The sequence below is a fragment of the Hermetia illucens genome, chromosome 4 (assembly GCF_905115235.1).
Source record: "Hermetia illucens chromosome 4, iHerIll2.2.curated.20191125, whole genome shotgun sequence".
NCBI classification, from domain to species: Eukaryota; Metazoa; Arthropoda; class Insecta; order Diptera; family Stratiomyidae; genus Hermetia; species Hermetia illucens.
This window is the reverse complement of record NC_051852.1, coordinates 109,216,035-109,272,491: the sequence shown is the minus strand read 5'-3', so window position 1 is coordinate 109,272,491 and position 56,457 is coordinate 109,216,035. Positions and strand designations below refer to the sequence as shown.

The following is a 56,457-nucleotide window of genomic DNA, read 5'->3' as shown; positions in this document are numbered from 1 at the left end:
GGTTTTGTGAGGAGGAGGACGAAACCTCTATGCACGTGCTGGGACAGTGTCCGGCACTTGTGCAAAGTAGGTCGAGGCATCTGGGAGAACCCTTAATACCAGTTGCAAAGCTGAAAGTAGGGAACATACCAAAGTTCCTAACGGTTATAGGCCTGCTTGAGATACTATGATCAATAGGTACACTATACCCAGTAAAAGGGGCACAATAGTTCTTCAAGGACGCGGTCCGGCTTTACCTTAACAGAATAATAATAAAGAAGACCATCGTATGAGTATAGATCATTTCAATATCTTTATTGGCTTCTTAATAAGTAGCTTTTCATAATTCCAAATGCAAGACAAATTATTTTTAATAGTAAGAGGCATCACATATTCAGTAAATATTCGAAATATCAAACGTAAAATATTTTTCTTCATGGAAGCGTTCTTGTTTCGCATTGAATAAATTAAAGAAAATCCTTCAAGGACTATTCATATCACCACAAGCCTCCTGCGACTTTACCACAGAGTAAAAAGCACTCCTCCACGTCTAACTAGTCTTCCCTCCCAGCTGGGAGATGATTTTCAAGAGATCACCGCGTTTTCGGCTGATTGTTTCGTGCGAAATGGGCCCGGCGCCCTCCACAATCTCGAATCGGTTGATGTAGTCCGAAATGTTGTCAGCCATGCAAAGTACGTGAATTCCACAGTCGTAGCTGTTGGACTGCTGCAGGCAGCGTACTGACTTGAAAAGCGCATTCGGCTTCCCGAGGAAATGTTTCATTTTGCTGACGATCTGCTGGCAATGAGGCAGATTTGTGGATGCCGAGGAGTCGAAATGAAAGAAGGCACTTTCCGGGCGAGAGAACACCAGCAGGCTCCAGTGCGACCCGCCCGCGCGGTGGGTGCTGTTATCGTTCAACGGGAAGAAAATGAAAGGCTTCGTTTCGGCCCCCAATGGCGACAGGAAGATGCCTATCTCGGCCTCAGGCACGATCTTTATGCATTGTGTCACCTCCGGCGACACGAACAGCATGTCTTGGTTCGCCTTGTACTTGATCTTCTCCAGGTACTCGAAGTAAAACGAAATTATCTGATCATTGAGCCAGTGCGGTCCTTGGAGCAGTTGCACGTCTGACACTCGCAGCAAGGACTCGTGGAAGCTTAGCACAATTGGATCCGAAGGCGACGTCGTCATTTTTCATTGATGTTTCCCTTACGTGAGTCTAAACAACATTAAAGGAAGTTACTACACATCAACAGGAATAAATGCCGCTGGAATTACCTCAAACCGACACAGAATCTAAGTATTCGTAAAACTTATTCAAAGCGAATTGGAAGCTGAAAGCCCAATACGGTTATGTATTGTTATTTTCCGTGAACATAACATATAACCTCATTCCCCTCCTCCAACCTACCTTGACAGCTGTCACTGAGGTGACAGCTATGCAGGGACAATTCAAAAATTGCACTTACCTTTCGATGGCTGACTCCTGCTTGGATGAATGGCGTATCGAACACTTGAACTGTTGCTATGTTTCGGCTAATTTGGTAGGCAGAGAAATCACTGTCACTTAGTAATACACAAAATATCACTGGCACGGAACAGTCGCGGTCTGAGGAGCGCCGAAAAATCGCGGTCGAAGTATTTTATTTACTGAAGTCAATTCGCCGTAGACTGAATTGATTTGTCTAATAACGAACTGTATTATCGGCTGCGAGAGATTTTAAAATCTCAGCATCTGTTAAGAGCGAATTAGGTACAAATGTCATTTACCTTGTGATTCTTATAAGAATCGTTTAAAAATGGGATGTATTATGGCATTTCGCGACCAAAAGTACAAGGTTATATTATAACACCACACACGATAGTTATTCCGTGATTATAAAATCATGACCAGCGTCATTTTCCTTCAATTTAAATCCATTTCAAATATCCATCTCATTCCATACCCACCACACTCCTCTCATTCCAAATCCAAATCATGGCAGCCCTGCAAACGTCAATAAACGAACATGGTGTTGTCGGGATGTCAGTAGCGTGTTACATCACTTGCGGTTCGCAATAATACTTTTACCCGTTAAAAACCATCGTTTTTAGATTTAATTGTTGAAATTTGCAAACAGCACATCGTCATTGCAATGACCATACGATTTTCCTAAGATCCATACTAAAGCTGGGCTTTCGGGAAGTGTTTTTCGTTGGAAAATGTCCGACAACAGTGAGCAGGTTAGAGAAGTTTAATTTTACTTTCGGTTTTGCTATTTTGCGTAGTTGTGTTTTCTTGGTTTGTGTTATTGCTCCTGGGTATTTTTAGATAGTTGGGTTTATTTTCAATTATTACATTGTGGATGTTGCAAAACGTGTGGTTAGCCAAGCGACTCAGGGCTCGGGCTGCAGTCTGGACTCCGCGGCGCATATGAACTGTTTGTGATGTACTCGTGTACGGGGGCACGTCAAAGGCAAAGATCCTTTTCCGAGCCTACAGGCGAAATGGTGGATGATAAAATATCTTTGAATATGATGCAATTTTCCCTCTGTAGGGTAAAGCAGAGTGCAGCGGAAATTCAGCGTAATGGCAACAATAATTGGGAGCGAATGGAATCACATCAATCAACTGGACTGAGTGCGTTAGTACCAGATGAAGGTGACTGGTTCGGCCTTATCTTAGCAGCTAAATCAATCTGAAGTTTGGTAAATAAACTTTGGCTTGTTACTGCAAGCGGTGGTACGACATTTTGCAATCTGAAAAATGGATAGCCTGCAGCAGGTAATCTTGGGATTTTCATCACTTCCGAGCCAGCTGGTCTACACTTTACCAAATTTCCTTTTCTTGCCTTCCCCAATGGACTGGCTGTGTATTCGCCGACGTTCAAGTAAAGACATAGCAGGCCAGAAACGCATGACAGCAAGGGTAAAAGCAGTGGATGCTGCTAGCCTTACGATTGACTTACTCTTCTATTTAATTGCACAAAAACATACCATGGTCAAAGACTGCTTTAATATGTATCATACACAAAAAAACAAGAAGCGAAAAACTTGCCTTAGTTTCTTAACTCCTCAACAGAACTAGGACAAGGGAAGCACTCCAGAGAAACTAATAATACCATCAGAGCGTCATATGCCGGCGCATAATGCCACGTGTTTTATCGAGGCAAAATCTGAGAGGAAATTGAAGTTCAAACGGAGTCCTAAAAGGTTACATTCTGTCTAGAGAACCTCTTGTAATGAGTGGCGTTCTCGATACTACCGAGCCAGGCGGACGTGGAGGACAACCTCGACTACACTGATAACATCTTCTTGGTTTCTCACCGATTCATAGATTTTGGGGGCAAACAGTGTCGGAGATAAACACCAACAAAACCAAAGTTCTCGGACGTCAACAGACCCGAAGGCGTCGAGCAATTTGCATATCGTATGCTATTACTTCGGACGATGTATTGGAGAACTGTTAGTTCAAGGAACCTATTGCCATCTGCTTCCTTTATTTTTGCAAGATCTTTGGCACCCGTCCAGTGTACGGTCCCCCGCGATGACCATGACATCCAGTTTTGCGACAGTGTGATAAGCAGATGCCACTCATAAAGCTCCTTGTCTCTGCAGGTGAACAACGCGCTTACGATACACCTTGCAACGAGCATTAGCCCATACCTCCGCGTCGTAGAGCAGAACAGACTGCATTGCACTCATTAGAAGTCGTCGCTTGCTACATATAAGACTCCCGAAATGCAGTCGTGACCCCTACTGCTTTGATTTGCGCGAAACAACTTATTTTCGAATTTAGCATTAATCCAAGGTTCTTAATATTAGGTTTTGACTCTATAATCAGGTTGCCGATAGAAATGGGACGCCGAGTCGAGATTCTTTTCTTGCGAAAAGTGGCTACTTCGGTTTTCCAGCGCAAAACTGAGACCGTGAGCAGTCATCCATTCGCTCATCATTGTCAACGGCGCAACAACCGGTATCCGGTCTAGACCTGCTTTAGTAAAGAACTCCAGTCACACCGGCTTTTAAGAACCCAAGTCTCCGAGGAATACATAAGGACTGGCAAGATCATAATCTTGTATAGTAAGAACTTTGACCCTATGGTGAGACGTTTCGAGCGGAACAATTTTTGTAAGCTGAAATGGGCTCTGTTGGCTGCCAACAACCGTGCGCGGATTTCATCGTCGTAACTTATTATTGTTTATTATTGTTTTCGTTTGACCAGTGCGATTCGATGTTGTTCGTTCTTTGGTTTTGGCGCTGATTTTGCCTTCCAAGACGGTACATCTCAGGTTGTTCTTCCCATAATGTTAATATCGTCAGCGTGGGTCAGTAGTTGGGTGGACTTGAAGAGGATGGTGCCTCTCGCATTCACATCTGCATCGCGAATTACTTTCTCCAGGATCAGGTTAAAGAGACCGCATTATAGGGAATCCCCTTATCTTAGACCGGTGAATGGAACATATATGTATTGGTGGTTACTTGCCGTTAAGCCTTCCAGAACTCGCCACCGATGGCACCAGCGATTACGACGAAAATGTTACATCGGAGATGCCACCTTCGCAGCTTGGGCGCCGGAACTTTAGCGTAGATTCGGTGTTCAATACCTTCAGCCCGGTTCTCACAGCCATTTCCAGGATCGATTTCCCTCTTGACTGCGGATGGGCCATTCAAGTGGCGTCGTCTCATTCGGTGTTAGATAAACGCCAAAAACGCTTTCCCTAAACATCGAATCCGGACAAAACCCTCCCCTCGGTCTTCGACAAGAACCCACAGCTGGGTGTCGTTCCGAACCCAGATGGCAGCGGTACCTGATAAGTCGAGATACCATGAGGGCTTGCTCCTTGTTCCAGTACTGCTCGCTGATTAGCACTAGATCTTCTCATACCTTTGCAGCAAACTGCGCTAGCTACTCACGAGTAATTACACACCTGTAATTAGGATGCGAATCATGTTAGCCGCGTTCTAGCCTTTTTCATTTCCACCCTTAATACTGAACAACTCCCCGAGTCCGCTCTCATCAGCCTCTCCACAATCTCTACAGAGAACGCAACTCCCTTTTTCGTTGTAAGTTTTCGCTTTGTGACCTACCTGGCCACATTTGCGGCATACTACCCTCCTGTCAAATCCCGGCATGTTGTAAGCGTATGCCCATAGTCTAGGCACTCTTAACACTTGATCGGAGCTATCCGTACCATATATACTACCATTCTAATTCTCCCGCTATCAAGGGGTTTCCTCGGGTATTACTTGGCAACTTCCGCCGCAGCGAGTTTTTGGGCATTGGTAACATATGGACATTCATGCTAGACAGCCTCATTAACTTTGACCTTTATGAGATAGTCAAAATCTCGAATTTCCCGAGAACACAGAGGCTCTAGACTAGAAACCACGGCCTTCTCTAGCAGTAGATTCTTGTCCGCCATGCGAAGCGAACTTTTGATTATTGTCTTCGCGACGAATTCGACGAGGACCTGAGGTATTGGAGTTGAAGCCCCTTGCCGTTAGCCGCGTCATTTTGCGAGACTTGCTCGTTATTTGATCATGCGCACCCCGATGTCTTGTCGAGTGTGTCAGTGATTACCACTTCGTACGCTGGAGTAAGAAACGTACTTAGTCAAATTTTCTTCCTTACCTAGTATTCTCTCAATTCTATTAACTTTGTACTCCATGGAAATGATATCAGCGCCTCGTGTGCGACAGAGCGAACCGCAATTGTCGGAAATGGATGTACCCTCGGGGACAAAGCCAATACCCCAGTTACCTGAGGCCTGAGGTGATTCGGAGGAGTGAGAACTACATACTCGGGCACCGCACGTAGCGACCCATTGCAGATGCAAACGACCCCTGAGGGGTTTATTTTGTCACCTAACTCAACAGTCTTATATGATCTGTATTTCAAAACCTTTGCTTGACGATAAAATATGAGATTCCAAGCTCTCTGAAGGAAATTCAATTTTTTTGTGTGACGGGGACCAATCTAGATAAAGTCCATTGACGGTTCAGTCCTAATTGCAATTAAACACCCGCTCCCTGCCGAACCTTTCTTGTTCTCCACTTCACTCTCCTTATGATTGTGTTGCCTTACATGCCCCTCCACCCAACTCCATTCCGTTCATTGTATCTTGTATGTATTCCTATACTCCTCCCTCTCACCTGTTCGAAGAATTATTTGACAATTTGGATTTCTTACTGTCAGGTGCCCTTTCTTTCCTCTGCGGGAATTTAACCTCTCCATGCTCAATCGACCTGATCATCCTAGCTTTCCAATCTATTTCAATAGCTCCCAACTCTTAGTAATTTTTACAACATCCTCTCCGGTCTCCACCTGTTACGTCCGTTTTCTTCTTGATCTACATAAAATATTCACCTGAAGCACGCACTACGAAAGAAGTTTCTGTATTTCCAATTTCTTCAATTTTTCTGGCTCCACACCTAATTCCCCACATCAAATCTGTGAGCTTCTCTTCCGTGTTTACTTCTTCACTTCCTACAGCGTCTATGTCTCTTCTAAGTTTTGAATTGATCGCCATTTCTCTTCTTACTCCTTCCTTAGTTGAGTTCAAAAAACCATCCAAGAATACTATTAAAGTTACACCCCATTTTTATCGATTACCCTAAACCCTTTAATTCCGTCAGCCCCAATATACTTCTCTCCAAATTCTCCTTGCTTAATTATCCCATGCCTTTAATCATTCCTGCGTTCTTTTCATTTTTACTCATCTCGTTCCTTCTTTTCTTCCTCTTGTCTGTTTCTGCAGGTTGTGCGTTGGATCCTCGATGTAAGTTCAGTTTCTGAGCTTAAGGTACATAACAGAGTTTTCAGAAAACCACAAACAACACAAGAAGAATACCTCAAAAAAGTCCTTCGAAAACTTAAAAAAGAGTTGAAGGAAAATCTATGAAGATCCACAAACGTCATCTGAAGAAATTCAGAAAAATATTAAGAGTTCGGGAACTCCCTTATTAACTTTCTTCATGGCGATGACCTTCATCATTGTAGCATGATAGATCTTGAGTTACCCGAAACTGCTAGGCCTCCTGCTATTCCTATTGTATTTTTTATTAATGACCTCCCCCCCTTTCCTCATTTGCTCGTATTTACTTTAGGCAGACGATCTAAATTATTTGGATCTGTTTTATCTCTGCTGGACTTGTCCTCTCTTGCAATCCAATCTAGATAAACTTGGGTGTTGGTGCTCGGTTAACAAGCTAACACTAAATGTCAGCAAATTTCATTCGATGTGTTACTAGCTTAAATTCTCCTCTCTAAACTCCTTTCATGACATTTCAATTTCTACTTCGCCGACACCAGCAATCATGCTTCCAAAATAGCTGGTGTGATCCTGCGTTTCTCCTCAGACTTTACCTCAATCCTTGAATATTGCTCTGTAATTTCGTGTCCCTTCCCCGATACGAGATTTTGCCGGTCCTACAATGCCTTACAGCTTAGTTCAGAGTAAATCTTTCTTTTCTTAGTTGCCGGGGATAATCCCTAATCAGAAATTCACTTTCCTGTACGTTTATTCCTCAAATTAAATAGTTATTTAAATAGCGTTATTTCTGCCGATAATGGGTCTTTCGCAGCATTGTTCTCTCTGTGATGCTGTGTGGGAACAGTATATGGAAAATAATAGCCACGGTTACTCAGAAGCTCCAAGCTTTAATCAATTCATGTCTAGGTTTTGTGATCGGGATATTCTGGCCAGAAACGGAAGTGACAGTGAATAGGATACATATTGAGAAAGGGGGACAATTCTATTGCATTCTATGCCATGCAATAGAACCGGCATTTCAAGATGACTGATGAGTAGGTTCCCTTAGAATTGCGTAGCGTAGAACAGTGGAGGAAGGGTGCAGGCTTTTCAGACAATCGATGGGTAAGTTGGAGCAAATCGCCAGTTCCCGATTGCGATGGCGCATAGATATGGTGAACGCGCCATGCTTCACATTAAAATTTACAGGAACCATACAAAAGACCTAATAATTTCAAAAAATGTTGTTCCTAACTCCATTTTTAATCTTTTCGAAATTTATATTTTTACATACTAGCCTCCCCGCCTGATGCGAGCTTAGAGTCCCAATCGATGCAAGAAAATGTTTAGTGGTGGATTATGATTAGTCTGTCAATTATCTGGACCTCTTGCCGGCAAGCAAAAATCCTTGTGAAAGAGCCTAGGACCACTAGAGCGGCATTTTTGTTGTCCCTTAAGAATGAAAACCGTAGTAGGGCTTTTGACGGGACACTGCCCCTTAAACTACCATATGGAAAATATTGGGGTAGTGGTTTCGGCTATGTGCAGCCAATGTGAGGAGGAGGAGGAGACGGCCCTGCACTTTTTATGCAGCTGTCCGGCATCCTCAGATCTCAGACGAAGACACCTTGGCAAGGTTTTCTTCAATGAAGAATCTGCACACTCTCTGCCTCTGGAGAATGTTCTAAGATTCGCTAAAGCCTGCGAACTCCGTAGGCGGGAAGCCATTGAATAGGCAACTTACAGGGATAGTACAATGGGCCTAACAATGGCCTGAGTGCTCGGAGCTGCGGCTCCCCCAATTAACTAAACTCAACTAATCTTGACCTTTGCAACCTTAGTTTTCATCGTCAACGGCGTAACGATCAGTGTTCAGTCTAGGCCTACCTTAATAAGGAACTCCCAGTTTTGCGCATATGACAGCATAGGGGAAATATTCGCGTGGAACAACCTCAACTTGATGTTGGTGTTGAAATCCTGCCTTCCATATTTACGGCAAAACATCGAAACTTAATCTAGCTCTGTATTTGGTATTTATCTTCAGAATATTATCGGCAAAAAAATACACCTTGCCGGACTGCGCTTTGGATATCCAATTCCTTTGACTTTTACCTCGATGCAGCACATGACATGTGTCGCTTTGATAATAGCTATTCACTTCTCCGAAATGTTCATCCTGCATGGAACACTCCAGTTAGCGAAAATCAATTCAAAGTCGATGAAGAATAGGTGAAGCCGACAGTTCAACTCCTCACATGGGTTCGAATTGATCTGAAGGGTGTTGATTTGGTCAGCGCAGAAAAATAGAGAGTGGAATCAGGGTGGCTTTATTGTCAATTGCGCATTCGAGGCGTTTTTGCCATGCATTCCAGGATGATGTTAACCATTATCTTCGCGAATTCAGTCATCACATATATCCTTCTCCAAAATAGAGTAAGATAACTCTCTAAGAATAATATCAGATTCTCAGATTTCTACCGTCCGGTCAGAAGGATAATTTCCCCATTGCCAAAAGACAGTCGGGTTACGAAAACGAACCCTATTTAGATTAGGGGATAGAAGCTCTCCAGCCTTTTGGATAGATGCGGACACAATACGCAATCTAAGGCGGACACCTGAGACCTTGCTCGAAGCTGATATCAACGCCCCTATTCTTTCACACATCCAGAAGCCGACGCCTCTACTGCGGATTTTGACGAAGTCGAGCTGATTAAATGTACGTTACTGATCAGTCCAAACCCAATTGACTTTCTAGCAGTTTCTGTGCTCGATCAACCTCCTGCAAATTATGAGGCAGTGGGAGCTGTGGGAATCCGCTCAGTCTTGCAAGTTGCCAGCCTACAAATCTCTGTCCCTTAGTCGTTTTTTGCACAACTTGTAGCCTCTGAAGTTCCTGCAGACTTACTACTTTCACTTCGATTCTAATTTTGAAAGGCGAACTTTTTGTTTTTGCAAGAATTATCCATTATAATACTACCTCATGGCAATATTTTCTTTCCCCAAAATCTTCATTGACATCAATTTTTCTCGTCAATGAAACCATCTATGTCTTCCTTAGAACGGGTTGACTTGAAAACGCCCATTATTTTCAGTTAGTCTCTAGCGTAAAGTAATGGACCTAGACCTCATAAACTGGAACGACTGGATGCCAATCTCCGAGCCCTGGTCAGAAAAAATAAGTCCCGCGTGAAAGTCATTATTGTTTAAGCATTTGGTGAAGGAGCAATAAATGTTTTTCTTTCAATATTTAGAAGAAAACCGTATTTCATTAGAAACGCTTGGTTTTTTCCGATTTTGTTTAAGTGTTCATCTTTTTGCAATTTATCATTTTGTTTTTATTAATATTATCTTCGCCCTTCTGGGAATTTCTGAAGAATATTTATCATTTTTAAATCATTTCAGTTGCAAATACTGCGCTCATACTCACATTAAGCTTTCATTTATTTTTATTTTTCTTATTTTTCAGTTGATCTGCAATCGCTGTTAATTTTTTAGACCAAATATACTAAAAGAAAAACTCCTCCGCCATCAAGAAAAAAAAAACAATTTCACCCAAAAGTTGTATTAAATTTTTTATATTTATTTTTCTTCAGAAAATAATTTACTCTCCCATGAGCTGTGTATATTAGATGTGATATAGTCAAACACTGTTTGAAAAGTTTAACAATTGGAGTCAAGAAAAAAAGAAGATTAGGATTAACTCTTAGTGCTAGACAATAAACAAAAAAATCTTTGATTATAATTTTGCTATTCCTTAAAAATGGCGGCCTATTTGAACCGAACAATCTCTATGGTGACTGGATCACAAACATCAACGCCATATGATGCAAACGCCCTTACGGACACAACGGCACGCTCATTACAAAATGCCGGCACCGAAAAATCACCTTTGCAGGTTTTTGTGCGTGCTAAAAAGAAAATAAACGACATATATGGAGAAATAGAGGAATATGTTACGGAAACTACGCAATTTATTGGAGGTAAGTGAAAGAATTTACCCCTTTAGTAACAATATTGGTTGTAATGCTTTGCTACAATCCCGCAAACCTGGATTAAAAATGACAAGCGATAAACTGCGAATTTATGATCCAAATTTCATTTAAGGTAGACGAAAAAAAAAATAATTTTGTTTCAATATTGGATATAGGGCTTTATGGCCACAACTTCAAACCAGTTGGGGCTAGGCTGAACAAAATTTGTTAAATTTACGAAAGGAAAATTTTTATGGTATGGGTGCCGCTATCGAATTCTTTTTGACGTTGTTTTGGTTTTTGACTCCGTTACCCTCAAAGATCAAAATGTACACACTTAAAGTGAGACAGGACTCATTTTCGAAGACTACCCAATCCAAAAATCAGGAAGGTGCGCTTAGATGAAATCTAGGCCTCAAAATGTGCCCCATTCCGATATCTGCTCAAATAAACTTACTAATAGTATATTATCAACTTTTATAAATTGACTGAAAGCCCCCTTAAGTTCATCCTAGGAGTACAAAATTTTGCACCGTCATAGAGGACAGTATTGTGCATAGTTTCATAAAATCCGACTATTAGTGTCAAAGTTATAGCAGTTCAATTTCGTGGGAACATACCGCATCGTAAGTCATACAAATAACATGCTGACATATTAATTAACGACGGATAAATATTAAAATTCCATTCATGAAGAATCTAGTTTTTTGTATCTGTTATATAAATCGCTTTCTAAAAAATAGAAGGCAATGGAATTTTTAGCTATGTGATGGAACTGTCATGCACTCATCGCTCCTCACATAATTTTCTTCAGCCTTGTCCCGTTCACAAGCGGGGATCGGCTCGTCGTGATCGGTTTCGCCGTTTTATTTTATCAAATGCCTGATCTGGATGCAATCACGAGGCTTTTAAATCCCCATCCATCGTATTAAGCCACCGTTGTTTCGGTCGACCTTTTGGTCGGTTCCAAGATTTTGTATCAGTGGCAGGCTACATCCACTAGCGAGACGGCAGGAGAGGAGGAAGAGAGGGAACATAGACAGGAAAAGTAGCGGTAAAGTAAATCACAAGATAATTAGGGAGAATTAGCTGAGGAGCCAGAGAATTTAATGGACGGAGGAGACAGCTGGGCAGGACAGCGGGAGCTGCGAATGTAGGACCAGAAAGGTTCGAGGTTTCCGCGCTTCAGTGAGTCTTCAACACCGGTCAGATATTCGTTTCTAGACTTGCGTATTAAAGATTTGATCGAACAGTTTCTTCCCTGCAGTGTGTTTTGACGAAGTTTTTGTGTGGACTTGGTAGTGGACCAGACAGGGTAAGAGCGCAAGCACTTAGGAAAAGAGAGGACACAACCCAGTTGATTGCCGCCATGGTTGAGTTCAAACCTTTGAAGTTGGTCTTAAAAAAATTAAACTTGGTAGGCTTGCGGGCGACAGGGAAGTGGAATCAGTGTATATCGAACTCGATAGCAGGATGATGTGCATAAGGCAATAGTAGGCATTAGGAAAGGCAATGCACAGGAAGGCTAAAGAGGACAAGATCAAGATTAAGTTTCTAGAAAAGTTAAATTGGAGGGTGTATGTGAAAGTGGACAAAGGAAGGAGTGGGTGGAGTTTTTAGCGAAGGAAGGAAGGCCGGGAGTAATAGGCCAGGAGAGCATAGGATGATTAAACTCGCCACAGAGGTTGAAAGGAAGTGAGGGAAACAAAACGACTAGGACTTTTGATAATCTGTCGAAGAAATCGTCCTACAGAGAAGGGCGCTGAGGCAAGGGGAATATATACAGGATATGATAAATCTTGTTACTGGATCCGATCATCTTGTTTCTAACGCCGTTGGTTCATTTTCTTGGTCGGCCTGTCGCGGAACCTGCCACCAAGAGAAATCAAATAGGATCTAGCATTGTTGAATTCTTTTTGATACTTGCCTATTGTAATATTTTCTCTTTTCTTTACACATACAACTTGAAGTCTATGTAATTGTAATCAAAAATTTTTGCTTGCATTTTTCTATAAGTTAGTCTGAGCTAAACTCCCGAACCGCATATATCGATAACTCATAATATTTCATTTTCGCTTATATTCTATTCTTAGTTTTAAATAAAATAATTGAATTCAACCAATTGTTTTAAACAGCATAGTGGATTAACTCCAACTAGACTTTGTTTATCTCTTTCCCTGCTCTTAGCATTTCATTTTTGTTTTACTGAGGATAGTACAAAGTACATTACTTCAAACCCTCTTCCGTGGGGGGGCTTGGAACCAGCATACTATTTTAATATCATGGCGGAGTTATATAGCTAAGTAAAATAAAGTTAAGTAAATTCTGTTGGATCAGGTCCTTCTACAGGAATGCAGCTCAAAATCATTACTGGTAAATATTTAGTCTTTCTACAAACATCAGAAAAGCGTCGTTCTTCTCCGAACATAATTACCTATCTCAGTGACTACCTCTAGATTAAGAAAAGAAACACGATAAAAAATTATTTTCAATCAATTTACCTTTTTCCAGTAGCTCCAATTGTGATCCTTGTGCGAGCGGGCCCATAACAATTCCCGCCGCAACATCGTGTCCGTTAAGGTCGGCTTTTTTAGTTGGCTTTCTGCATTTCAACTCGTTTTCTGAACGCCAGCATCTCTCACGTCATCCCAAATACTCTGGAAGGCTACAGTTCGAGCCTCTAGATCCTTTCACAAAACCTCTGCTTAATCAAGAACAATATGGAATTTTCTTACGATTTCAGCCACTCATGATTTAGAAGCATCGACATTTAAGGCAAACGCTGCACCTTCCTTCTTTCAAAGGGGACAAGTTGCATCTTCTATTCGGCTTTAATATTTCCTTTCTTATCCATTTCCTGTTAATTCTAAAACTGAAATGAATATGCAAAATAAAATCAATCTTTTTATTTAGGTATACCGTTAAACAGACTACAAACCCCACAAAAATTCTGAACTTTTCGATTTTACCGAGAATATAATTCTATGGACAGATACTGTTGTATTACGGAATGACAGGAATAAATCCGAAATTACCCCACTCTATCGTTGTGATAAAATTTTCTTGTTTCCGTTCCATGCATTGTAGGCTGCTTCGGGTCGTTATCATCAAGGGCGCAACAATCGGTATTCGGTCTAGGCCTATTTTAGTAAGGAACTTCAGACATCCCCCCATCAATTTGATATCTCTGAAAGCTGTCTGTTGTCCTGACCTGGATCATAAATTTCGTCGATATATGTAGGCTACAGAATCGTCCACCATCAGTAGAGGGCCAAAGATTCTTCAAAGGATTCTCTTGAACGCTGCTAAGACTTCGCAATTTTTCTTGCCAAGACCTCAAGCTTCCGAGAAATACATGAGGACTGGCAAAATCATTGTCTTGTACAGTAAGCTTTGACCCTATGGTGAGAGGTTTCGAGCGGAGCAGTTTTTGTAAGTTAAAATAGGTTCTGTTGACTGCCAACAATCGTGCAAAAATTTTCGGCCCTAGAAAAGAGAAATTATCAACAGTTAATTTATATTCTCCTATATTTATTGTTTTCAGTTGGTACTGTTGTTTCTTTTGTTGACATTGCCATCATGTACTTCCTTTTGCCTTCATTAATGTGCAGCCCACCATCTCATGCATATTTATCGCCTGTTTGATCTGGATGAAGTTAGATTGTACATATGGCGTTTGTCTCATATCGTCCAATATCATCAATATAGGCTACTAGTTGGATGAACTTCAAAAAGACAGTACCTCGCGCATTTACATCAGCATCGCGGATCGGTTAAAAAGGGTGCATGATAGGACATCTCCTTGGTTTAGACCATTGTTGATGGAGATTGGTCTCGAGAGTGATCCTGCTGCTTTTATCTGGCCTCGCACATCGGTCAGAGTGAGCCGTGAGTCGATGGAAAGATGGTGCAACTAATGACCATATAACAACAGACTTTCCATCGTTTGCCGCACATCTTATCTGTTGCTGATTACCTGAAGTGAAGCTTCTTTGGTATGGGCTGGTGATGTTCTCAGCGTATGGGGCTATCCGAACTAGCAAGATAACGGAAAATATCTTATAGATGGTACTCTGCAACGTAGTACCTCTATAATTGCTACACTGCGTAATATCCCCATTTTAAAAAAAAGACACAGACAGACATTGAACCGATTTTAATAAGGTTTTGTTTTGCAAACAAAACCTCATTAAAATCGGTTCAGTGTCTGTTTGTCTGTCTGTCTGTCTTTTTTTTTATGGATGGAGGTGGAAATCTTACAAAGACTGCCGCGTCAGGTTGCAGCAGCGTGTGGAATTCTCACCCACTAAAATCACCCCCCCCCCCCCCCCCCTTTCTCCTTTTTCCTTCCCTGCGGGACCGCCGCAAAGCATTACTTCACGGGGTGGACTGCGCTTTAAGTGACCACGCCTTCCATTCTTCGCGTCCTCCTTGCGCGCTCCGCTCTTCCAAGTTCCTCTTGTATTCTTTCCCTTCAACATTTCCCCGGCGATATTCTGCGGGCTTAGGTTGGTTTTCAGGGAGTCTTCCAGACTCCTCCTTTCTGAGAGAAATCGTGGACAGTGGAACATAACATGCTCCGGGTCCTCAGGTGTGCAACCACATTTAGGACACAAGGGAGAATCATCCAGCCTGAATTGGTGCAAGTACTTCCTGTAACCACCATGTCCGACAGGATTTGCGTCAGATGGTAGTTAATCTCACATCTCTTTCGCTCTGAATCCACTCCTCAATACGGGAAATCAAAGTGTGGATCCAGCGACCACTCTGCGGAGGATTCATTTTCCTTGTCTCGTACAGGCAGCATGTCTCTCTTGCCAGAATGTCTATCGGGATCATTCCCGCAATAACACACGCTGCTTCGACTGATATTGTTCTGAAGGCGCTGCACACCCTTAGCGCCGCTAAGTGGTAAGTCATATTCACCCTCCTACGATTACTCTCACACGCTAGTGCTTCCTCCCAAACTGGTGTATAATAGTTTGGAGCGAATCACTCCGGCCACAAGTAATCTGCGACTGTATCTTGGGCCTCCAATGTTAGGCATCATCCGCGCTAATGATACGCTGGTATTTTCCGCTTTCTCACAAGCATAGTCCAGATGTCCCTTGAAGTTGATTTTAGCGTCAATCATCACCCCTAGGTATTTGATAACCAATTTCGAAGTGATGACGTGACCACCAATACGAATATTAACTATTCTATATTAATTATTCTTCTCCCTACGATTGGTAATCAAGACCGCCTCCGTCTTTTGTTCCGCAAGGTCAAGCTGAACTATCTTCAACCAGGCTTTTATGGCGCTAATGGTTTCGTTAGCGTACATTTCAACGTCTTCAGGTTGTTTCGCGACGACAACCACAGCTAGATCATCTGCGAAATCAATTATTGTGGCCTCCTTTGGCACAGGACGGACAAGGACCCCATTGTACATGACGTTCCACAGGAGAGGACCCAACACTGAGCCGTGTGGTACTCCTGCGGTGACGGTGTACTGCTTGAATCCCTCATCCGTGTCGTACCAAAATGTCCTCTCCGAAAGGTAACTGTTGAGGAGCTTAGTCAAATAACTAGGGACACCCGTTTTAGCCAGTGAGCTTTTTATACACTCCCAGCTTGCGGAATTGAACGCATTTTTTGTGCCCAACATCACCACGACACAGCATTTTTTAGACGACATCGCGTCTCGAGCCAGCTTCAAAACCACGTCTACGGCGTCATTCGTTGAGTGGGCTTGACGAAATCCAAATTGTCGCTCCGATAGTTCATCCTTATATTCGATGATAGGGAGCAGTCTGTTGTAGATGACCCTTTCGAGCATCTTTCCTGCCGTGTCGATAAGGCAAATCGGTCGGTATGATGATGGGTCTCCTCTGTCTGTCTGTCACAGGCACTTCTCTCAGAAACGGCTATACCGATTGACACGAAATTTGGTGAGAAGGTGGGACCTGTGGACCCTCGACATGCAGTGATTGATATCCTTCTACGTTGAAATTTAGCGGGGGTCCCCATACATATAAAAGGGGGGTGTACAATTTTTTTTTCTCCAAATATAGTCATGTGGAGTATCAAATGAAAGGTCTTAATTACTACTTTTCGGAGCCGGTCTTAGTTTTTATTTAGTTTGAGATTTGTTAAAAAGGCGGGGAGTGGGAGGGGTGGAAAGTGATGATTTCTTTAACGGACCCATTCTCAGAAACTACCCAACCGAAAAATCTGAAAAAAAAATCATGAAGTTGCCCCTATATGGTGCCCAGGCCTCAAAATACTCTCCATATCGATATCTGTTCAAATTAAGTTAATAATAGTATATTACCATATTTTTGGGAAAATTGGGTAAAACCCCCTTAAGTTTATCTCAGAGTTATAAAAGTTGGTAGTAGTATAAAATATAATATGAAGCATATTATCTCCAAGTTTGATCAAAATCATACTATTAGTAACAAAGTTACAGTAGCTCTAAAGTTGTCTTTACCGTGTAAATTTACAACCAGAAGTACTAAATCTGACATGCTAAATGCATATTCTTAACGGGCTACGTACAAATGGAATAGTTCTACACTCAAATATACTCACACAAGAAGCAAGCGAAACCTTTTATACCTGAAGCGAGTTCCGAGTTCCCGATTTGTTTATTTATGGGACAGATAACGCCTGGTTGTTAATAGAAGCCATTGATTCATTGTCCCAAACCTTGAACATCAGTTGATGAACCGCTTGGTGTAGTTAGTTGCCTCCATATTTAACCAGCTCTGCTCAAATTCCATCGGCTCCTGGCGACTTATGATTTCTGAGCCGAATCGAACGGACTGTTTCCTTCATGCTTCGTAATGAAAGCGTTCGCCAATCGTCTTCATTTGGGGGAACTTCCAACTCGCTAATATTTTCATTTCAACAGTTCATCAAAGTAGTCATCTAATAGCTCCTATATGCCCATACGGTCGGAAATTAGATATCCCTCTTTGTTTCCACAAAATTACCATCGAAGTGTATAAGGCTTCAATCTGCTGGCTTGTTGATAAAGCTTTCGTACCTGATGCGGTTGCTTCCTTTACTTCCCGAGTTCAGAAACCTGTTGGTTCTCCCAGGCTTCCTTTTTCTGTCTGTGAAGTAACTTTTCCACTCGATGGAGTTCGTGATAGGTTTCTGCGCGGGCGCGCGTTCTTTGAGATTGCACAGTTGCCTGGCATTTAGCATTCTTCCGTTTCGTTGGTAGCTTACATTCATTCATTGTAGAACCAATCTTTCTGTTTCGTTTTTTTGCGATTAGGGCCAAATATATTTTTGGCCCTACCAATGATAACGTTATTCAAGTGATTGTGAAAATCATTTGTCGATGCTTCATTACCAAGACCTCAGCTGCAGTTATTGAGGCATCTATTTTTCCCCTTATAGATGTTACGCAGGACTCTGTTATGAATGGCGTCAGTTTTCTTTTTTAGGTTATTGTCAGAGGGGATTCTAGGTCTTGGCGTTATTCTGGGGCACACTTCAACGGATCATTTTACTACCTCGTAGAAGGTATCCTCCGATAGTGCAGTCAGCTCCGTGGGGGCGCGAACATTAATAAGCCTTATTTTTCGAAATTTACCTCGCAATCGCAAAGTACATAGCCATTCAGTTATGTTTTTTATGCCGATAAAAGCAGGTTCCATTTTTTTCCTGACTAGGAAATATACTGCGAGCACATAGTAGATGGCTACTATAATATATGGTGTAGTGGCTCCTCTCCAGGAAACGCAAACATTTGCAACCGGACTAACATCTCATTTTCTTATGAGAATTATGGTTTGAATTCGTTTAGCTCATCACTTGAGCAATTTATAATACATGCTACCTTCTCCCTTCGCAAATAAAGCAATAATTTGACGTTTCACTACATCTTTCTCGGTTAGATACAACATCAACCACGTACAGAACACTGGCTTCACTGATCAACATGTTGTTCCAAGATTTGAGATTTTCGCGATTGCGAAAATTGTTTCCGCAAATTTCCGTGATCACGATAATTAACATCTCTTTACTTATCTTGAACCATTCCTCATCTTGGCAATGTGGGTCGCTCTTTGTGATTATTTTAAGTTACCTTACGCATCATGATCAGCAATGTAGTCGTCGGGCTCTAAAATAGGCGCAAATCATGAACCGGAAATTGCTCGTCTGAAATGTGTGTGACTTATGAATAATAATTTGGAGACGATTGCACTTATAACAAAGCTCTCTTTGACACTCTTGAAGTTCCTCTCATGCCACTTAGTTGATGTTATCGTAACTGTGCACTCACAATATCACCTTCAATTTGGCCGGAATAGTCCATACCTCCAGGTAAGTAGTGAGTATGTTCTGAAGGATATATTTCGCTAACGCTTATGATTCGAGTTACCGAGGAATGCAGGAGAATTGATGATATCTCTAAATCAAGATATTTTGAGCGGAAAAATCTTCATTGATTGAAGTAGGTTTTGTTGCCTGCAAACGGGACTGGGTTCATGTTCCTTTGGATTGAGACATGACCTCCGATAGTAGGGTGACTTAATGTCTTCGAAATTGTAGCGTTCATTCCTTCGTTCCTTATATCAATATCATAAGTATAGGCCAGCATTTACGCGAACTCAATGAGGACGATCCTCAGTTTCCCAATGTAAAATTACAGAGAACTCACAATAGTACATCACCCTGCCGTAAACCGCTGGAGATGTTGAATGCCACAGAATGGCTTTGATCTAACCTCGTACTTTGGTCATGGTCAATTTAGTGACCTTATCAATTTTGTTGAGATGTCGAGTTATCCTATATCCATAGAGCATACAAATACTTGGCCAATTGCAGTTGAAACCTTTCCAAGAATATATGCAAATTGGCACAATAGGGTTGTCCCTAATGAAAAAACAATCTTTTCGGTTCATTGAAACACAGGATAACCAAAAAATGGAAAGCTACACACCACACCTTTCCGAGAACTGCATGTAAACTTTTAGAGGTAAAACGTAAGCATGATAAGATGAGCTTCACCAAGTACTGAAAGTTTTCAAATGTTGCACGGCAATGCTGACTTTTGCTCTCATTGAATGTTGTCCACTAGTTTCCACAACAGCCTCAAGCAGAGCATCCTTATTACTGATGATGATTATTAGGATATTGTGGGATTTGCGACTAAAACACGTTGCGTACGTCTCCTAACTTTATTTCCGTCATTCTACCTAAATACTAAATTACCTCACGATCATCGTTTTCGGTGCAGTGATGTCCATCACATGATTTCACCAAATTATCAAGGCTTTTTCCATGTCCTTATGTTTTACTTAGGACATACGTTCCTGATTGAAAGTCATGTCATTTGCCTAACCTACCAGGGAATTGGTACAGCCTTGAACAATCGATCTTACGTTTAACACAAGATAAATAATTACTAAAGGACATAAAACATAAGTTAATTTACTGGCCAAAAGACCAAACCATGACATCTGAAACTTACTCTGTGACTTCTATTTCTAGGTTTACCACAAGAAATCGAAATCGTCGACAAAGAAGAAAAAGAACTGTTCCAGAGCTATGTGCAAAAAGTTGCAGCCATTCGAGAAGTTCTCTCTCGGGATCACATGAAAGTGGCCTTTTTCGGCAGAACTTCCAACGGTAAAAGTTCTGTAATCAATGCCATGCTGCGTGAAAAAATCTTACCCAGTGGTATCGGCCATACAACCAACTGTTTCTGTCAAGTGGAAGGCGTGGATGGTCAGGAAGCGTATTTAGTGAAAGAGGGATCAGACGAAAAGCTGAGCGTGGTGGTAAGTAGCGAACGTGTTAACTCAACAAATTGCAAGAAGCTAATTAATGAAATTTTGGCAACAGAGCATCAAACAATTAGCGAACGCCTTATGCGAGGAAAAACTGAGTGAAAGTTCGCTAGTACGAATATACTGGCCACGGGAACGTTGCAGTCTTTTGCGAGATGATGTTGTATTTGTGGATTCGCCTGGTGTAGATGTGTCGCGTAACTTGGATGATTGGATCGACAATCACTGCCTGAACGCTGATGTTTTTGTTCTGGTGCTAAATTCAGAATCAACAATGACCCTCGCTGAGAAGTCCTTCTTCCACACAGTCTCGCAAAAACTTTCGAAACCCAACATATTTGTATTGAACAATCGTTGGGATGCATCGGCCAGTGAACCGGAATTTCAAGATTCTGTAAGTAATTGTACTTTTATTTGCTTATTTGTAAGTAACGGTAACTCTATTTGAATGGGTGCTGTAGGATTTGGAGAAAGTAAGTGTGTACATAGTTTGTAATCTGCTACCATATTCGATGCAGAAAAGCTGCCTCCTTGGAAATTTTGCTCTTCGGTACAGCTAGCAATACATCCATTCTAAGCCTGGATGCTATCAGTACTATTGGACGCAAAAGTCGTAGTTTAAGGAATACGGCAGCAAATTTGAAATCAACATATTTTTCAAATGACAATCACTTATGAATTTTCGGTTTGTTTAAGGTCAAATCCCAACATCAAGAAAAGTGCATCGATTTCCTGGTAAATGAACTGAAAGTCAGCTCCGAGAAAGAGGCCGCAGAGAGGGTTTTCTTCGTGTCAGCAAAGGAAACACTACAGGTAAATAAATATTCAAGCTTTTTCTCTTAATTTCCGTGCTCAACTTATCCAAATCGAACTCTGCCAACATCAGGGCCGTTTGCAAGAAGCCCAGGGCAACCCTGCGCATCTGGGAGCTATAGCCGAAGGTTTCCAAAATCGTTACTTTGAATTTCAAGATTTTGAACGTAAGTTCGAGGAATGTATTTCAAAGAGTGCGGTGAAAACTAAATTCGAGCAACACAGTTCCCGTGGCAAAAGTATAGCTTCTGATATGAGGCTGATGTTAGATAACATCTTCGACAGGGCTAATGTCTTGCGTAATAACAAACTGGACCAGAAAAAGTCACTAACAGATCGCATTCAAAAAACTGAGAATCAACTAATGCTGGTTACCCGTGAAATGAAGTTGAAAATACACAGCATGGTTGAAGAGGTGGAACAAAAAGTTGCAAAAGCCCTGAATGAGGAAATCTGGCGCTTGGGTGTACTCGTCGATGAATTTAATATGCCCTTCCATACTGAACCCCTTGTCCTGAATATTTACAAAAAGGAAATCAACAGTCACGTAGAGGCCGGTCTTGGATCTAACCTGCGCGCTAGGCTTTCGATGGCACTCGCTATGAATGTGGAAGCAGCTCAAAGGGAAATGACGGAGCGAATGCACGCTTTGATTCCTTCAGAAAAAGTTGCTGCGCATACCAAACAAATCGTTACACGACCCCAACCCTTTGAAATGTTGTACTCACTGAACTGTCAGAATCTGTGTGCAGATTTTCAAGAAGATTTAGACTTCAAATTCTCATGGGGAATAACTGCGATGATTCAAAGATTCACTGGAAAGGCCAAATCGGGCAAGAAGCAAGCGGCAATTACATCCGGTCGGGAAGGTGCCAACAATTCTAATGTAAGATATTGAGTTGCTTTGTAGGAATCCGGGTTTTTAATGACAAGTTATTTTTCAGATTCAAAATATCCTATCGCCTGTAAGCACAGAAGTAGATTCACCAATGTGTCTTATGCCAAACCAACAGGGTATAACCCAGGAGCAATTATCGATGATTTCAAGAATCGCTGTGGCCTCAATTGGTTCACAGGGAACTGTTGGTGGTTTATTAGTGGCTGGCATTGTAAGTTCTTCTTTTAAATCTAATAATTGTCTAACTAAAAATTGGTCAAAACGATCGTTCTTTCTTGATCATGTCTCCTTTCTGCAGAAATAATATTTTTTTACGATTTCAGCTACTAAAAACCATTGGATGGAGAGTTCTTGTCGGAGTTGGGGCTCTATACGGCTGTGTATATCTATATGAGAGATTATCTTGGACCAACTCAGCGAAGGAACGAGCGTTTAAGGGTCAATACGTCCGCCACGCCACCAAGAAACTCAAAATGATTGTAGATTTGACATCTGCCAACTGCAGCCACCAAGTTCAACAGTACGTCCTTTAAGATCCACCATCAACAAGATTACTTTATCCATTTTATTTTTTCTACAGAGAACTCTCAAGCACATTTGCTCGTCTATGCCGTGTTGTCGACACCGCTTCTATCGAAATGAACGATGAACTGAAGGCCATCGAGGGATCACTAAACGTTCTCGAAGCGAATCAGAAACAAATGAAACTTCTTAGGAACAAAGCGAATTACATTACAAATGAATTGGAGATCTTTGAGACGAATTACATCAAAGCAAACTGAGTGGAAATACGCAATTCTAGGGCATTAACTGATTCCCAGGCCGTAGTTACGTTGTTGTTAGTTTCCTAAACGCCTTTATATATGTTTTAACTTGAACAAAACGTATTTAAGTTATCAAAATTGTTTTCTAGCTTTATTTTCGTACATAACGAATAAAATAGGACGGACTCATTTCTTGTCACTGGGTAAGTGTGAGATATCTATAGATGCTTGTATAGCGATTGTTTAGGTATCCGCGTACCCAGCGATGATTTGTTGTAACTACCTGTTTTGTTATATTGTATATAATTTGTGGGAATAGAAATGCGATTTGAAATAAAACTTGGAAATATAAATTTTGTTGTTTTGTTTGAAGAACGTCTTAAGTAAATTGAAGAACTTTTTTCTCTTCTCCCTACTTTCTAACGATACGATGGAAAGTTGGTTGAACGTTAGCCTCTCGATCTCGTTGCATCGGGCTAGAATCCTGGCCCTTCATGGATGCTTGTATTCGATTTGTGTTGCTTCATTGCTATAGGCACTTGCAAATAGAGTTGAGTACGTGATGTGTGTAATATCGGATAGGCGATATTACCTTGAAGTGTAATATCACATTACCGCGATGTAAACACTACAACATCACCAAAGTGATGATGATATTACTCTTGTAACAGGTAATGTAATGTGATGTTACATTATAAAACACCGTTTTCCGTAGTATAAGTGACTGCGATTGTTGAGCGCCGAGCCCATACCGAATATCACTTGCGAATCTACATGAGTGGAAAACCACTGTTCTTGCGGGCACTGGCGTCCATCAGACGCGCTGCAAGTAGTGTGCTTGCAGATTTGCAACGTTGCCTTTTAGCAAGAAACTTTCAATAGCGCGACCGAATAACAGTTGTTTAAAAATGTGTTCTTTCGAGTTTAAGAAAAACAGTAATTTAGCAGGAGTGCACGCTAAGCTCTAAATCGAAAATTAATTCAAGTTTCAAGAGGGATGTGAGTTCCCAATCATATCCTAAAGAGTTTAAATCTATTTCAAATAAAGAACTACACAAAGTGATACCCCACAGTGTTAAAATTGATAAATGTCCTAGCGAAAATGAAGAAAACTTCCATCAGGAAGTTTATACCAAGAGCGAAATAGAACCTACGATACCAGAAGCAGACATTTTCCCCGCAAGCCCCTTGCAGGTTTTCATTCAGCTTCTGATAGGATGGGGTACTAAGAGAAAGTCATTTTGAAAAAATAGGCTGACGGCGATCAACCAACCCAGAGAAATTCAAATAGGTTCGGTATCCTGGCGGACTCATTGTCTCATGAAGACAACAATATAAATGAACAACACGGGGAACCACCAAGTGAGTAAATATTGTCACACTACGTACATAACTTCCCTATCTGTAATGCTAAAATTTTTCACACAAAGTTGTTAAAAATCACCATACTAACAATAACAATAAAAAACCCTTCCACCAATACTTGGCCTTAAGGACAAAGACGCAAGTACTCTTGTAACGAAAATAAACTAACTATATAAGGTTATTAATCTCGCTAACGATAGACTAAAAGTCCGTATCCACTTGATGATGTACCGGACCACTTGTGTGTGTGTGTGTGTATGGTGGGGGAGAAGCTACAGCTTCTGAGCACTCAGGCCGTGTTGGCCCATTGTACACGCCTCCCCCGTCTAACGCAATATTCCGGATTCGTTAACGTATCGCAGGATTTCGGTTAGTGGATGTGATGCTACCCGTCGCAATTGGAGGACATCGGCACCAAAGATCTGATGCGTCCATAAGCGGGGCATTCACATAGGAAATGCTCCGTGGATTCCGCTTCCTCATTACAGGAGGGACACGTATCATCTTCGGTAATTCCTATTCTGAACATATGCCCAGCTAGTGAATTATGGCCTGTCAGAATGCCCACAATACACCTGCAAGTCCTCCTGCTTTTCGACAGGATAAACTTTGCGGTACGTATGTTGGGTTCTGGCAGGAAAAGTTTGGTGTGTCGAGCAGCATTTAAGCTCTGCCACCTGTCGTTATGGGAAACTTGTTCCCAGTTTTGGAAAACAGATTTAGCCAATGCTACTGATACCCCAATTGCTGGCTCCGGTCCCGGCATAGGGGAGATTGACCCCTCTTTCCCTAAAGCGTCCGAGATTTCATTTCCCTCTATGCCACAGTGATCAGGTACCCAGAGTAGTTCCACCGTATTGAATCTAGACATAGAGTTCAAACGGTTTCTGCATTCCTGAACGATTTTCGAGGTGATCAAAGGACTGCTCAATGCCCTCAGTGCAGCTTGACTGTCACTGCAAATTGCGATGCGCCTGCCCTTCAACCGCTCGTCAATCACCCAGGTTGCCACCCTTAGGATCGCATAAACTTCGGCTTGAAAAACCGTTGTATATTGTCCCAAAAGAAAAGCCCACTTCTCGTTTTTATTCGAGAGGTAGACTCCGGCTCCAGAACCCTCTTCCATCGGTGTAGAAGACTTCCGTATATCCCGCCACGCATTCCTCTGGGTCCTCCCAGTCCTCTCTACGCTTCAGGGTAACTACATATCTTCTACCAAACAGATGTATGGGGACACGAGAATCGGAATGCATTGTAAGAACTGGATTTAGTCCTCCCAGTAACTCTTCCAATGCTCTGTGCTCCCCACATCCGTTGTTTTCCCATAGATCTAATCGAATTAGCCTATGAGCTGCTCTCATTGCAGTGCTTTGAATAAATATATCCAGGGGCTGCAAATTGAGTAGTGCATTCAGAGCTGCGCCGGATGTCGTGCTCATGGCACCAGTGATACCCAGACAAACAGTTCTTTGCAGTGCGTCTAGTTTACGGTGAAAACCTTTTTGTCTCACCTTAACCCACCACACTACGGATGCATATACGAACATCGGCCTAATGATGGCAACATATATCCACATTACCACATGAGGCCTGAGTCCCCATGTCGAGGCAAAGGTCCGTCTGCACAGCCCATAAGCTGTGAGAGCTCGTTTCAACTTTACCTCTACATGTTTGTTCCAAAGAAGTTTTTTATCTAGAGTGACCCCCAGATATTTCACTTCTTCGGAGAGTTGAAGGGTAGTACCCCTCATCTCAGGGAGACAAAGTCCATCCAGTTTTCTCCTTTTTGTGAATAAAACCATTGTGGTTTTATTTGGATTAACTGACAAACCATGTTTAAGGCACCAGCTGTCTATCAAATCAACGGCACGCTGTATATTCCTACACACCGTTCCAAGATTCCGATCAACAGCAAGTACAGCCACGTCATCAGCATAAGCTTGAGCGTGTATTGGCAAATTTTGCAGTTCGCATAGCAGTGAGTCGATCAGCATACTCCACAGAAGCGGCGAAAGCACACCACCAGCCTTTCGTCGCTTCTGTAGTCAGCTAGCGATCGACCCCTACCTCAGCGCACAACAATCTTTGCGTTAGCATAGCATGGATCCACTTAATTAAAGCATCATCAACACCATGCGCTTGGCGGCATCACAAAGTTTTTGAAAAGGCGCACAGTCAAAAGCCATTTCAATGTCCACGAACACCCCTATCGCGTACTCACCATTCAAAGTTGCATCCTCTATCTTTGTGACCAAAGAATGAAGAGCAGACTCACAGGACTTTCCACGTTGGTAAGCATGTTGGTTTTCACTAAGTGGGTGTGACCTAAGTGCGTTTCCACGAATGTGACGCTCCACCAGTCTCTCCAAACCTTTCAGCAAGAATGAAGTCAAGCTGATCTGTTTGAAGTTCTTTGGATTAGAATAGTCATCTTTCCCAGGTTTCGGTATGAAAACTACCTTAACCTGTTGCCAAGAAGGAGGCACGTAGCCCAGAGCAAGACATCCTCGAAAAATATTTCTTAGAGGTCGCTCTAAATGCTCCATACCCTCCTTTAGCATTGCCGGATAGATGCCATCCATGCCAGGTGCTTTGAAATGTTCAAAGGACAGTATGGCAGCTCTCACCTTTGCCCAATCCGTTTTCCTAGGGTTCCGTCTTTGTACTGCAGACTGTTCGCCCGCAATAGTCAGATTGAATTCTAGATATCGGTGATCTGACAGTAAGACCTCGTCTAGCACTCGCCAATGTGTAATCAACTCTAACAATTTTGGGGTACAGACTGTTAGGTCAATTACTTCGCTTCTTCTCGGTCCCACGAACGTAGGGGCGCACCCTACGTTTGCAGTCATAAGACCAGCTGAAGTGATGAAATCGAATAGCTTCTCTCCTCTTGGATTGCATTTGCTACTGCCCCAACAAATATGTTGAGCATTCGCATCGCAACCTATTAAGAATTCGAGACCACTTGATTCTGCATACGCCACCAGATCCCTAAGTTCTTGCGTCGGTGGAGGATACAAAGAATCATAGGGTAAATAAGCGGAGGCAACTATGATGTTTTTCCTCTCGCCATTTATTTGGTATTGTATGATGACCGTAGCTAAGTCCTGGGAACAATATTGTCTCAGCATAGTTGCCTCTAACCGTCTTGACATCAGGACGCAAGCTCTCGGTCTTATGGATCTTTCGTCGTAGAAGATCCTAGCCCCCTTAACTGATCCAATGCCACAGATTCTGTTAAATCGAACCCACGGTTCTTGCACCAGAAAGATATAGGGGAAATCCTGCAGCTTTGTCATTCTCGCTGCCAATAGGTAGGAGGGAGCTTTGGCATGCTGCAGGTTGATTTGACCAATCTTTATGTTTTTCGACATAAACTTAGTCTATTGTCGCTGACAGAAGAGTCTGGTGCGTCCAGTGTGGATCTTACCGGGGTTTCCAGTTTATCCCCATCTTCCGCCGGAGATTCCGCTTCCTTATGTTCGATTTCTCTGGGCGTTACCGCGCCTAGTGGTACAGCCACGTCCATGTCCTCATTCCCAAGGTGCTTCATCTTCCTTCGCAATGCTCTCTTCTGCCGTCGGCTTGGGGCCTTTCCAGGTTCACGGTGTCCGGACCGCTTGGATCCATTTCCACACACCGGCGTTAAACCAGTAGCGTTCACGTCACCAGCTTCCCGTTCTTCCGCTCTTCCTGGTAAGGATGAGGAAGAGGGTTCCGACAGGCAGAATTCAGCCGTAGTCGGATTTCCAGTTTCTCTCAAGTTGAAAGTTTCCGTACTTTCCTTTCTGGCTAACTTCGCCGTAGGCACCAAGTGCAAACTTTCCACTGAGTCGGAAAGCATGCCTTCTACAGATTGATCTGTAGGCGAGTATGAATGTGGTGAGGCCTCCAAAATCCACGCCTCGGCCGCGACATGATTGCTCACGGTCGCGGGTGGATTCGAAGTCTGTGACTTCTTACCACTTGGAGTGTTTAAATCCATCGTTTTCATATTTTTGGACACCCTTAGTGTAGTAGTAAACTACTACAGGCTCCCCCACCACGACAAGGTGGTGTCCGAGGGGGAGACCGGACCACTTAGAAAGCAACGCAAGCAAAGCGATTGACCTCATGTTGTCTCCAACAGCAGGAACAGCTAACTCAAAACCCTTCTGGGATCGACCAAAGATCCAATCGATCAAATGGCCAAGACCAGGATACACGAAATTTCCTGCGCAGGTTGCAAGAAAGTATGCATTGGACAAACTAGAAGGAACGTGCAAACACGTTAGGGGACACCTAAAGGAAGCGGAATTGGCAGAAAAAAGGTTGCGTGAGATCAAAGATAACAGAACATATCGTCCTAAATAAACACATGGTTTCCAGCTAGAACGTAAGGTTGGTGAATCATATATGCGATACAAGGAAATTAGACGTAACCGAAAGTCTAGAAATTTATAAAACACTCAAGATGAACTTCTCAACAGGGATCAAGGCAGCGGTTGCTCCTGGCTCTTCGAAGTCATCAGGAGCTGCACTCGTGGACCAAATTATAATATCTGTTCCATCGTCTAGACGATCAATCAAGAAGAAAGATCAAATGAGGGTTTAATTACCCATGCGATACCTAGGAGAGTAAGTATAAATAGAACGATTTTGGATTTGACTCAAACCCAAGCATTGAGGAAGGCGACAAGTAGTCGCCGAAATATGCATGTTCCTTATAAATGCCGAATAAATTTCCCAGTAAAGTTAACGGAAAAGGTTTTGGATTTTTATTTATATTGACATAACTTTACTTAAATGCTCTAAACACAGGTTTTAGTTAATAAATGGAAAGTTATTCGCCTTCTTCCTGCTGTCACGAAGATAAACGCTGAAATAGGGAACTTCTCAGCAGCTTGATCAGCAGAAGACATTGTAGAGCAGTATATGGAGTTTATATTACCTCTGCATCTGCTCTTCATTGATTTAGAGAAAGCTCTTGGCAGTGCGAACAGGGAGTGTATCTGCAAGGCTTTACTCAGGTGAAGTATTCCGGAGAAGTGACAGAGTGATATATGATGTCATATGTTGGATTGAGGTGGAATCTCAGAAGAATTTGAAGTCCAAAGCGGAGTCCGTATGGGTGACATTTTGTTGCCTTTAGATTTTCTTCTCGTTACTGGTGGCGTTCTTGATGCTACCTTTGCTGGAGAAGGTGAAGAGGTTCAATGGACGATAACTCTTTCATAGACTAATGAACCAGATGGTTCTAGACTTGAAGAAAGCAGAGTCGAACTGACGATAAACACCATTAATGGGCAGAACATCGAAGATGTTGAACAATTGTGCATATATCTAGACTGTGTTGTCACTGGCCGTATTATCCAAAATCCTGAAATCCATCTTAACATCAATATCAAATGGAGTAAATGTACTCTCTTGAAAGTTTCAAACCTTTATCAAGCCATGTCTACGACGTGTCATCGAGCTATTCTAGGGTGACAACAAAGAACTCTGCCGGCATACGGGCCAGATACACTTGGTGCGCTAATTTTTCTTGGACGTGGCTTCCTTCTTTGCCCTCAGTGATCCCACAGCTTCCATAATGAACGATTATCTTGTTGATTATTGATTTTGAACAAAAAAAGTCTGCTGCAATACCGCGAATTAACTTGTTCTCCTCGATGTACCTATGACCATGAGTCATGTCTAAAAGCAAATTAATGCATATTTAAGAGGAACACCACTAATCTTAAGAATTTATCTCGAAGTCAATTGGAAACTTGATTTGTTCCTAATCATATGACCATTCAATTCGTGATTGTACACCAAGGTCAGTAACTGAAAAGACTGTGTATATAATAATGGATATCAAGGCTGATGCTAGGTGATTTTTCTTTCTATCGTATTAAGTGTAAGTATATGACAATAATGTTCGCTATTAAAGAATGGTGTGTCCGGAGAGGCTGTTGGACGGAAGGTCGTGGTTCAAACCGCATTGGAGACAGTCGCTACAGTGGCAGATATGTATCGTGTGTTGACGTTTGATACCATTCGGCTCAGCTATGAATGAGTACCTGAGTCAAATCAAAGTAATAATCTAGGGCGAGCACAATGCTAACCACATTGCCTCCTATAGAGTACTGTAGTCCTATAGTTACTGTTACGGTCTTGAATGGTGTGCTCTAACACACTTCAAGGCCCGGGTCCAATTGGATTGTTCCGCCAACCATTACTATTATTAATAAAGAATGGCACTTCCTACATCTGTCGCTGTCGGAATCGATGAAAAGGAGGTGAAATTGGAATCTGAATTCTTCCCATTGTTCTACAATAATCCAAAGAGTGATACTATAGTCGGAGCGGAAGTCAGCCTACGCTTTATCGATCCACCTTCGAGGAGCTTTTCGTGGGGTAGTAGTCACGAAGGATACCCTTTTTCTAAATCTCAACGATCATAAACTTCTTCCACTTACGAGGAATGATCTCAGATTCTTAGAAATAATGAATACGGGAAAGTAACTCTACAAAAAACTATAGAGACTCCAAGCAGCAATTCCTGATGGCTTTATTTCCCTTGAGTGTATGGAAGGCAAAATTAGTTTCGCTTCTGTTTGGAGTGGTGTGCCATACTCTGGTGGAACTTCGCCGGATGTTACACAATGACCGACATGGCCGACATCTGCACTAGAGATAAATTCGCTTTTGATATTATTCAGAATTCGTATCATTTCCCCAGCAAGAAGGTCTTCCTACTACTCGACGACAGTGCAACTCTGTACAAACATGATGGTCCTTAACCTGAACCAGAATCACGTAGTAAAGATCCTGCCCGGAACCAACTCCCATTTCAGGAGAGTCGTCGTAAAGGTCGATAACTAGAAGTCGTAGCGTTAGGTATCCCAAGGGCCCAAGGGCCATTTGTACAAACTTACCAGCCTATTTCAGACGGAAATGTACGCTATAGATGGGTGCTTACTTAAACCTTTGCAAGAACCATATAGGCAAAATATTGTAGTCTTAACCAAACACGAGGGGGACTATCAATGCATTTAGGTTCAACCAGGTGATGTCTAGACTTATAACGGAGTTAGAATGAGCTTGCCAGGAAAAGAGTAAATGACCAGAACTCTTCTGCGGAATCGAAAGTGATTCATGACCATGGCAATAAGAAAGGAAAACGAATGATTGAAGGAAACTATTCTGGGCATACTTACCACGAATTAAATGGTTCAGGGGGATTGTATAAGTCTAACCAAGAAGACGTTTAAGATCATAGTGAGAGTGCTCATAGGTCTTGTAGACTAAACGATCACCTAAGGAAGCTAGATATATCTGCGAATACTATTTGTAGGTTTTGTGGAGAGAATGTTGAAACCCTATTTTACTTCAATTATAAACTTAGAAACTTCACACGATCAAAGATACAAATCACAAAGATATAACCATATCAGGCTGTGGAACATTTCGGTTTACTATTGAGAAAAACGAATAACCAACAAATATCTTTTCTACCCGGATGACAATTTCAAGCTGTAGCGCATTTGGAACTCTTATCCATTAAACTTGTCTCTCTTTAAAATATTCCATTTCTTGAAGATAATAAACTGACTAATTTCCACCTTTTATTTTTAATCAATCAACAACTGATTTTTTCACAACAATTGAATACTAAAGTAATGTACGTACATGCGTAGCAAAATCGTTTCCACTAACCAATATGAGGTCAAAAACCATACAATACAAAATCCTTCATTCAATTTGTAAGTGTTTAGAAAAAATAGTTGATAAATGCTAAAAAATCGCAAAATGTTTCAAGTTTTTCTTTAGTTTTTTAATATTACACTTTACAAGATACACGAAGGTAATTTCTTCGCTCTAGTAAGGTGCGCTTGAAAATACTCTACAATAAGACGACATCCAAGTCCACCGACGTTAGGTAACCATTTTTTGAGCCCAATTATAGTTTTATGTCAATAAATTATTTTGATTTTCCACTTTATTATCTTAAATTATTATTATCTATTTGGTCCATTCGAACAATAAAATTTCAACTAATTAGTTCAATCTTTTGTACATAACTTTCAAGCTCTTATGAGGCGCTTCTACTTCCAGGATCGGCTTTCCGTCTTCATCAACATATTCGTCGTAAACGATTTCGGAAACTTTTTCAAATCCTAACCCTCGCAATATCTTTTGAGAAAAAATACCAGTGGCGTCGCCTTTTATTATCTGCAAAGAATACAAAAGTAGCGTAAGCCAAAGCTATAGCTAATAATTGAATACTATGGTTTGTACTTACAGAGAAGCCATTGTCCCTAGCTAAATCTTCTGTTCGCTTCATTAGCTCCTTGGCAATACCTTTGCCTCTATATTTTGAGTCAACGGACAATATACGCGAATCGAAAATTTTATCAACTTTAAAATACGCAAATAGATCCTTTTGTTGGTTCGCGTCGTACAGAAGCTTGAATATTTTCTTGAAACTTTCGTCTGGGCAGTTTTTAGCTTTTCTCGTGATTTTTCGATGTCACCCTCGCTAACTATCCCGTTCAGTATGACCCCCGCTATCTGAAAAGTAAACGTTGGATTAAATAGTTTGTGGAATTTAGCCATTTGGCAAAATACGAGAGAAATACTAGTTCGCGCAGCTTAGAAAAATGAAACTTACGCTTACAAGGTGGAGGGAATGAGGGAAAACCAAAAAGGAAGAAAGCTTTTCCACAGTTTTGATACAGGAGCCCTCGTTTGGACGAAGCATATATTTTTACATTTACAAATTGACAATGGTTTCACTGAGAGGCAACTCATCAAACAGTGCCCCACACCCGACCTGGGAGAAGCGTAATAAACGATCTCAAGTCCGTTTGAAAATGGGGGAGGATGAAGTCATTATACTGTGGAAGGCAATGTAGCCTTAGACGTCTAAGGGAGAAGGGTAGGTATGGTAAACTTTATTCGGAATAATAGTATCTACTGTTAAGCGGGAAGTTGGCCCATTACTAAGATAGTGACTCCCCTGTGAGCTGGGGATTGAGTATTCATTCAAAGTGTTCCCTACTTGTGATAAAAGGCGACTAAGAGGGGTGGAGATTTGTGGGTTAGAAACCTGCAAATTTCGAATCTTATTATGTGGCAAAAAACTGCTACCATACCTCGGAGGTACTGACTGATTTTTGGCGAAAACCTTCTGTTTTCATCAATGATTAATAATTAGATTCCAGAATATGCAAACGCTATTCGATGATGGTGTCGCTCGACTCCAAAGAATGCTCACTTTATCTAATTGAGGAAGTCAGTAGTACAGGAATTCTCTTGTTGGGACTAGTACTGTCCAACATTTTTGAGAAATATATTTCTTCCTGTTTGCAATGCATATACATACTTTCATAAATCATGTCTTATTATTATAAAGAAATTCGGAAAAATAGGAAAGTTACATTGGTTTTAGTAAGCGTGCATGTTCGGCTTAATGCAGATGGCAGCAGCCAGGGACCCGCAGCACATCAGCTGTAACATAAGGAGATATAAATATGGGAAGAAAGATATCAAACCGTACATACACAAGCCAGCTCCTAGTCTAGATGAACAGCAGTATGTTAAATCTGTTGGAAAAGTTGACCGACTAAATCGTCGTCGTTGTTTGGGAAAAACATCCAAAATAACGCTTTGGACGATCATTCCCACACAAATATTTGCGGGCAAATAACCCGTCCATCCCGGTGTCATTTAGTAAAGACTTATGATTCACCCCCCGTTAGCGTAGTTGAGATGTTTGAGGAAAAATGTCATAGTCCGTTAAACTCCTCCACGTCCTCCGGGCAAGACAGCATGAAGAACGTCAGCGCTAACAAGACTCCGCTTGGACCTCAAAATCCTCATGCGATTTTACTACGATGCAGCACGCGATATTTTACAGCATCATATGTCGGTCTGATAATAGTCAAAACGGGTGCCCTTCTGTCGAATCCTAACGATCATCCTCTTTTTCCATTCTCTGGGAAAGGTCTCGGATTCCCAAGATTTTCGTGCAAGTGGAAGCAGACGGTCTGTAGTAACTACAGGTGCGGCGATAAATAACCCTGCGGGAAGATCGTCAAACCCAGCGGCTTTACTTCGTTTGAGTGTATTCATGGCCGAAATGGTGGTTGAAAGAACAGTCGGTATCCGCATGTTACGGTGATTAATCACATCATCTACAAGAGGAGGAACCTCACCGGATGTGATACGGTTAGGAACCTCCCACCGACTTTGGCATTCAGATCACCCATTACGATCATAGTGTCACTCAGGAAGCCACCTCTGAACTGCGTGTAATCGCTCGTAGAAAGCATCCTTCTCCACTATATCGGAAGCACTGTACAATTGTGATGCTCATTTACCAGAATCGGAATCATGCAATCAGAATCCTGTCAGAAACCGGTTCCCAAGTCAAGAGAGCCCACTTTGCGAGAGCCGTTAGAAAAAAACCCGACACCGGACTCGCATCTGCTAACATTTGCAGAATACAAAAGCACATTACCACGAAAAGGAGAGGAGTACTCTCCAGAATCCCACCATCTTTCTTCGCTTAGGCTCAGAATGTTCGGTTTATTCCTAGAATTCTCGCTCGAGTTGGAAAAAGCGAATATTCTGAGGGTGGTCAAAGGGTAGTATAGGTCCCAGGGCGAAACGTGGATTGGTACACACGATGGAGCATAGAACCTGAGAAACGTCTGCTGTACTAACACCAACAGCTCTACTACAGCTACTACAGCTCTACTACCAACCTCCACCTCCACATAGTCACCGCTGGGAGCGCTTTCTTAACGAAAATCTGCAGACGAAGAAGAATGAAGGCGAGTCTCCCGCGCCTAAAAACGGGACAACTTGTACCAACTGGTCCTCCAGGTTGGGGGTTGGGTAGGGCTGACAACCCGACACGGAAAACCAACGTTACGAAGCCATAGAAGGAGCCTCGGACAGGATGGATCTTACAACGACGAACCCGGTACCGACGAAGGAATAACGATTTGCGCATTTTCTTATGGAACTCGCGCTCCTTCTACACAGAACTAGCCGATACCCTATCCCAATATAGGGCTGATGTAACAGCATTGGACAGGCACCGGTTTCCTGAAGAAAAGCCACTACACCATATATTATAGCGGCCGTCCAGTAAACCATATGCTCGAAGTAGGCTTCTTAGTCAGCCAAAAAATTGAACCCGTTGTTATCGCCTTTGAAAATATAAGCGAAAGGCTGTGCCCTCTGCGTTCGCGAGGCAAATTTAGAAATATAAACCTCATAAACGTTCACGCTCCTACAGAGGAGACTACAGAGTCGGACAAAGATACCTTCTACAAGGCAGTTGAACGAACCCTCGAAGCCTACCCCAAGTATGATATCAAAATCATACTTGGAGATTTCAACAGTCAAGTAGGGGACAGAGTCCGTATTCAGGCGATACGTCAGCTGCCATAGCTTACATACCAATGATAACGGATTACTCAGTTAGCAGTACCGCACGAAATGGTTGTTGGAAGTACCTGGTTTCCGCGGAAAGCAGTCCACAAACATACGTGGGCCTCTCCAAACGGGATCATTTTCAACCAAATTGACCTCTCAGGTTTGATAAATGTAAGAACATATAGGAGGGCCAATATAGATTCGGATCACCATCTTGTTGGCATAGTGCTCCGGACTCGAATTACAACACCACCTACAATCCCTTCTGATAATCAGGTGAGAGCGAACACTGAAGCCATTCACAACATAGTCCTTCGCAGCACCTATAAGAGGGAAATGGATTCCGCAATAACCGCAGCTAACAGATGTCCTTGAGTTGAAGCATCAACCAATTATCTTCACAATCACCTGAAGAACGTTATCATGGATGCGGCCACAAACATACTTGGCCCCAGTTGCAAAAAAAAAACTCGGAGCGGCTGGTTTGAAGAAAAATGTAAGGTAGCTACGGAACGGAAAAATGCCGCACACCGAGTAATGTGGCATTCTCATAGAACAAAAGTTCGAGACCCTTGCACTTTGTCTAAGGCAGCAGAAACCAGCAACAATATTTGAAAATCATACACCATGTCTTCTGCCATTTAAACAATGAATGCAAGTTTGAAATAATAAAAACTTGTTGTTTCTTTTTCGTTGGTGTGAATGTTTATTCTTGCAAATATCGATATTTCGGGAACCACTTGTTCCCTTCATCAGTGCTAACAAGGAAGGAATGGGGATTCCACAATTTTTATGCAATGCACCCTGCCATGTCGCGAAATCTATCAAAGTGTTTTTGTCCAGTTGAAACATCGTCGCTCTTCCTTAGCCATCCGAGCCTCTTGATAGCAATCCAATTGAAAATGGTCGGAGTGTTTTAAAATAAAAGATTTATGAAAAACAAAACCCTACGAAGCAAGTTTTAACACAAAATATTCGCAAAGTATGCCTAGCCAATTTACTTATCTCGTAATGCATTGAATCTTGTGTTCAGAGTATCATGATTATTATCAACGGCGTAACAACTGGTATTGGGTCTAGGCCAGCATTAATAAGGAGGTCCACCAATTCGATATCCCTAAAAGGTGTCTGACATCCTCATCTACGCTATCGCTCCATCTTGGGCAGGGTCTGCCTCATCTTTTTTTCTAGCATAGATATTGCCCTAATAGACTTAAGTGACCCGCCCACCGCAACCTGCCGGATTTTATCCACAACCAGACGGTCCCTGGTATTGATTTCGTCATTATTTAGCTTACAAAGGAGGTGGAGGTGTTCAGAGTATGCCGCGCAGAATTGTAAGCATATTTTGAAACAGAGGTGAAGGTGAGGAGAGGCTTTGAAGCATAATTTATTTCACAGTTTAAAAGGCAATTACATATATCAACAGTTTCTTGGTGTTCATAATTCGCTGAGTGACGTTACATCAAGTGTCAGCCAATTACCGCGTTTTTCTTTCCGCTTTGTGAGAGTTCGATTTTAAATTCATTATAATTATTAAATGAGTGTTTCGAATTAGTTTTTCCAACGGTTATAGTAATTGGGCAGGTGAAACTACTATTTTGAAGTAAAGAAAACATATAGTTATTTTCGAACGCGAGGAGCCCATTGCAGCAATATCTCTAGAGAGTGGATATGCTCGTCATGGTACTCGAAATGCTAAGACAGACGCAGCTTCTTCTCCACCTTTATGGTATATGGACATTTTATCACGAATTGGTATATCCATGCCTTAGCTACGCCCCTTTCTCTGCAAAAAGTGTCCGTTCGCTCTTATTTATGACATGCTCAAGATGTTTGTTCCAATTTAATTTTGAACCCAAACTTATTCATACCTCTTTTGCTTCACTTGATAATTGAAACTGCTTACCAAGAAGGATAGGAATTTGAGCTCATTCAGCCGTTCCTTTTAAGTGAACGCTACCTTTAAAATCGTTTGCAGAAATTTTCCCATTATGAAAATGCTGGCGTTAACAGTACCCCCTTCCATTCATTTTCCAAATAATTTTTCTCGCCTTTCTTATCATTAACTATCGACCTTTGATATTCTGTTTCCAGAAAATCAAAGAACCGGGAACAATACTTGCTTCCTCTATAAATTTTCAAATAGCATCGTGTAATGCTTCTTTACCGTGAATCAACTCCGGGAATCGAAATCTGATACCTTTTAAGGTGATCGCTATTTACACTTTGGTTGACAAGAAACTGACATGGCCACCACATTAATTACATTTTTATTTTGATTTGGCTCGCTTAAAAACTGTGTTAAATAACATTTAATGTGTAAATAAATAAATAAATGAAACATACAGAGAACGTTCTGACACTTCGTTATGAAAGTCTCCAAAGTGCGCAGTTTCTATACCAGTGGAAGCAAAGGGTATGTGAAATCTCAGTTATCCTTGGGTAACCACTAATCGGTTGAGAATGACTTTCGAAAGTATATCTGTATATTTTCTCCGAAACGAAGAAGAATACTTTGATGAATCATTGGCATCCCAAACTCCAATCCATACTAGTCATGCTAGTCCTATACTATTTTGGATGGGACTTTATTTCAGGATACAGATGATATGAAAACTGTAACGGGAGAAGTAAACTTTCGTCCTGTTATTTTGTATGTTCATTACAGGTGCTAAATGGATAGTTGGACTTCATTTAGTAATGCTGTTGATTTTATTGGGTTCACTGTTGTCGACTAATGGGAATGTTTCCTACCTCTTTCTTTGTAAATATAAGTTTATATGGAATATATACTGCAATATAAGCAATGCCCATTAATTAATTTTAAATAGGATTTATGTGTGAAATATGTTCGAAAGGAGTTCTGTGTCGGTTGTGCATATATTTGAACACGTACAAACACGAACTAGAAACGTAAAAACAAACTTAACAAATACGACTTACCTGGTCGTTTTCATCAACCGCCATGATGCTTAGATTATCATCTAACGTAGACCTACTATGCTGTTCCAGCTCATAATTACCTTCAGCATGAACACAAAGTTTTGCAGCCTTATTCAGGGGTTCGTCGACGAAGAACGTTTCTCGCAGATGATGGATTACATTTGAATATCGATCCGGCGTTATTGTCTTATATTCCATATTGTTCTAGATATGCTTCGAAAGGACCGAACCTAGGAAGAAATGATAAGAGGAAAATTATTATACAACATGCAGATCTAATGTTAAATGGATTTTCTTATATCCAGGAGTGATTAATTATTTGTAGATTGGTTAGGAGCTGAGAGCATTCTGATTTGCCAATGTTATCAATCTTGTGCAAGAATAATAGCTCCTGTTTTCTAATAAGTGAAGGAATTTAGGTTTTCATTATGGATACATGTAGCTTCCGATTTATAAAGAGAGGAAATTAAGCGAGACATAGAAGGACCAACCTATATTTACACCATTTAGACCCAGTTATCATCGAGGGGATGTGGAGCCCTCCTTGTGCGCTAAGTGACTTATATAACCTCCTACAGAGTCTTATAAGTAGCTGCTGGGAAAGAGGACAAATAACCCATGAAACTCAGTGATCTTAATGAAGTCACCAAGGAGGAGGCCGTTTTAAGTAACGAAAATATACAATACATTCAAATTAGAGAGTGTAGGCACAAAGTTTGTAAATAATAATCGTTGGCGCAACAATCCAGGATCAGGTCCTTGAAGTGTGTTAGAGCACTTCATTCAAGACCATAACAGTACACTACAAGATTATAGTATCCTATAAGAGGCGATGTGGTCAGCATTGCGCTCGCCCGAGATTATTACCCTGATTTGACTCAGGTACTCATTCATGGCGGAGTGGACCGGTATCCGACGTCAAATCACGATACAAATCCCACTGCCACCAGTGAAATTTGAACTATGATAGCCTTGTGCTCTAACCACTCTGCTATCCGGACATAGTTTTTATTCCTCATATACCGGCATTTCAAGGACTAGTTTTCCTCTTCCTCAGTGAGTTTTTGTCTGACAAAGGAATAAAAACTCACTATTCGGCACTTGAAAAGAAAAAATGTCTGTTTTTAAGGTTTTGTGTGAAACAAAAACCTTATTAGAATCGAGTCGGTGTCTGTCCGTCTGTCTGTCTGTCACACCCGATTTATTTGAAAACGGCTGGACCGACTTTCGAACCTGGTTCTATATTTAATTTCGGGTGAAACATAAAGGAGTGAGGGCTCAAAAAGTGTAACAGGTCTCATTCTAAGAACCTATCCAACCGAAAAATTTGCATCCCTGAAATCTAGCCCTCAAAATACATCCGGTTCCGGTATCTGTACAAATAAAGTTAATAATAGTATATTTACACATTTAGAAATTTACCCGGTAAACCGCCCCCCCCCCCCCCTTTCCATCCCAGAAATACAAAATTTGGTATGGGTGTAAGGAATGCACAATTTGGTCCAGTTTCATTCTACAATTTGTATGATGTTATCATCACATATCAATTCGTCAATACCACAACGAAGTAAGTTCATATGAATGGCGTCCGAAAGAATTATTTTGTTTTAGTTTTTTAGTCATTTGTATATGAATATCAATAACTCCAAACAGACATGTGTGTATGTAGGTATATAGTATATGAGTGCTAAAGAAGTTTGCGGGTAATGTCTAATGCAGATAAATATATTTGTACATTAAACCAGCTGTATTTAATATGCGTACTATAAATGTACATATGTATGCTACTGTGCACGAAGTAAAATTGGAAATATGGGTACGATCAATTTATATACGTGCATATTCGGAAGTATTCGGAAATAGAGAGTTTGTTTGTTTAGGGTGAGGATAATATCTATGGCTGTAATATATAGGCATGTCTTGTAGTTTGGAAAAATATGAAGGAATATATTGGATTTGCAGATGAACACAAAACCTTTATACCCGAAGCGCGAGCTCTCGGTATTCCGACTTGTTTCCATTATAAAATAAGCTGAAAAAACGACATACACAACCAAAGAAATGGAAAATGGTCGCTTTCTGCGGATAAACTAATGTTTGCGTTTCGGTTCATACGAATACATGTATAAAAGTTCGTCTCCTGTAACAATTGATTTCAATTTGGAACAAACTTGCTTCTTTTAAAACGTTCGCTATCAACAACCTATCCGTCCAATTTCTAAGTTTGCCATTGGCTTCGCAATAACAAACCCGAATGTTTACGAATGCAGTGATGGCACAACTCAATAACATTATCTATTGATTCACTGTAAAAACTTAAGTGAATTTTCCTATGTGATGGCGGGTATTTCAAGGTTTTATTAGAATTCGTTTTTTTTCATGTGGATAATAATATGGAAAAATTTCCGGTCGATCGATTCAACACAATTTTGGTTGTGCTTCCCAATAGTTTAAGAAACTTGCTTTCGAACAAAATGTGTATAAAGTTTTCGTTTTGTATACACGTCAACATGGCGTATGTTGCAGTATACTCTTACCATATTTTGCTTTCAAAATAAGTATAAAGCTATAAATCTATTTCTGGAAACCGTCATATAAGAAAATACCTTTAAAAGGAAGCCTATGTCTGAACGATCTTCACATTTGCTGATGCAAACCGATGGTCTCCCATCGCTAACAACTTTTACCGAGTATGGAAGTATGGTGGACAAAGAATAGTATAGGCTCCAGTATGAATCGGGATTGGTAAACACGATGGAGCATAAAACCTGGGAGACACTGGTGAATCAACACCAATAGCTCTAGTGCCAAACTCTATCTCCGTCTACACGTCGTGACCGCGCCTAAAAACAGGACAAATGGTACTAATTGGCCCTCCAGGTTGGGGGTTGGGTAGGGTTCACACACACACCTACACGGGAAAACAACTTGTTACGAAGCCACAAAGGAGCCTCGGACTGGACTGATGACTGGCGACGAACCCGGCAACAACGAAATAACGATTTGCGCATTTTCTCATGGAATGTTCCCTCCCTGTACAGGAAAGGAGCTGCCAAAGCAGCTAGCCGATACCCTGTCCCAGTATAGGGCTGATGTAACAGCGTTGCAGAAAATGCTCTGGACAGGGACTGCTTTCCTGGAGAAGAGCCACTACACCATATATTACAGTGGCATCCAGTAAATCATGTTTTTGGAGTAGGTTTTCTTATAATAATCGTTGGCGCAACATCCATAGTGGATCGGGGCCTTGAAGTGTGTTAGGGCATTTCATCGAAGACCATAACGGTACGATACCAAGATTATAGTACCCTATAGGAGGCAATGTGGTCAGCCTTGCGCTCGGCCGAGATTATTACCCTAATTTGACTCAGGTACTCATTCATGGCTGAGTCGACTGGTATCCGACGTCAAATTACGATACAAATTCCACTGCTACCAGTGAGATTTGAACCGCGACTTTCCGTACTACAGCGTGTGGTCTAACCACTCAGCTATCAGGACATGGTGATGATGATATCCAGACAAAATTCACAACTCCTGATCAATCCCTAATATGAAGGTCAAAATAGAAGCGTTGAAAAAAGTTAGTAGCCTATTTCCCGAGTGCAAAAAATGCCAGGCCAACTACCGGCCCAATTACCGCGGATAGCAGTTCCCAAAAAAGTAAACCGAGCCTCGCAAATTCATTAGCGCGCCTGCTGTTTGACTCGCTAAAATAGAATACTCGACCAAGGCATGTTAACCTAGAATAATAACGATGGTAACTAGATACTGAAAACTATTTTATTTAAATAAAAATTTGACGAAACAACAAACAATGTTTGACAAATTTATACACTATAACGTAGAGAAACCAAATATATTGAAAAAAGCCAAATGACAAATGTCCTGAAAAGCATAATTGGAATGTAAATGCATTACTTTAGCACTTAGAGAATTTTAAATCTTTCTTCATACTGAGCAGCCCATTCTCGGGATCTAACTCTAAACTCGGGGCTCTTGCTTGAATCATGCAACACATTCCAGCTAGCAAGCTAGAGGGTGAACTACAACTTGTTAAGGACGATACCAGACATCACGCAGAGCGGAAAATTGAAGACGACAAACTGTAGCTTGGTATACAACTATTGTAACTAAGGATGTGAAGATCTCAGTAAAACTTCGCTCGTCATGGAAATTTTAATTATTACCAGATATTTTTAGTTTGCGAAATTGCGAAATCTGAAGCCTCCTATCCTAAAATTATAAAATTGTTTTGAAGGACAAAGAGAAGAAGAACACATTATACTAGAAACTTCAGTGGAGTTAGCAGATGAAAGCTGCCATCCTAGGGCAGAAATATGATAGCGTCATTATATAATATTATTTTTAACATATAGTCCCTTTGAAATCGATGTATGAAGTGGCTATTTTTAATTTTTTTTTTTGTAGAACAAAGCCTTATTAAAATAGGTTTACTGTCTGTCCGTCCGTCTGTCACACGCACTTTTCTGAGAAACGGTTATTCATATTCATTAGAAATCTGGTGAGATAGTGGAAACTATGACCCCATGCACACAGTGGACAACATCAGTCCACATTGAATTTAAGGGGGGGCGGGGGTTCCTACACCTGCAAAATGGGAGTATACAATATTTTTCATCAAATATAGCAGTGCGAAGGCTGAAAAGTAGATCATTTCTTCCGCAGACCCATTCTCTACTCAACCGAAAAAATCTGAAAAAATATCACAAAGTTGGCCCTAAGCGGGGTCTAGGTTGATTTTTCAATGTCCGATTTTTTAGAGGCATTTTCAATAATTCAATTTTTCGGATTGAATTTTCAAAATTTAATGTCTCACTAATCAACAGTCATTTGTCACGACGACTTTGTTATGACGAGCAGTTGATAGTTGTATAAGTGATACATTGCCTCCTAGTGTACCGTTACGGTCTTGAATGAAGTGCTCTAACACACTTCAAGGCCCCGATCCAACATGGGATTGTTGAGCCAACGATTATTATTATTATAGGTGCAATTTACAAAAACGTACGATTTAAATTTGCCAGTAGGACAGCACCAGGTATATTGGCTCAGGTGTTCAAAATTTATCTTTAGGGGGTTATTTCCAACAGAGTAAAAAACAGACAAGCTGATGCTGAAGCAGAATATGTCGTTGAATGAACCACTATCCAAAAGATAGCTTGAGTCTTAAATAGAAGCTGTTATACTAATTGATATCATCGGTTATATGTAACATCAGGTACTGCTTTTGGAACTACCCAGCCAGTTGTAGTGGGTGCTAAAACGAAAATATAGCCTAAATAACCTTCGATGAAGGTGAGTACCATGTAGTGGTGACTTTCAGGAAGGCAAAATGTATTCATTGTAGACCAAAAATTGTTCATCGTATCAAGAACATCAAACTATACTTGAGTGTATCATCAAATATTTCCGTCCTCGGTCCTCTGTTATGCAACATGCAACTCAATGTCCAAAATAAAAATTATTTATATTGGGAAAATACTTTTTAAGCATAGTGAATTATACAAAATCAGGGGCGAGGCGGACTGCAATCCGAGGTAATTTATGAGTGAAATCAGTTTCGATAAGCCGTCACGCTATCCAATATGTAAAGGCGAAGAGCAAAAGACGCGAAATATGCCCCCTCTATCTGCAGCAGCTCATAAGGAAACAAGTCGGAAACCGAAAGCTCGATACTTCAGACATAAAAGGTTTTGTTGACTTTTTATGCAAGAGTATTTGGGTCCACGACGGCCTATTTATATATAATTCGGAGTGCATATACGTTGCATATACCCGATATTCATTTCTATTTGGTACTGACATTTTGTCTCTTAGGCAGTTGTAACTAGATACGGAAAAGCAATTTTGAAAAAAACGTTGATAATAATAGTAGGATTTCCACCAAACTTTCTAGAATGCTTCATATTAAAACCTACATATAATAATGCAAACTTTTACGGATATAGGATGAATTCGAGAGAGGTGCGTAGTAAATTTTATTTGAGTAGACATCTCAACAGAGAGCATTCCGGAGCCTAGATACCATGTGCGTATTTTATTCAAATTTTTCGGTTGGGTTTTTTCTGAAAATGGGTCCTGGAAGTAATTGGCCTTTTCGGACCCCCACACTTCTCCCTTTTGTAACCAATGTATAAACTATCATAATATCTATTTTGGAAAGTACTAATCGAGATTTCGAATACCAGAAAGCTGCAACTGCCATGTATTGCATTGTATTCTTTCAAACACACGTATAGTGTTCTTCCCAAGGATGTCTTGGATGCCATCAAGCCTATCTATGGAGCGATGTGTCGGAGATTTTACGCAGAAACAACAATGAGAGTTCGAACCAACTTATTGGAAAATCTCATCAAAGCATTGGTCAAAATTTCACGTTTTCAAAGTCAGTGCTCGTCATAACTCCAAAATTACTGCACCGATCCTTTCGAAATTTTGAAACGCTATTTCTGTAAATTTAAATTTAAATTTCTTAACATCCTCTTTTTTGCAATAATAAATTAAGCATTTTCAAAGTTTTCCCAAAAGTGACAAATTGAAAACTTCGAAAAACCCTCCCAGTGTTACCGGGGAAAGCGGTCATCTAATGAAAAGAACTTTGAGTTTTTCAAGCTATGAGGGGCACCGCAATTCTACTTTTTCTTGAAAATTTTACACAATATTCTTTGAATGCCATACCTTAATGTACCATTATTTTCAATAAATAAGTTTCAACTGAGTCCTTAAAAAAATTACAAAAATTGTACCTTTTTGCACGAATTAACGTTACTCGCCTTAGTTCAAGGTGTAACAATGTAAATTACCGCATGTGTGGGAATTTATAGTTCCAACCTTCCTACCGAATTTCGTGTCTATAAGTGCAACCGTTTCTCTGAAAAAGTGAGGTGCGACAGACAAACAGACAGTAAACCGCGAATGCAGGGGGTGTGGCATCTGATTCTTTGTTAACTATAACTGTACTTCATTACCAAAAATATTCGAAAAGATACCTGTGAATCTTTTTGCTAATGGTAATGATTTTTTAATTTTTTTATGTAGTAGTATCTGCAGGGCTTAAGTGGATAATTTATAACGCATTAGCTAATCATCTTGAAATGTGCCATAATAAAAATTTGATTGAATACACATCGAAGAGAAGATATTCTTCCAAGGGTTCTATGTTCAAACTCTCCGTACGACAGCGTGTAGACTGAAACTTAATTTATTTTCTCATGGGCTGTTCGGGCTATTAATCAACGTAATGCTCTTCTTCATAAAAATTGTGGGTACAACAAAGCATCACATTAAAATAAAATAAATGGCAGAGAACCAGTAATTGGTGTGTGTCGGAAAATTGAAGCGGTTAGCATCGAAAGCAAGTAAATGATTTTTTACGATACATTTAACGTATAATCGCTTTCGGCCTTCCGAAAGAGCAGCTTCACAAGTAAGCATCCGCGGCCCCCTACAAAAAAAGAACGCCAGCCAGCCATTGAGGCTTTCATACAATAATTTGTTAGTGCTAGAGGAGAATCTAGAATTTAGGTCCATAATATCCATATATCACCAATTAGAGGTTGTCACTACCCAAAGTGGGTATATGTGAATTTAATCAACTTCGGCTTGCGCTGTTTTTGCTCAAAGTGTTGACATGTTTATCGCTTCTTTTACGCTTTATCAAAACATATATTGAACCGTTTTTTTCCCAACATTAATGAGAATATTTATGGAAATACCGCAGCATCTCTGTAGAGCACACGTTTCCATCACGAAGCGTAAATTTCATTCATCATAAACAGACGAGCGTCATTCCCAATTAGCGAATGAGTAACAGGCTAGTCCAGAGTACTACCTTCTGGCACACCAGCGGGAACTACAATCTTTGGATATAAACCTTTAGGTTAAATAATCTATTTTGAACTGTTTACAGATAAAGCAAGTGAAAGCTATTAGATTTTTAAGGTTTCGTAATTGAGGACATATTGCGGGTTAAAGCTCCTTGTGGACTCAAGCGTTTCAGTTGCCCTGGACAACTCGGACGCTGTACTCCTCACCTTCCGATGGGGGTGTTAGATAGGCCTCGCATCCACCCGTATGAATGCCGACCTGCCCTCAGTATAAACTCTGCTCTGATTATGGTCTCCAAATCAATCCATGTCCGGAGAGGACCGTGGTATTATGCCACACGGCAGATACTCGCGTTAAATTCCCAAGGACGTTCATGTCCGTCTATCTGTCCACACGTACTTTTCTCAAAAGTGACTACACCGATACACATGAAAATTGGTAATAGGGTGGGAAATCTCGTGAATCCCAACATGGTGAATTACATTACTGCACATTGAGTTTAAGGGGGATCCCATATACGTAAAAAAAGTGTGTAAAATTCTTTTGTCGAATATGGTAATGTGAGGGTAACAAATGGAAAGTCTCGATTAGTACTTTTCCGAAAATATTATAATATAATATATTAGTTTAATATCGTTGCAAAGAGGAGGAGTACTGGAGTCCGGAAAGGGTCAATTATTTCAATGTCCCATTCCAAGGAACTACTAGACCCAAAATTTGAACAAAACCATGGTGGTTCGTTCACATGGTTGATCTAGGCCACAAAATACTCTCCGTTTCGATATCTGCTAAAATAAAATTAAAAACCTCCCTTAAATTCATCCAAGATTCGTAAATTGAAATAAGATAGACTAATAGGAATCATCATACTGGAAACTTTGGTAAAAATATTGTTATTACTAACAAATTATAGAAAGTCGAAGTTGTCCCTTTCAGTTTAAATTCCTTCTTCCCGCGAGATAAAATGTACTTCCGATACTTGAGTGCAAAGTTATTTACGATTCATTCAACTTTAAGTGTTTCAGCGTTCTAACCCAAATAACAGGACAATTTCATGCTATGTATCTAAAATGTATTTGTGTCTAGTTGATAGGGGCCCTAAAGTACCTAAAGCTATATCCAATTGTGAGGGGCATATATTTCGACTTCGGCACTATTTTATAGTTTAATAGTAATTGCCTACAAATGTGTGAAAAAAGATATTGCGCTAAACAAAAGAACAGAGGGTGTTGCAATGGAAGTGGCTTTCGTTCACTCCTGGAAATGCACCAAAAATGCAGGACAAGGTTCCCAGTCCAATCAGTCAAAGAAAAATACAAATACCCACCTCTAAGAAAAAATGAAGTTCTCTCAGAGGTCTCTAAGTCGGAGGAAGTATGCATGAATCTTTTTATAAAACTCATCTGGTTTATATTATTGCCACAGCCATGAATCTGATGAAAACGAAAATATGAGGACAGGCAACTTCTACAGAAAGGAAATCAGTAAGAAGGCATGAATTAAAGAAAATTGAGTGAGCGTTTAAGTACTCTTGTTTTGATGTGTAGATATACTTTTTTCTATCTGAACCACATCAGATTTCATAGATGTTAGCGAAACCTTGCGTGGAATGGTGTAGGTTTCCGATAATGTGACAAAAAAATAGTTCAACTAAAAAGTCCTAAACTATGACAAATCCTAATAGTTGTGGCCAAAGAAAGAAAAAATATTCGAAATTTCACGGCCCCGTGAGTTGGGAAAGATATACTGGAAGTATTCCCTCCTTGTCGTAACAATCGACTAAAACGGACAGAAATTTGGGAGCTATCTTCATTACTACTTTTCTACCGAAAACTAACAAGCCTCAGATAGAGATTGACCTAATAATTTCGAATTTTCCCTTCCGAAAACGGTTTATGATTGGTTTTTGAAATGTGTACACGGTCTTTGACAAGGATATCGAGCTCCCCTCAATGATCCTTTTCTCCAAATAATGCGAGAATTCCAGCGATATAGGCCGGACCTTCTTGGCCTACGAGAAGCGAAAAGGCGAGTTTCTGACGAGTACGCCTCTTTTCTTGCGGCAATATGATTTTAAAACTCTCTTACACACGAACCAGAAAAAGTTTTCTAAAAGTGACATTGTGGTCGTGATGGATGATCTGAACGCCAAGGACAACACCTCGCTCGGATATGTTGTGGAGAGGTATGGTACCCGCAATAGCACCGGTGAAAAGTTTGTAGACTTCTGCAACTGCACATTGTCCGATTCCAGGGTCCAACACATGGCAACATGGGTTTCAACTGATCGATTACGAACACCTGATCAGATCGACGATATCCGAGGCTGAGGACCTTGATTTTGTTGGTATTTATCGCAGTCCGATTCAGTTTGCCTACTTCCTTAAATGCATATTCATTTGGTCAAGGACGTTGTTATTGTCCCACGATGTCTCGGCAGGCTAACAGAGAACTAAGTTCTCTGGTCCGACCCACGATGATCATACGTGGAGACGAGAATTGGCCAGGCCTTCGGCCTATGTGTACCAGCTGTCAGTCGGTTTTTGGCGCTGGGATGGTTGATGTGCTATGTCTCATCAAGCGGTGAATGGCACCCCTATAATATGTGGGAGTAGTAATAGGTGCAATATATATTATATATATATATTATATATATATTATAATGAAGGGGAAATGTGGAATACTTTTAGCATATTGAAGCCTTAGAATAGGAATTGGAGAAGGAAGTGACCTTCCTCAAGTTCAGAATTTTCTCTCATAATTTTCATCCCGAGCCGGATTATCTCTCTGCTGGTCTGAGTCTGATTCCACAGTGTATTGGGAATGAGGACATAGACGTTGCTACAACACCAAGTGTGGCGATATCCAGAGAAATCGGACGCAAGAAAGCGGAACTTTCGGCGGAAGGTGAGGACAAGCTGGTAGCCCCGGTGACATCCACACTGAACGCAGCAGAGTTTTCAGTTAGCGGTGGTTTTTCTATTAGACTACACTTATGGCTACAAACCTAAAAATTGGTCAAATCAACCTGCAGCATGCCAAACTTTCTTCCTATCTACTGGCGGCAAGGCTGGCAAAGTTGCAATACTGTCCTTATATATTTCTGGTTTAAGAGCCATGAGTTCGTTTTAACAGAATCTGTGGTATTGGACCATTCAAGGGGACCAGGATCTTCTTCAATGAAAGATCCTCGAGACCGAAGGCCTGCGTTCTGACGTGAAAATTGTTAAGGGCAACCATGCTGAGACAATTCTGTTCCTAGGACCTTGTCGCGGTCAATTTACAATACCAGGATAATAGTAAGAGAAGAAACGTCATAGTTGCCTCTTCTACTTACCCTATGATTCTTTGTGCCCTCCGCAAAAACTAAGGGATCTGATAGTGTATACAGAATCAAGTCGCCTTGAACTTTTAATATATTGTGATGCGAACGCTCAGCATATTTGTTAGGGCAGTAGCAAATGCAATCCTAGATGAGAGAAGCTGTTTGATTTTATCACTTTAGCTGGTCTGATGATCGTGGACGTAGGGTGCGCCCCCATTTTCGTGGGACCAAGTAAGTAGTAAGAAGTAATTGACCTAACTATCTGCACTTCAAAGTTGTTGGAGTTGATTAGAAACTGGCGAGTGCTAGATGAAGTCTCACTCTCAGATCACCGTTTCTAGGAAGTGCAATTAGGACACTGCGAGAGCGGTTGTTACCAATGAAAAAACGAGTGCTCTTAAACTATCATTTGAACACTTCAAAGCACCTGGCATGGATGGCCGCTACCCAGCGATGCTAAAGGAGGGTGTAGAGCACTTAAGAGCAGCAACTTTTAAGAAATTGTTTTGGAGGATGTCTTGCTCTGGGTTATGTGTCTTCCTCTTGGCAGGAGGTGAAGGTAGCCTTCATACCAAAGCCTGAGGAAGATGACTATTCAAATCCAAAAATTTCAAGAAAATCAGTTTAATATCATTTTCGCTGAAATGTCTGGGGAGACTAATTGAGCGTCACATTCGCGAGAAGGCGTTAAGGTCGCACTCCCTAAATGAAAAACCAACATGCTTATCAACGTGGAAAATCCTCTGAGTCTGCTCTTCACTCTTTGGTTTCAAAGATAGAGATAGATTAACTCTGAAGGGTTAATACGCGATGTGGGTGTTCGTGGACATTGAAGGGGCTTTTCATTATGTGCCTGTGATGCCGCCAGAGCGCATGGTGTTGACAAAACTCTAATAAAGTGGATCTACGCTATGCTAACGCATAGACTGCAGTGCGCTGAAGTAGGTGTTGATCGCTACCTAACAACGGAAGCGACGAAAGGCTGCCCTCAAGGAAGTGTGCTATCGCCACTTCTGTGGATTATGCTGATCAACTCACTACTATGCGAACTGCAAAATCTGCCAATGCACTTTCAAGATTATGCAGATGACGTGGCTGTGCTAACTGTTGGTCGAGATCTTGTAATGGTGTGTAGAAATACACAACGCGCCGTTGATTTGATTGACAGTTGGTGTCGCAGGCATGGACTTTCAGTAAATCCAAATAAAACCACAATGGTATTATATACGAAAAGAAGGAATGGTCTTTGCCTTCCAAAGATGAGGGATACAGCCCTTCAACTCTCCAAAGAGGTGAAATATCTGGGAGACAAGCAGACAAGCAGCTTCTTTGGAACAAACATGTAGAGATAAAGATGAAATGAGCTCTGACAGCTTATGGGCTGTGTTTGTTTTGACTGAGATAGTAATGCGGATATATATTGCTATCATTAGGCTGATGTTTGCTTGTGCATCCGTAGTGTGGTGAGTTAAGGTGAAACAAAACAGTTTTCGTTGTAAACTTTCCACACTGCAAATAACTTTGTGTCCGGGTATCACCGGTGCCATGTGCACCACATCCGGCGCAGCTCTGAATGCATTACTCAATTCGCAGCCCTTGGATTTGTTTAGTCAGAGTACTGCAATGAGAGGAGCTCATAGAATAATTCGATTAGATCTATGGGAAAACAACGGATGTGGGGAGCACAGAGCATTGGAAGAGTCATTGGGAGAACTGCACTTAGTTTTCCCAATTCCTTCCGATTCTCAGATCCCTATACATCTGTTTGGGAGAAGATATGATGTTATCTTGAAACGAAGAGAAAACTGGGAGAAACCAGAAGAATGCGTGTCAGGATATACTGACGTCTTCTACACCAATGGCTCAAAAAAAGAAAATGGTTCTGGAGCAAAACGATTTTTCAGGCTGAAGTGCATGCGATGCTAAGGACAGCAACCTGGATGATTGACGAGCGGTTAAAGGGCAGGCGCATCGCAATCTGCAGCGATAGTCAAGCTGCATTGAGGACGTTAAATATCACTTTGATCACTTCAAAAATCGTTCAGAAATGTAGATTCAATACGGTGGATTTACTCTGGATACCTGGTCATTGTGGTGTAGAGGGAAATTAAATCTCGGACGCCTTAGCTTCCCATAATGACAGGTGGCGAAGCCTTAATGCTGCTAGACAGACCAAACTTTTCCTGTCAGAACCAAACAAACATACTGCAAAGTTAACCCTGTCAAAAAGCAGGAAGACTTGCAGAAGAATTGTGGGCATTCTGACCGGCCATAATTCACTAGCTGGGTATATGTTCAGAATAGGAATTATCCAAGATGATGCGTGTCCATCCTGTGATGAGGAAGCGGAACACACGGAATATTTTCTATGTGAGTGCCCCGCCTATGGATTTATCAGACATCAGATTTTTGGTACTGATGTGCTCCAGCTGCAGCGAGTAGCATCACATCCACTAACGAAAATCTACGAGTGACGAAGAGTTCGCTTTTTCCAAGCAGCACGAACTGGTAAGGGAAGAGATAACTTCCAATTGAAATCCATATATATATAAGTGGTGGGGTGGCGAGTTCTGGAAGACTTCTCCGCAAGTGACCACCAATACATTGCTTTCGAAGTGGTGGACACAAACTCTCGGTGTGCGCCACCCCAGCGATCTACATGTACATGGAACGTCGCGAAGATGAACACCGGGAAGTTTGTCGAAACTCTGGGAACGGGTGGGGCCACGCTGGAGGGTACTCCTGGGGGCGGTGGCGCCGCAGCTGACACTGTCGTAAATTCAGTTATGAACCTGATAACGACGGTCTCCGGAGCCTCCATGCCCAGGAAGAAATCGAGGCGCGGCAAAGCTTCCATGTATTGGTGGACAGTGGAAATCGCAAAGCTCCGGAAGGAGTGTCACAGGCTCCGCCGCTTAACACAACGTCTAGGCGACTGGGAGGAGGGATGTACCATAATGATGGAGTACAAATCAGCCAAAACGAGACTCCGCAGCGCAATAAACAAGAGCAAAGCTCGCTGCTGGCAAGATCTAGTCGACGAGGTGAATGGGGATCCGTGGGAACTCGGTTACAAACTGGTAACGCAAAAAATCGGGGCTCTGCGGAAACCCTGTTCACTTAAGGCCGCGCAGATGGACCGCATTGTGGGGGCACTCTTCCCTGCCCACCCCGTATGGGATGGTGACGTCGGCGCGGAGAGCGCAGAGGACTGTCCACTTTTCTCTATAAAAGAGTTGGAACAGGCAGTCCTCTCTATGAAAAACAAGAAGGCGCCAGGACCCGATGATATTCCAGCAGAAGTATACAAACTGGTATTCCAACACCGGCCAGACCTACTGCTCGGCGCATTCAACGCTTGCCTGAAGAAGGGCATTTTCCCTGCTCGTTGGAAAGTTGCGAGGCTTGCGCTGATCTTTAAAGGGAAAGGCGACCCCGAATTGCCGTCTTCATACCGACCACTATGTATGCTTGACACTGCTGGGAAAGTGCTCGAAAAGCTCATCAGAAGTAGACTCGCTGAAGCGATACGCGCTGCCGGAGATTTATCTCCCCGGCAGTTTGGTTTTAGGGCAGGGAGATCGACAATTGATGCTGTCATGCAAGTCGTGGACGCCGTTCGACGAGCAGAGGCACATAGCCGCCGAACTCGACGGGTGGTGCCCCTCGTAACGCTTGACGTCAGAAACGCCTTCAATTCCGTAAGATGGAAAGACATTCTAGGCACACTAGACAATACCTTCAACGTGCCGAACTATCTCTTACGGATTTTGAGGGACTATCTGAGGAACCGCTCCCTGCTCTATGAAACACTAGAGGGTCAAAGGTGGATGGAGGTCACGTCGGGGGTAGCACAGGGATCCATCCTAGGGCCGGACCTCTGGAACGCTACCTATGACAGTCTGCTTAAACTCGACATGCCAGAGGAGTCGCGCCTGGTCGGCTACGCAGATGATGTCGCAGTGCTTGTTGCTGGACGCACTGTCGAACACGCGCAAAGCAGACTCCGTATATTGATGCGACGGGTAAGCGGATGGATGACTACTCATGGTTTCAACCTTGCACCGGAAAAAACCGAAGTAGTCATCCTGACTAAAAAGAGAATTCCAACCCTGCGTCCCATATCGTTCGGCGAGTTGATCATCGAGTCAAAATCAGCGGTAAAGTACCTCGGGTTGACTCTCTTGACTCAAAGATGAGCTTTTCTGAGCAAATCCAAGCAGCAGCGAACAAGGCTGCGGCTGGAGTTTCGGCGTTAAGTAGGCTAATGGCAAACATTGGGGGTCCTACGTCTAGCAGGCGACGTCTCCTGATAAGCTCAACGCAGTCTGTCCTGCTCTACGGCGCAGAGGTATGGGCTGGCGCTCTTAAAAAGGAGGTATGTCGTAAACGCCTCGCGCAAGTATACAGACGGGGAGCTTTACGGGTGGCGTCTGCTTACCGCACTGTCTCTGAACCGGCCGTGATGGTGATCGCGGGAGTTATCCCCGTTGCCCTTCTTGCTAGGGAGCGTCAGGCCATATACAAGCGCAAGGGAGATGAGCCAAGGGAGGTGGTTGCTCGCGAAGAACGGCAACACACTCTAGACATCTAGACATCGGCAACTTAGGTGCGTGGCTGAATCGGAAGCATGGTGAGACTGACTATTTCCTTACCCAATTTTTAAGTGGGCATGGAGGTTTTCAGTCTTACCTGTACAAGATTGGAAAGGCGCGTTCTCCGGATTGTGTGTTTTGCAATGGAGTTGTAGACGACGCCCACCACACTTTTTTTTTCTCGTGGAAAGTGGGATGGGGTTCGTCAGCAGCTCTATTTAAACACAGGGGATCTCTCTCCAGACAACATTGTCGAAGAGATGCTGAGGACTGCTGACAGGTGGAACCGTGTTGCTCATTACGTTCGGGACCTTCTCGTTGCGTTCGGGGACAAGCCCGAAGTAATGTGACAAACGGTTCCAGGCTAGCTCTCTGACGATAGGGAGGTGTTTAGTTGGTAGTCCGACGACGTACCGAATCGGGAGTCCAACACTGTGTGCGTAAATGCATCCACCTACCCTACCCCAAAAAAAAAAAAAATATATATATAAGTAGATACAAAAAATATATATTACATAAACGAGAATTTCTATTGGAACTGCATTTCCAAAATTTCAATTATTATGATGGGTAACTCGTCCTGTGATACTTACTTATCTAAATTGAATGCAATTGCTCTGTTGGCGAAATACAACCGTAAAAAAACTGAGAGGAGTAACACCTTCCGCGTTACCGTACTACAGGATGAAAGCACAAGCTCAAAAATGGTTTGGAAATCGAATTGAAGTTAAAATTATAAGGAAGTTCTTTTCAGTTCATCACGACTTTTGCACTAAGAGATTGCAAGCCTTTGAGTCACTCGATAAATGACTGGAAAAAATTTCCAGCCGGGAAAAATATTTGTATTCTCCTTTTCACACTTTTTTCGTTCTCATAGCAACCTTTGGTGTAAACTCAACTTTGAAGAAAAAAAAACTCTAATAAAGAGCAACATTATTCCTCATGAACTTCATGATATAATTAACATATTAGCACGAATAAACGCAAAGTAGTAATGTCTCTCATGCAATCTGAAATTGATTTAATTGAACACTTGTTGCCATTGGCCATGGCGCGCTAAACCCTCAAACTCTTCTAAACAATTTTTCCAACTACCAAAAATCTCCTGCTTATATCGGAACCCAACACCAGTTACACACTCTTGGGTTGTCCAAACTAAAATTCGAAATCCGGAAATCAATAAACTATTTGTCTCTATGCTGTACTTACCTCAGAATACAGAATTTATTGTCGTGTAGTTTAAGCGAGTAGTAAATGGTGAATTTCCCTTGTGCGAATATTCCAGCTGTTTTCCACAGACAACTGGACGAATAAACTCTGCACTGGACTAAACTAATAACAGTCAATTACACAGAAAATTAGTAGTCACTTAACGTCCACTTCTTGTAGTACAACACCCAAGTCCTTTTCTCAGCACCAACATACAAGAAAAAGGATACACACTTGTTAGCGCGATCTGGAGTGTCTTGAAACGAGATGTTGATGCCTCCAACGAACGACAGCTACTGAAGATTACTAGAGAATACATTCGGAATAAAACTGGGACATTCCAATTCACTAAATGCCACCAGCTACAGGCTAGGATAGTTCCAGAGGGGGCCCCATTCGAACGCTTCCGAGGGGTTACTCTTTTGCTCGCTGATGTTAGTAGCAAACGATTTCGGGAATCGATTTGCCTAAGGACCTAGGACTTCAAGGATTGAATTGAGGTGCGCTCAAGGGGGTGAAAGAGTGGGTACGACGGCAGCGTAAAGACGTGATACAACGTAAAATTACTTACTGTGAACCACCCGGAACCCCACTGTGGTGGAGTGATGCGGACATTCGCCCGACTCAATCGAGATAAATGGGGCAGTAATCTGTCTATGGAAGTCGAGTATTCATTTGGTGCTGAGACGATGGGGTCGTAGCTCGTAGCGCGCATGTATTGTACTCGTACGAAAGCAAAATTACACATTACTACGAGGACGACCGTAGTCTTGAGGATTCGTACTCTC

At 41.6% G+C, this 56,457-nt stretch overlaps 3 protein-coding genes across 7 annotated transcripts; 1 reads left to right on the top strand and 2 right to left on the bottom strand.

Moving 5' to 3' along the window:
- Positions 1 to 269: 269 nt before the first annotated feature.
- Positions 270 to 1,424, bottom strand: LOC119654690 (sentrin-specific protease 8). Its single transcript, XM_038060200.1, has 2 exons — positions 1,265 to 1,424; positions 270 to 1,205 (listed from the first exon to the last, which is right to left on the bottom strand). Exon 2 carries the CDS (start codon positions 1,175 to 1,177, stop codon positions 530 to 532), a length of 648 nt encoding a protein of 215 aa, XP_037916128.1. The 5' UTR covers positions 1,178 to 1,205; positions 1,265 to 1,424; the 3' UTR covers positions 270 to 529.
- Positions 1,425 to 1,984: 560 nt separating this feature from the next.
- On the top strand, positions 1,985 to 23,313 carry LOC119653855 (transmembrane GTPase Marf). Of its 5 annotated transcripts, none has more exons than XM_038058905.1 (10): positions 1,985 to 2,209; positions 10,616 to 10,700; positions 20,187 to 20,476; positions 20,541 to 20,879; positions 20,947 to 20,958; positions 21,182 to 21,298; positions 21,372 to 22,184; positions 22,243 to 22,407; positions 22,520 to 22,716; positions 22,777 to 23,313. In XM_038058905.1, exons 1-10 carry the CDS (start codon positions 2,189 to 2,191, stop codon positions 22,976 to 22,978), a joined length of 2,241 nt encoding a protein of 746 aa, XP_037914833.1. In that variant the 5' UTR covers positions 1,985 to 2,188; the 3' UTR covers positions 22,979 to 23,313. The 5 variants fall into 5 exon arrangements, with proteins under 5 accessions (XP_037914833.1, XP_037914830.1, XP_037914832.1 ...); XM_038058902.1 differs by having other exon boundaries at positions 10,484 to 10,700; XM_038058904.1 differs by having other exon boundaries at positions 10,187 to 10,700.
- An 8,578-nt stretch (positions 23,314 to 31,891) lies between these two features.
- On the bottom strand, positions 31,892 to 56,089 carry LOC119654681 (dopamine N-acetyltransferase). Its single transcript, XM_038060190.1, is given in 5 exon segments — positions 31,892 to 32,527; positions 32,598 to 32,791; positions 32,794 to 32,866; positions 38,690 to 38,919; positions 55,670 to 56,089. Coding segments are annotated over 4 exon segments (639 nt in total). The 5' UTR covers positions 38,888 to 38,919; positions 55,670 to 56,089; the 3' UTR covers positions 31,892 to 32,353.
- Positions 56,090 to 56,457: the final 368 nt, after the last annotated feature.

Bases quoted from the DNA above. Each gene is read 5' to 3' on its own strand.
- LOC119654690 (XM_038060200.1), bottom strand. From the start codon at position 1,177: ATGACGACGTCGCCTTCGGATCCAATTGTGCTAAGCTTCCACGAGTCC.
- LOC119653855 (XM_038058902.1), top strand. From the start codon at position 2,189: ATGTCCGACAACAGTGAGCAG. The intron at 20,477-20,540 runs GTAAGTAGCGAA...TTTTGGCAACAG, and splicing joins ACGAAAAGCTGAGCGTGGTG to AGCATCAAACAATTAGCGAA. The intron at 22,408-22,519 runs GTAAGTTCTTCT...TTACGATTTCAG, and splicing joins GTTTATTAGTGGCTGGCATT to CTACTAAAAACCATTGGATG.